We start from the raw sequence: 66,776 nt of genomic DNA on the forward strand, positions 1-66,776 counted from the left end.
GAGCACAGTGCACAGAAGGGAGAGAGGGTGGAGGCCAGAGACCAAAGAAGACATCATATCAATAGCCTTAGCTGGGATGACGGTTCAAACCGGTGGTCGAAACTCGGCAGTTGCATGCTGAACTCAGACCACTGATGTTTTACTTGCTTGCCCGTTGTGGTGGTCTACTTACTGTTTTAAACTTAAAAAAAAAAATAGTTGCCAATATTAACTTGGTAGATTTCACCTTAAAAACAACAAACGGGGCACCTGGATGGCTCAGTCAGTTAAACATCTGACTTCAGCTCAGGTCATGGTCTTGCCGTTTGTGGTTCGAGCCCCACGTCGGGCTCTGTGCTGATGGCTCAGAGCCTGGAGCCTGCTTCGGATTCTGTGTGTCCCTCTCTCTCTGCCCTTCCCCTACTCGTGCTCTCTCCCTCTTTCTCAAAACAACAACAGCAACAGATTTCTGGCTTTTAACAACTTGCACCACTTGGATGTGCCTTCCCATGTGACCGCACGGGACTGGAGCTCAGGAACAGTTGCTCAGGTTTCACTGATATTCTTTCTGGTTCACCATAGTCTCTGCCTCTCACACACTGGCCTTTTTCACCCAGTTACATTACCCATTTGACTCTTCTGGCTTTTCATATTGGCTACCTTGGGAATATACAAAATCAATGAAGGTGTGCATAAAAGGGGGGAATATTGCATCTGTAACATTATGTAGAATAAAGTTGAAAGTTTTAGGTGACAGATGTGAGAGATAGGGAGGGAGGAGGAGGAAGCGAAGATGGTACATTTTTTGTAGACGGTGTTGAATTCCAAGAGGAGAAGCAGGTGCATTTTCTGAAAACCACGGGACCGACGGAACTCCGCCGAGGCAGCAGCAGGGCTGCCTTAGAGAGAGTAGGACCAGGACGTCTGTGTGTGACCCTTTCTTCTCCCTGCTCTCCATTTGTACTCATGAGTATCATCAAAATGTGTAAGTGACAAAATGAGTATCAGTCTAGACTTGAAGGACAAGTACAGAGAAGCGTAACGAGTGAAAGAAGGCCCTAGATCTCTCTCTGTTCTTCACACTCCTTGCCTCCCAGAAACGGCAAGACAAGAGAATGAGGCACAGGCCCATTGGCCAGCCTGGCCTCAGTGGTTCCTGACAGTCCTGACAAGGCAGGGAGGATTCGCCAGAGAAGGCAAGCAGGCTGGAGGGTGTCCCTGGGGATGGGAAGGTGGGGAAGGGGGCTCCAATTTCCTCTACTCCTGAGCGATTTCACTGACAAGGTCCCAGGGAAAGGGTCGGTGGTTCTGGGAAGGGATGAAACCAGGGAGGTGTCCTGTGTGTGAGGCAGCACTGCCCCCTAGAGGAATAATGGGATTCTACAGCCTTATTCTTCCAACCAAGGTAAGGTGTATGCAGAAGCAGAGACCCGGAGGAAGCGGGGGAACTTTATATCAGCCTGGGGACCAGCAGGATCCCTGAAGGCAGAATAGGCACCAGTCTCGGTTTGTGAGCCCTCTTAACTCTTTCCTCGAATTTAGTAATATCTCCCAATTCCAAAAATGAATATCACGTAAAGTTGCTTCACTCAAAATCCTCCAAACAGCGCGGAGGATTTTTAGGCGGGTGAAAATACTGAGTGTGATACTCGAATGGTGGACACATGTCATTAGACGTGTGCCCCAAACCACGGAACGAGCCACATCAAGAGTGAACTTTAGTGTGAACTAGGGGCTCTGGGTGAGGATGTGTCACTGGAACGGACGTATTGTTCCGGTGGGGGGTGTGGATAGTGGGGGGGAAGTGGTACATGAGACATCTCTGAACCTTCTGCTGAAATACACTGTGGACTCAAAACTGCTCTAAAAACTAAAATATTAAAACAGAGGAATAAAAAAAACCAGAGGAATAAAACTCTCCAACAGCTCTTCATCTCATGCAGATTAGAATCCGAAGATTTCGCAAGGGCCCAGAAGGCCTACTTTGATGTATTCCTACTGTCCATTGTGCTACCTCTGTGCTCTCATTATTGTGTTTCTCATACTTGTCAAGCATACTCCTGCCTCAGGGCCTTTTCACTGGTCATTTCCTCCGTCTGGAATGTTCTTTCCTAAAATAGCCAGTTGGCTAACTCCTTCTTTGCCTTCAAATCTCTGTTCAAATGTTCTCAGGGGAACATTTTAAATTTCAACAACTACACGCATTCTGAATATCCCTTAGTCTATTTTTATTTTCCTAAGGCACGTATACCTCTCAACTATTATGTAATTTAGTTAATGATTATATTTCTTATTTATTGATGGTATCCTCCCACCAACATGTAAGTTCCACAAGGGCAGAGCTTTTCGGCCATTTGTTCACTGCTATAACCCAAGCAATTACAACAGGACCCAGCACATAGTACGTGCTTAACAAACATTTGTAGAATGAATGAATTAATGAATGAACTAACAAATCAAACTAGCATATTTTGTCCAACCAGTTCCTGGTTCAGAGGGAAAAAAAGAGGCCCAAGAAGAAAGGTTGACTTCTCCAAGTTGGGACAGGGAGTCTAACGCCAGAACTGGGACTAGAATTCAGACTTGACACCCGCAGGCTGGCATACTTTCCATACACCAATGACCCATGCTCTACTTGCTCTTGGCCAAAATGCTCCTATCACTCAAATAACTCACAAGACTTAATGTATTACTTCTAGGATAATTTGTATTTTCTTTTTTTTAATTTAAAAACATTTTTTAAATATTTTTAAATTTATTTTTGAGAGACAGAGAGAGACAGCATGAGCAGGGAAGGGTCAGAGAGAGAGGGAGACACAAAATCGGAAGTAGGCTCCAGGCTCTGAGCTGTCAGCACAAAGCCCAACGTGGGGCTCGAACCCACGAACCATGAGATCATGACCTGAGCCGAAGACATACGCTCAACCGACTGAACCACCCAGGCGTCCCAACTTGTATTTTCTTAGTTAAGATATCATAAACTATGACTCTCCAAGCTGGACTTGGAGACCCCAGAAGCAGGTGGTTGGGGGAGGCTATTTGGAGGTTAAAGGGGTCTATGGTGCCATAGGGGTGGTCTCACTGTAGGGAAAATGCCTCACTGACAGCCAGACCAGGCAGGCCTCAAGGAGGCCCCTTCCCGTAGAGAACATAGGATACCTTCCCCAAGTCTTAAATGGAAGAGGCTCCTGACTACGAAGGCGCTGATTGGTCACTGCCTGACCCACTCCCATTCCCGGCCACAGGAGTCCCCCCGGAAGCCTCCTCTTCCCGGAACACTACCACAAATGCATGGAACTCAGCCTGGATGGCAAAAGGCTTTGTATGCATTCTCACTGATCTTCAGGTAAACTTGTGGCGGAGACTCTTCCCCATTACAGGGAAGAAAACAGCTTAGCACAGCGCAGAGGCCTGCACCGCTGAACTGAAATACTGACTTTCTGAGCCTCCTGACTCCACACCCAGGGCTCCTGTTTTATGATTTTTCCTTTGTGCATGCAGACATTTTCTTTTCTCTTTTTAAATATTTTATAAAGTTTATTTATTTCGGGAGAGAGAAAGGGAGAGGGTGTAGTGGGGGAAGGGAAGAGAGAGGGAGAGACCGAAACCCACGCAAGCTGTCAGCACGGAGCCCAGTCAATGCAGGGATCTGTCGCTTCTCCATCTCATGAATCATGAGATCTTGACCCGAGCCAAGACCGAGAGTTGGATGCTTAACTGACTGAGCCACCCAGGCACCCTGTACAGACACTTCCTATTTTCATGTAGTTAAATTCAGTCCTTCCTTTAATGGCTTCTTTATGACTTTGAAAGGTTTTCCCCACTCAGAGAATATTTAAAATTGTATCTTTCTTTCTAGCATTAGGGCTTCAATTTTTACATTTAAATCTTTAGTCTATGTGAAATTTACTTTGGTATAAGTTGTATAATAGGAATCCAACATTTTTTTTTCAGATGGCTAAACCGTGTCCTTGCACACGTGGAAGTGTATTTATAGGCTATACCATAAAGGAGGAAAAAAATCCATCTTTCCTGAATTGTTTGAAATGTCACTCTTATTTAAAATTTTTTATTTATTTGTGTCTATTTCTGAACTTTCTGCTCTGGTCCATTGATCTGTCTGTCCATGTAGGGTTTTAATTAAAAAGGAGAAAAATATACAACTATAACAAAACAGTGGTATCTGCCTGGCTCAGTTGGTAGGGCATAGGAGTCCTGATCTTGGGGTTGTGAGTTCAACCCCCACACTGGGTGTAGAGATTATTTTTTAAATTTTTTAAATGTTTTATTTATTTCTGATGCAGAGAGAGACAGAGCATGAGAAGGGGAGGGGCAGAGAGAGAAGGAGACACAGAACCAGAAGCAGGCTCCAGGCTCTGCGCTAGCTGTTAGCACAGAGCCTGACACGGGGCTCGAACCCATGAGCGTGAGATCTGACCTGAGCCGAAGTCGGAGGCCCAACCGACTGAGCCACCCAGGCACCCCGAGATTATTTTTTAAAAACTAAGCAAAACATTATATGATAGGAAAAGAGTAGACAGATTCTAGAAATAAAAATCATCATATTAAAAACCTAATGGTCAAGTTAACTAGTAGAGAATATCTGAATTCATGGATCAATCTGAATATCATAAAGAGAAATAACCAGGCATAGGACTCCAGTTGAGCAATATTTTTGCAAGAAGAAAAATGTGAACCTGAATTTGATCAAATTTCCAGTTCATGGGAAATACAAGGACTTAGGAGCATATTTAATGACACCTTGGGGACAGAATCAGCATTTCTAGACTATGGGAAAATCTACAGATGAAAGTGGGGAGAGGAGAGGGAATCCAAAGATTAGGAGAGATTGAAAAGATATGGCCAATAGGACCATGTTTACATACTGATTAGAACAAAATAAACATGACATAGAACATAGACATCTATGAAACAGGGAAATTGAACACGAACTGACTACTTGAAGATGTAAAGGTATAACAATATTTTAAGTATGGTAATAACATACTGGAATTATGTACTTTTTAAAAAAGAAGATAGAAGTTTATTGAATAGTACAAGGGAGCAGTGGTCAGGAGAGCAGAGGAGAGGCTCTCTGCTGGAGTTATGTATTTTTTTAATGTTTACTTTTGAGAGAGAGAACACAAGGAGAGGAGGAAGAGGGGGGCTGGGGGGGGGGGAGAGAGAGAGAGGGACAGAGGATCCAAAGCAGCGTCTGTGCTGACAGCAGAGAGCCCAATGCAGGTCTTGAACTCAAGAACCCCGAGGTCATGACCTGATGAGCCGAAGTCAGATGCTTAATGGACTGAGCCACCCAGGTGCCCCTGGAGTTATGTATTTTTAAAATTTTAGAGATAAACAATGAAATATTTGTGGACACAATAGTATGATGTCTGGGATTTGATTTAAATGAATCCAGTGGTAGGGGCGCATGGGTGGCTCAGTTCATTAAGCATGTGACTCTTGATTTTGGCTCACATCATGATCTCATGGTCCATGAGTTCAAGTTCTGCATTAGGCTCTGTGCTGATGGTGTGGAGACTGCTTGGGATTCTCTCCCTCTCTCCCTCTGTCTCTGACTCCCCACCTGTTTCTCTCAAAATAATGAACTTAAATAATAAACAAATAATAAACCCAGTGGCACAGGCAGGGTGTATAGCAGCTGAAGAAATTGTCGTAACAAGATTGGCCATGGTTTGTAAACTGGATGAGATGCACAAGGCAGTTCTTTATCCCAGGCTATCTATTTTTGCACATATTTGACATTTTTTAAGTAAAAAGTTTCAAAAGATGAGCTAATCCATTGCCTCTCTCCTATTTCTAAAAGAGCGATAATCCTCTTGACTTACACCAGAGGATAGTCTTCAGCCTAGAAGCTTGCCCCAATACACATCCCTCCCTTGGGATTGTCTTTCTATAAGGAGGTGGGAGGAAGGGGCAGAATCCAAATGAAGTCTTGTATTTCAGCTGACAAATTTCCAGAGAACTGGAACAGGAGTATCAGAGCCATCCATGGAAGATGTTCTGGAATAAGGAACTGCTCTTGGTGCACATCAGACTGGTACAGGGGCATTGTTTGCCAGCAGGAGACTTATGAGTTAAGTCTTTGAAAAGTCAATGGTTCACAGACCCAAAATGCATCACCTTATTGCACTAATCCCAAGAAATGCAAATGAGAAGAATGAGATTCTTTCTTTGTATCACATCGGCAACGAAAAAAATTATAAAGCCCCGGGTTGCTTTGGGTGTGGAAAAATAAGAATTCTGATATATTACAACCTGAATGGAAATAGATACAACCTGGCACTGTGTGTCACAATTGGACTCAGCGACTCCATTACGAGGAATTTATAAGACATGAATCAGAGATGTGCCCAACGCTTTAGTGTCAAGCATAATCATCGAGAGGTATTTACAATAGGGAAAGGCTGTGAGCACTTTAGATGTCCAGTGTGGTGGTTTTAAAGTATATCCAGGAATTCTGATACTGCTCCTTTCAAGGCATGGGACTAATTCCCCTTCCCTGTGTGTGAGTAGTGACCAACTTCTAATGAGAAGAATATGGTGAAAATGGTCTGTGTGACTTCCAGGTAGATCATGAAAGATTCTGTGGCTCTGTCTTGCTCTCTCTGTTGGAATCACGTGTCCTGGCAGATGGAGGTTTGCCACGTCATGACACTCAGCACTATGGTGAGCCCATGTGACAATGAACTACCTAAGACATGCCAACAGCCATGAGAGTGAGAAATTTTGGAAGTAGATCCTTCGGCTCTAGCCGTCTTAAGATGACCACAACCCTTGTGCCATGTTTTTTTTAAAAAAATTTTATGTTTATTTATTTTTGAGAGAGACAGAGCACGAGTGAGGGAGAGAGAGAGAGAGAGAGAGACAGAGAGAGAGAGGCAGAATCTAAAGCAGGTTCCAGGCTATGAGCTGTCAGCACAGAGCCTGATGTGGGGCTCAAACTCACAAACTGTGAGATCATGCCCTGTGCCGGAGTCAGATGCTTAACCCATTGAGTCACCCAGATGGCCCGAGTCATTTTGATGTAATCTCATGAGACACCATAAGTCAACCAGCCAGCTAAGCCGTTCCTGAATTCCAGTTCCATAGGAATTGTTAATATTTTTGTTTAAGCCATTAAATTGGGGTAATTTACTATGAAGCAACAGATAACTAACACTTCCGACAATAGAAGATGCATTAGATTATGGTCCATCCACGTGGTGGCATACTATGTAGTCATTAAAAATGACACTTTCCATCTATAACAGTGTAGGGAGATAGCCATGATAGGAATAAAGCTGGATATCAAAATGTATATGAAATATGAATGAAGTGTGAAATACATATATACAGAAAAAAGACAAGAAATGTGCCAGTATTTTAAGTGTACTTATCTCTTGGTTATAAGGTTACCAAGCAAAAATATTTAAAGTGTAAAGATAGTTATGAAATAAAGACAAATAGTTTTTCCTTCCTTATTTTCTACCCCTACCTCTTTCCAAAGGTGATCATTGTCAATGTTTTTATCATGTATATACTTTGAGAAAAATAGTTTCACATGTATTTTTACATGATTTGTATTTAAAAAAAATTTTTTAATGTTTTATTTATTTTTGATAGAGAGACAGAGCATGAGAGGGGGAGGGGCAGAGAGAGAGAGAAGGAGACACAGAACCAGAAACAGGCTCCAGGCTCTGAGCTAGCAATCAGCACAGAGCCTGACGCGGGGCTCGAACCCACAAACGTGAGATCTGACCTGAGCCAAAGTCGGAGGCTTAACCAACTGAGCCACTCAGGCTCCCCAATTATGTCTTTTTTTATTTACACAAAGTAACCATTAGTTATTTACCATAGGCTTTCCCTATATTCATATTTCTTGGTGATTTCTACATGAACAGTTCGGTATTTTAATCATTTCAATTATTTGATCTTCTGCATACTGTTCACTAACTCAATGTATGGTGTATCTAACCACACCCCCATTATGTTCGTCTAGCATGTTGTTTTGTTTTTATCATAAGTGTGCTCCAATCCTGATCTACTTCCCCCCGCCCTCTGGTAACCATCAGTTTGTTCTCTACAGTAAGAGCCTGGGTTGTCTTTTTTTCCCCCTCTTTGCTCATTTGTTTCTTAAATTCCACAGGAGTGAAATCCTAGGATATTTGTCTTTCTCTGACTTATTTCACTTAGCAGTATCCTCTCCAGCTCTATCCATGTTGTTATAAATGGCAAGATTTCATTCCTGTTTATGGCTGAACAACATTCCATTGTGTATATATATATATATATATATATATATATATATATATATATATATACACCACATCTTCTTTATGCATTCATCTAAACACTTGGGCTGCTCTAATAGTTTGGCTATTATAAATAATGCTGCAATAAATATCAGGAAGCACGTGTCCCTTTGTTTTTGTATTCCTTGGGTAAAAACCCAGGAGTGCAATTCCTGGATTACAGGGTAGTTCTACTTTTAATTCTTTGAGGAATCTCCAAACTGTTTTCCACAATGGTTGCACCAATTTGCCTTCCCATGGACAGTGCAAGAGGATTCCTTTCTTCAGGTTTATTCATCTGTTTTTGAGAGACATCACACGTGTGAGGGGAGAGGCAGAGAGGGAGCGAGAAAATCTCCACATTGTTAGGGCCTGATGCGAGGCTTGACCTCGAACTGTGAGACCATGACCTGAGTCATATGCCTAACCAACTGAGCCACCCAAGAGGGTTCGTTTGACTCTGTATCCTTGCCAACTCTCGTTTCTTGTTCTGTTTTGTTTTTGTTGTTGTTGTTACAGTGTGAGCAGGGGAAAGAGGCAGAGGGAGAGAGAATCTCATGCAGCTCCATTCTCAGTACAGAGCCCCAAGCAGAGCCCGATTCCACAACCCCAGGATCATGACCTGAGCTGAAATTAAGAGTCAGTCATTCAACTGACGGAGCCACCCAGGCACATCCTGACAGGTGTGATGTGGTATCTCCTTGTAGTTTTGATTTGCATTTCCCTGATGATGAGTTAATGTTGAACATCTTTTCAGGGGTCTATTAGCCATCTGTAGGTATTCTTTGAAGAAGTATCGGTCATCTATCCATTTTTTAATTGGATTGCTTTTTAGTACTGAGTTGTGTAAGTTCTTTATATACTTTGGATATATATACTGATGAGTTTGAATTTGCCTTGAATTTTCAAACTACAGAAATAAATGTCTGGAAGTGGGTGTGGCTTGCTAACACACTTAGAATCATAAATATGTCAGGGGCACCCGGGTGGCTCAGTCAGTTGAGTGTCCAACCCTTGATTTCAGCTCAGGTCATGATCCCAGGGTTGTGGGATTGAGCATCATGTTGATCTTAAACTCCTGCTTAGGATATTCCCACCCCCACTACCTGCCCCTCACTTGCACCCTCTCTCAAAAAAAAAAAAAATCTCTAAAAAAAAAGATTATCTATTAAGGAGTAAACTCTATGTTAAATTTGTAAAATGCACAAACCAACAATGTTTATTAACAGGGAAGTTGTTGGTTTTTTTTTGAGACAGAGACAGCAGGGGAGCAGGGGAGAGTCTGAAGCCGGCTCCAGGCTCTGAGCTGTCAGCACAGAGCCCGACGTGGGGCTTGAACCCATGAACCGTGAGATCATGACCTGAGTCAAAGCCAGACACTTAACCAACTGAGCCACCCAGGTGCCCCTAAACTGGGAAGTTTTAATTCTTGACTTACATGATCATATGATAATGGCTTTAGCAAAGCTTTAAATAAAATGCTGCTAAGTACCAAGAACAGGCAACTCAAACTTTCAGGGAAGGCTTCCTTGTCCTTTGAGGTCAACAGATGAATAAAAGTTTAGGCAGAAGATGGCATTCCATACAAAAGAGAGAATGGCATGTTCAAAGTCATGGAATGTAATAGGAAAAATTTTATTAAAAAAATTTTTTAATGTTATTAATTTTTAAAATTTTTGTAGTTTTTTTATTTTTGAGAGAGGGGGGAGAGAGAGAGAGAGAGAGAGAGAGAGAGAGAGAGAGAGAGAGAGAGAGAGAATGAATGGGGGAGGGGCAGAGAGAAGGAGATACAGAATCTGAAACAGGCTCCAGGCTCTGAGCTTTGAGCAGAGTCCGATGCCAGGCTCAAACCCACTAACTGCGAGATCATGACCTGAGCTGAAGTCAGGTGCTTAACCGACTGAGCCACTTGGGCGCCCCAAAGAAAAAATTTAAAAAATCAGTATCACTGAAGGTGGCAGGCAAGATAAAAACAGTGCTATTGCAAGTAAAGGTGGAATTGTCTAAATGTTAATCTTCTTAATAGGAATTTAAAATTTGGCGTCATTTCCTGTACTAGATGTTCTCAGTGCTTAGGATCCATGTTGTTTCATAGCAGATTTTTTAAAAGACCTATTTCCCCCTCCGCCCATTCATCCGAAGAAATGAAACACAAAGAGCTCATAATGACACATCTCAGATTCTTCCTGCTCAGAGGCAGGGCTGGACTGAAACCCAAATCCAGGGTTTTCTCCACTATTGCCAGCAGAATTCCACCAGTGCTCCTCACCCGCCTACAGCTTCAGCGAGAGAGGACCAGGGGAAATGGTGTAGTTGCTTTCGTGAAGACTGAAAGCCTCCTGCATTAATGTACTGCTTTGTCTTCTCCAGATGCTGCTACCAAGGGTCTTCTCTGCCACATGCCTTATTTTTCTTGAACAAGAAAGAGCACTTTTGTTCTGGTTCCAACAGCTTCTCTCACACTATTCTCTAATAAAAACAGGCTGCCGTAAGAATCCCAAGTCCCGACCAAAAGTGATCACAACTAAATTGGAAACAGATACGCTCTGAATGCAGGAACACTGTATTTATTAGATCAGTAATTCATTTTTAGCAATACAGTACAGAATAGATCACAATGCTGGTTACAAACATACTTAGTATGGTTCATTGGTTACAAATGGTGGCACTACAAGTCTGTGTTAAGGATGATATGAAAGGTCATTCTGACACAATGAAGAATTGTCTTAAAAAATCTATTAATGACCCTAGATATTTCTATAGAAATTACTGTGGCACTATTCGTGGGGATTTTCATGTAAAGAATTGTTAGTAATTTGTTTCATTAAGAGCTTTTGAGTCTACTAAACTAAAATCCCCTGTTGCTTAATAAAGTATAAAAATAGTACTGACTTGGTAATATTTAATAAAATGTAGCATTCATTCACATCATAAAAGTAGAACTAAATTGAAAAGTTTTAGTTACCGTGGCAACATAGCTTTCCATAAAAGGAATATACAGAAATGAGTAATGTTACACAAATGGTACCTGCAAGTTATTTAGTGATCCAACACTTAACTTGTGCACCACAAACCAGGTTTGCTAGATATCTATATATAGCATATATTTTTAATCTTAAATTTTACTTTTGAAAAAAATGTGCACTTCAACAAACTCACTAAGGCCACTCATGCTATAGATACCTAGGATTGCAATTAAAGAATAGTATTATTTAATAACTCCTAAAGCACATTCCTTCAGATCACCAACAGGGTAAAACCAGTTTTCTGCCTAACACATTCCTGAGATTTGTGGACAATACAACTACTAGTGTTCAAGCTGGATAGTAATCCAAATGTCAGGTTAAAAAATTTTTCTTTTTCCTAGCAAGAACTGAGGTCCTCCAAAGCCAAGAGGTGAAGTATATACATTAATTTTTAAAACAAAAATAAACTTCTTAAAAAAGTCTATACTTATATAAATAAGTATTTTTCCAGTAGTAACTCTGCCATCCAGAAAAGGAACAGTTTGCAAGCAACAAGGCTACAAATTCTGGGGAAAAAATAAAACCAAGTGGCAGTTAAGAATACCTGCTACTAAGCAAACTGCTGTTTCAGTTCATAAAGTACAGCCAGAAGCTTCAGCTGTGTTTTCGGGGTGTTTACTGTTCAGCGTTCTGTTTGCATGTAAGGAGCTGCCAAGCGGCACTCCATTATTGATAAGATTGCAGCCTCGGGACTTAATTTTCACAACATTGTGAACTCTTCCCAAACAGGCTGGGAACATAGGCCTTTGTCAAATCCTTTATTTTCACCAACAAGCACACACTGCACAAACGTTACTAGAAAGCTGTGGAGAGTTTGTTTTTAACCATGCAGCAACAGAGCTCTGAGGACAACAGAGGCCCTAAAGCTTTGGGCAAAGTCAGCTTTGGGAACCCTTACACACGCTGTTCTAAAAAACCCAATCCGTTCTGTTACACTGGATGCTGGAGTGACCGACCGCCTGCAGCACACGAGTGTCTGCAGAGCCCCCGATGCGCCCAACTTGAATAGCACCAAACTTTAGGAGAAGACTGGGTAAGACAGAAGAAATGAAAGTCAGGGAAGAATGAGACCAAAGGCCCTTTATTATTTTGCTGAACTTTCAGAAAAACCTATAAGTTTGTTTAGGCTTCCTTACACCCAAGCCCACTCTATGTGAAAAGCTTGTGCAAGTTATTGGTTTTATTGAGGTAAATTTTATTTTCTTTCTTTGAGATTCTTTTTAACCCCATAAATCATGGTGACATTCACCTCTCTAACTTACCCTAAACATCCCTAGGAAAAGGATAAATCCCACACTTAAAATCAGTACGGTATTATTCTTCATTAGAACCAGAATTAACAACATATTGTTAGATCATTAACAAACTGGCAATCTCTTTCCTCAACCTACAGTGTTTGCATTAAGTCAAACAGATTTACAGAAAACTACATTAAAGGTGTGGTAATAAAGGGACACTATCAACTTTTTTTTAGAAAAACTGGCTGCCACTTCACATTATTACCCTGTGATCTTAGTTAGGCTTCTAAATGTCATGTTGCTTTGCCACTGAATGTGAGCTAAGCTAAGCTCAAACTGAATTATGAGAGGATGAGGCCTTAAATCATCTGCTTGATTTTATCACAGGAAATGCTGTATGTGCACAAAACCAAAAAATACAGATTAAACAAAAGAACTTCATATGGAAACGGAAGTTTCAAAGTATTTATTGAAAAACAATTTACCATGACATTCCTATACCACAAACATACCACAGGACTCTAATAACCAACAAAAGTATACAAAGCCTATCCTGAAAATATCTTTGGAGGCATTAAATATACAGGCCCATGAGGATGGAGCTGAGTAACTTAAAACTAGCAGTCCTTGGCCACAGACTATTTGGTGATTAACAAAGAGGCGCCTCTTGGCACCAGACGGCAACGAGCTGGGGGCGCCAGTGCGCCCATGTGCTCCTTTCAAAATTAGAAAGAAAATAATTCAACTTGAGGAATGAATCCGGGCTTTGAAATCATAGTTAAAATCCTAGGGTCCGGGTTTGTTTCACCTCTTAGGTACCTCCCCCCAGTCAATCCCTTCCTGGGGACTTAAAAACACTGGCTCATAACTAACAAGACCATAAATAATAATTTTAAACAAGGTTCGATTTGGGAAATTAAAAAAAGTGTTTAAAATCAAATTCATCTGAAATCTCCAATTAATTTTTCTGTACTCAATGTGGCAGACAGTTTAGATTTCTTCCCCCCTCCAACCCCAATGTGCATTATTAGAAGACCAAAACTCAACATACATTCACTCATCCAGGAACTACTCCAAGCATTAGCCAAGAGCAACATCTCTAACAGCCAAGTCATGAACCCCTGAAAATAGGGGGGGAAACCCGTGATTCTTAACTACAGAGGCACCCAACAGGCCACTATAATAAGAACTAAGATAACAGCAAAAGACCTTTTGTTTCTTGAGTCACTACATGTCACAACTTCCCAAATTTGAATATTAATTACCTCAACATTAAATAACCCAACTGGGTTAAAATTTTACAAATTAAAACCCAACAGGAAGACAAGTTAGTGAAATAGATACATAATTAGGAGATCTTTACATTTGAGTCTTGAATTTCAAATAAAATGACCCAGCTGTATTATTATTACCAAAAAAAAAAAAAAAAAAAACAACAACCAAAAAAACAACCTTCAGAAGAATCGCTTCTTTTGGGCATTCATTTTTCCATGAATCCCCACAAACCATACAGTGACCTAAAATTTTCACTGAGACATGAGCTATTATTTCACGACTCTTAGCCAATATCCTTATTAATTGCTCTGATTATTAGGGTAACATTTAAAATGAGGGTTTGGCTGCGGCAGGTATTTCTACACTTGCTTATGGCACTGCCATCTGTGCGTACTGACAAAAGATATGCCACTGAAATTGCCAAATTTCCAAGTCTGGTATCTAATTACATGAATATAAGTTTTGCATTATTACTTTTCATTATTTATCTAAATGAAACATTCTACTGATAAAAGTATATGCAGGGGCTAAAATAATAACCTAAAGCCTCTGGTCCAAATAACCCCTTTCCACATCAGGCTGGTCCTTTTTAGGTCTTCCTGGTCCTGTCAGCAAATGCTTTCAGAGCATCTTGCATTGTTGTACCAAAAAACCCCCAAACAACCAAAGGATTAATAAAAGTGCTGGTCTGTCAGCTTTTCTAGGACTTACAGATCAACACTGGTCCAGTTCAAATGAATCTGACAGTCCTTCCCTCGTAAGAGAGCTCTGGAGTGGTTGCATCCACTTCTCCGGGTAAGGTGGCCACACCTAAGTCAGGATGTCCCTCTTCTGTCAGCACTGTATTAACTTTTCCATACTGCATAGAAAGATTTTCCCCATAAAATTTCTTTACAATACAGTATTGAATACCTCCACAAGGAAGAATTATGTTAAAAAGTTGTTAAAATCATCCTTACGTAATAAGAATGCAACTCTTTTAAACTCTTAAATAGTTTTATTTAGGGGTTCTTTTCAGGCTTTCTGCAAAATGAATTATTTTTTTAAATGAAAAAAAAAAAAAAGATTTCTGTTGTTTGTTCTACTAGGTTGAAAATATGGGCCAGACTACTTACACATGCGGTACATGCTGAATATAACTGAATATATGCTTATTCCTACGGACACTCTGCAAGATAGGGGTCACCCAAAAAGGGTCAATGGACTGGACCAGTGTTTCAATGCAAATTCCAGCCCCAAAAAACAACATGGTTTTGATTTCACAGTATGAATTCCCCGGAATCTGGGAAAAGGTAAATTAGTTAACTGAGGTGCTCCCTCAGCAGCTCGGTCCCTCCACATTCTGAGAAATCAGGAAGGACTGTACCACTTCCTCAGTGGACTGGGGGCTGGTATTGACGTCTTCAAGAGCATCGGTCACTGAATACTGACGATCTCGCAATCGGTTCCAGTTAGACAGAACGTTGTGATATTCAAAGACTTTCTCATAATTTCCAATGGAGTTGTAAAGTTTAATGAGACCTCGGTAGTCATATTCTAGTCCACTGTAGCCTTCACCAAACAGTTTCTTCCCTGAAAGTAACACACACACACACACACACACACACACACACACACACACAAGAAGAAGAAAAAAAAGAAAGCTCAAATAATGAAGCAATAAGAGGTTCTTAAAAGACAACACAAGTTCAATTCTTTAAATAAGGTGGCTTGGTTTTTTCCTTAGGATAAATGAGAAACTAATGAGACTGGGTACCCAGAGACAAGATAAATATATTCGGTTACATTAGAATTAGGAACTTCTATTCTTTAAAAGGCACCATTTAGAAACAGGCAACAGAGTGAGAGTTATCTACCTACAACACATGTAACAAAGGGCTTGCTGCATTCACAGTATATAAAGACTTTCTATAAACAAATAAGGAATGACAATTCAATATAAAAATAGGGAAAAAAAATTTTTAAGTAACCTCTACCCCCATGTAGGGCTCAAACTAGTGACCCTGAGATCCAGAGTTACATGCTCTACTGACTGAACCATCCAAGCACCCCAAAAACAGGGAAGAATTTTAACAGGCACTTTAGATGATGGCCACAGGACCTTGAACAGCCCTGAAATGGAAACAATCCAAATGTTCTGAATACCCATTAACGGCAGAATGGATAAATAATGATACACTAATCCAATAAAACATTATATAGCACTGAAAATTAATAAGCCACAGTTTAATGGAATAATGCAGATGTATTTCACATCTCATGTTCACCAAAAGAAACCAGACACATAAAAATATACATTGTATGATTCTACTTTATCAAATTCAGGTAAACCTGATCTTTGATGTTAAAGTCAGGAGAAGGGAGGTGCAGGGAGCAGTGATTACACAAATAAGTTTAGAATAACTGCTTTTGCCTATCCTTGACACTCTGCCTAAACTGTTATATTTCTTACTACGGCTTCGACATAATAAAATCACCTTTAGCAAAATGTTTCAGATGATCTTTGAGTGGCTTCTGGACACCCTTAGCAGTTCTAAAATCACTGAAGTCTTCGTAATTATACTTCCCCACCCAATATCTAAGACATGTTGATTTCTAATCAGTTGACTAAGAAAATTTTAAAATAACCTACCAATTGCTATAGATCGCAAATAAAGTTTCTCAGCATTTTCATACTGATTCATGTCATAATTGTATAAAGAGGCCAGATGTCCCACTGAAAGGGCTACTTCATAATCTTCTTGACCAAGAAGTTGCTCTTTAATCTGAATCGCTTTGATGTGCATTTCTTCAGCTTCCTGAAAAATAATGAAGCTGTATTAGCCATTAGATTATATTCGTTCTTATGTTAGTAATTCTTGCCCAATGAGCAAGATTATTCTAAACGCCAAAGACATGGATGGCATAAAGATAATCAGATCAGAGAACATACTATGTTAAACCAAAGGTTGCCTATGTGAAGCATTAGTGGTTTGGGAAGTTATGCACACACGTGATGACAGTAATAGTGTCCTATGCCAAAAAGGATGAGAAAGCTTGTCCGGATAATAAAAAATTGTTAGAAGAAATTACCATTAAAATCTTTTAAAATGAAAATTATTTGTTAGCATGTTCCCAAATTTAATTGAACCTTATTAAGAAACCCTATACTATAGTATATTCATTTACTTAGGAGTACACGTAGTTAAGAATTTATAATCCAAAATTCTAAGAGAGAACCAATTAAGTAAATGTTTACCATTCTAATTATATAATACCTGTAGAATCAGATATTTCTTGTAAACCAGCCAGATGCACCGCTAACGGCTATGTTTTAAGTCTAACTATAATAACCATAATAGCTTTTATGGTTTTTGATATATTTATTTTTCCCTGGTCTGGATTTTGAATTTTACTTACATTTTGACTCTGTTGTTTTATACTAGCTATTTTCTCAATTCTTTCATGCAATAAAGTAGAAGTAAAATAAACGTACACTCTGTTATTTAAAAGCAATTTTTAATGTTTATTGATATTTGAGAGACAGAGAGAGACAGAGTATGAGTAGGGGAGGGTCAGAGAGAGAGGGAGACAGAATCTGAAGCAGGCTCCAGACTCCAAGCTGTCAGGACACAGCCTGACGCAGGGCTTGAACTTATGAGCCTTGAGATCATGATCTGAGCCAAAGTTGGATGCTTAACTGACTGAGCCACCCAGGAGCCCCAATAAATGTACACTTCAATAGTTAAGATTACTTAAGATGTATTATTTAAGGTTTGTTATTTAAGACTGGACTTTATTACCTAAAATTTTATTTAGTAAGAGAAAAATACAGTAACACAGGCTTCTACCTTAAATTTTCTCATTGACTGGTAAAGTCTTCCAAGGTTTCCATAGTGTTTTGCAGTCTGTACATTAAATTCCCCAAAAGCTTTTTTAGCTAGTTGGAGTGAAGACAGGTGTAAATCATGAGCTTCCTGAAGCAGCCTCTGTTCAGTTTCTTTATTATGACAGTCAATTGCAATCTCTTCTAAAATAAGAGCTGATTAAGAAAGCAATAAAATTAGCATAAATAAAACCATCTATTAAAGCTAATCAGAGCATATGATTTCAATAAATGTTTGTGGTATGGTTTAGAACTAGGAAAGATAAAAATATTCCACCTTAATGAAAAAACATACTTTGGGGGGGTCATTCTATTTTGCATAGTATAATGAATTTCAAATTTAAGAAAAACAATGGTACACATCAAGTATTTTGCAGCATTAATTTCTGCTTTACTAGAGTATTATATTTTGCTGATATAAATTTCTTATGTTAAGCAATCTAAGACAAGAAGGAAAAGGCAAAATTTTTAAAGTTATGAAACTGTGTCAAAGAGTACCTAAGTACTGTTGAACATTCTGAAACCAAACTTTATAAAATATAACCTTTAACCAAATACGACTCAAAGAACTGGTTTCCTTCTACTAAATCAGGCAAGAAGACAGTGCCACTCAAAGTCACATATGAGACTTTCAAATTCCATTTAAAGTCTTAAAAATACATATTCTTTTATGAGGTAATTTTATTTCTAGGAAAATTGTCCACATGCACAAATGGAAAAGGTGGTTAGTTTCATTGTAGCATTAAAAATTTTTTTAATGTTTATTTTTGAAAGAGACAGACAGACAGACACTATGTAAGCCGGGGAAGGGCAGAGAGAGACAGGGACACAGAATCTGAAGCAGGTTCCAGGCTCTGAGTTGTCAGCATAGAATCCCAGAGTGGGGCATGAACTCACGAACCGTGAGATCATGAGCAAGCGAAAGTCGGATGCTTAGTTGACTGAACCACTGAGGTACTCCCACTGTATCATTTTTAAAGAACAAAAGATTAAAAACAATATAAAGGTCAAATAATAGAGGTGAAGTTAAAAACATTAGAAAAGAATATATATCCACATGTACTGCAATGAAAACATGTTCACAATGTATAAAGGGAAAAAGTATAATATAACTTAAAAAGTTCATTCATTTCATTATTTGGAGAAAAATAGTGTAAAAAATATTCACCAAAATGGTGAATCTGGATTGGTGGGATTTCAAGTGACTTAATTTATTATTTTTTCTTTTCTCTAACTTTTAATTTTTACATCAAATATGTATTACTTAAAAATGCAAACCTAGAGAGAAAAAAGAACCAGTTCCAGAATTAAGGTAAAACTTCTCCAATATACATGGCATTACACGAGTGACCTAATCATGCTGGCAAAATAAATGCTTTAAATGAAAGGGATTTGGTAGTGATTAGAAGAAAAGTGAGAATAAGAAGAGAAAAGAGTCAGGGCACCTGGTGGCTCAGTAGGTTAAGTGTTGAACTGCCGCTCAGGTCATCATCTCATGGCTAGTGAGTTTGAGCCCTGTGTCGGGCTCTGTGCTGACAGCTCAGAGCCTGGAGCCTGCTTTGGCTTCTGTCTCCTTCTCTCTCTCTCTCTGCCCCCACCCCCCCACCGCAAAAATAAATCAACATTAAAAAAAAAATAAAAGAGAAGAAAGTGGTATTTAATAAGAGTCCTGCAACATTAAGGGTAACCTGATATAAAGCTGAGTTTCAAAATCCTGCACTATAAAGCTTAGGTATGTAAAAACTCATCGTCAGTCTGCTATCCATGTTACTGTGTAATCATGTGCTATTCTTTCATCCTCCTCTCAAATGAAATGAATGAAGGCATGACAGAGCGGAAAAGGAGGGGGGAGGGGGAGGGAGGGAAGGAGGAAGGAAAAAGAGACGAAGATATTCTGGTTTATTAACAATATCATATAAGTTACGAACCACTGGAAATGCTTAAGTAGAGCTGTAGGGAGACACATTAAATCAGTGACCTGGCTATATGCGGATATAGTCCACTCTTATGCTACTACCCAAGTAGATAAACAGCCTTGTTTTATACCATATATCATTAAAAAAATATGAGACTAGACATCTATTACCATTGAGAGCAAAAGAAATCTAAAACACACACACACACACACACACACACACACACACACACATTTATTGGAGACAAATTGCAAAGAGTACCTTTCACTCTCTTTGAAGAAGCCAAAAGAAGATGATCTTCAGGTAGAATGTGGGTAATGATACCAATAGCTCTTTCTGCATGAAATCTGCAATACAGACAGATATATTCTGGCATTTTTTAGTTATAAATAATTACAACACAATTTTCAAATCACAATTTATAATATAATACTGATGGAATTTCTAAAACTGTCTGTGGTAATACTGGTTTTTGTACACACAGGCATCACAGTTTTCTGAACATGCAAAAGCATGCTCTCGTGTAGGATCTTGCACTTGCTTCACTGTCTCTCTGGAATACTCTGCCCCTGAATACCCACCCATGGCTCACTCTTCAATAAAAAGCCTTTCCAGACAAGCCTGTACAAAAGTCCTAAAAATTTTTTACTATAGCTCTTTACTTAGTTTATTTTATTCTTCTTCATATAGCATGTATTCTCATCTGATGTGTCTGGTTTATGGCCCCTCTACCAAATGGAAGGTAAGTTATCTGCCTATTTTATCTACCAGATAATTCCAAGTCTTCTATCCCCATCTGCCAGGTATTAATTGTCATATCTGTCTTTCAATTCACCAATCGTCTCTTTTTGTTGTGTCCGACGTGCTGTTTAACTTGTCTGAGTTTTAATGTCAATGACTATTTTCTAATTCTAGCTGTTACATTTCATTTTTTTTGAATAGCTCTTATTGAACTATGATTCATACCATCCGATTCACCCATTAAAATGTACAAATCCAGTGGTTTTTAGTATATTCACAGTTGTGCACTCATCCCTACAAGCAACTTCAGAACATTTTCATGACCCTAATAAGAAACTCTGACATGGGGTGCCTGGTGGGGTGGGGGGCAGGGCACCTGGGTGGCTCAGTTGGTTAAGCATCTGACTCCTGACTTCAGCTCAGGTCACGATCTCACGGTTCACGAGACTGAAGCCTGTAGAGGACTGTGCACTGACCGCACAGAGGCTGCTTGGGATTCTCTCTCTTCCTCTCTCTGTGCCCCTCCTCGACTCATGTGCCGCACATGTGCATTCTCTCAAAATAAATAAACATTAAAAAAGCAAAACCAAAAAAAGTTTCTTTTTTAAGGTTTTATTTTTTTAATTTCTTTAATTTCTTTTATTTTTTATTTTTTTTAATAGTTTATAATCAAATTGGTTTCCATACAACACCCAGTGCTCTTCCCCACAAGTGCCCTCCTCCATCACTACCACCTCCCCACCCCCTTCAACCCTCGGTTCATTTTCTCTCTTGACTTTCTTCCAACCCTATCAGTCCTAGGCAACCACCAATTTACTTTCTGTCTCTTACAGATATGCCTATTCTGAACATCTCATATAAATGGAATCATACAATATGTGGTCCTTTGTGACTGGCTTTTCAATTAACAAAATGTTTTCAAGGTTCATTCAGGTTGTAGCATCTATCAATTGTTTTATTTTAAAATCTGCCCTTTTTTCACCTTTTTGGGCCCTCCAAAATATTACTGATTCCTTCTTTTACATCAGGGTCACCAAATTTATTCTGTAAAGGGCCAGATAATAAATATTTTAGGTCTTGTGGGGCCATATGCTCTGTGCCCACTACTCAGAATTCTCCTGATGTGACATGAAAGCCACAGACAATATACGCGTGAAAGAGTACTGCTATCTTCCAATAAAACTATTTGCCCCATAGACCATAGTTTGCTAACCCATTTTATATATTTAATCACTTAAGAATATTTACTTTATAATATCAACGAAAAAATTTTGTTAGCTGATACTGTTTGGGTTAGAGTCCTGTTCATTGTATCTGCTGATTCCCACTAATAGAAGAAATGTTTCCCTAGTTTATTTTGAAATATATATTTTTTAAGCTTATTTATTTTGAGAGAGAGTGACAAAGAGAGAGTTACGGAGAATCCCAAGCAGCTCCATGCTGTCAGGATGGAGCCTGATGCAAACTCACAAACTGTGAGATCATGACCCGAGCCGAAATCAAGATAGATCTTAAGTGACTGAGCCATCCAGGCACCCCTACTTTGAAATATTTTTATGGTGAGTTGTTCTTAGTGTAAAGCTAGATCTATGGAAAATCTGTATGATTCTGGCTGAGAATTAATCATTTCCAAGAGCTTTACATTCTCTCCCAAAAGGCATTTTAGGAGAACTAGCAGTCCTAACGTGCTTTTTAAATGTTTTCCTCAGTTTGTGTTTCTTGAATGCATGACAGTTCAAAATTCTGCTGTGAGCTCCTTTTTTGTTCAACTGAGAGCCCAACCTAAGATGAACAAGTTTCCTTGTCCTCTTTCTTGCCAATGGGACATTTTTTCCCTCCCAATCTACCCTTTTTTTCCCGGTGGGTGCAACCTTGATCTTGGCCTGATAGGAGTGTGTCAGTTCTAACTCACAGCTTCCTGTGGGTTAAATGCCTCTTGAATCCAGGACTGTTGTCAAACCAAGGGCACAGAAACTTCTAAGCTTTCTCATCACCCCAGGGCAGTTATACCAAGTTCATGTCCACCCTATTGGATTTTAGTCCATGACTGGCCCTTGGGGATTTCCTCTCTCTCCTTTTTAAGCTCAGTTACGCATTTAAAAAGATGATTGTTATTTTTTATTCAGTATTTCTGCATGTTTTGAGCAAAATGTTTCTAAGTCTGTCATTTAGACAGAGCTACTAGATTATTAAAAGCATTCAAAAGATAAGCCATTTTCTACATGAAGATATAGAAGTCCCAAATTAAACTGCATAAAATCTAAGTGAATGGCTTAAAAATTGGTACAATTTTGGATGACTTCAAGAACATTTTAGGCATCTTGTTAAGACACATAAAGGATTAGGAAAAATAAAACAACAACAGCATTTAATCTCTCAGTGAAAAGGAACGTGAAACTTACAGTGCATTGTCAAATTTCCCAGAGCTGTACTGGTGAACGTAAGAAGAATAAGCCAAGTCTTCATGAGCTGTTGCTACATGGATATTTTTGCCACCAAACACTGACTGCCGAATGTCAAGGGCTGCCTGAAACAGTGATGAAAGTAACACTATAAATGCTCAGAAAACACTACGCAGTAATATTAAGCATTTTAGTAATTTAAATTTATATTCTATACACAATCTCATCAGTTTTGAAGCAAAAGTCCTGCTGTATTTAAATCACAAGAGAAGGGAAAAAAAAATCACTTATAAGGCCGGATTTTCGGAAGACTGAATCTAACTTAAATGGCAATGGCGTCATAATAAAAATCATTCATATGTCCAGACATCACATCAGTGTTTTTCTCTATGTTCTTCAAAAGCAAACTATAAAATCAAGAATGCCTTGTCTAGAGTGATGGCATAACACATTTACCTCAGAATGACTAATATAAGACCTAAAAGAATTGTTATTACCTCTCGATGCCATTACGAATGCAAGGAGAACTACACTGACAGTACAGAATCGACAACGAAGACATGTCAACCACATGGGCAAAATGGAAACGCACTCTTAAAAACGAGCCCACAAGCCAACAATTCTTCTCCTGGACAGTTCTCTTTAACTCCCAAAACACTTCTTTTAATCCTTCCAGATACCACTCAGTACAATGATTTACCATATTCGAGGAGACGCTCAGAAAGAGCTGTTTTTAGAAAGCAGGTTATATATCACAAACAAATACAGGTCAGCAAGTCAATTCAGTTTAAAGAAAAAAGTGTAACTGTTAACATACCTGATAAATTGCAACAGACTGACAGATGTTATCTACATTGAGTAAGTAGAATCCATAATCTAACAGTGTATCAGAGTATTTTGGGTGTTTGGATCCAAAATGATCCCTATAAAAAGATATAAAACTATTAGGATAGAAAGCAAAGAGAGACCATTTGAAATGATATTTTTATTAACAATCACCTACCGTGCCAGATACACTGCATGTTTAATTAGCTGTTCTGCCTTCTTAAATTCACGTTTTACAACACAAGCCTAAGGATAAAGTGAAAGATTGTTAAATAATTCTCAAATGGTTAATTAGAGTGCTAAAATAAGTACATATTATATAGTCAGACTATATTGGTCAAAAGAAAAAAAGCATCTTCAAACATACATAAAAGTGTTCTATTTGTAATTTCTTCTCTTCCAAGTACTTGAAAATTCTATTACAAACAGATCTGTACATCTTCTGGGAAATTATAAAGTTAAAAATTTTGACAGTCATGCCCAATATAAACCTGTTATAACAAAGTTACCTTACAAAGCTGGTATACTCCCATTCTTCCAGATTACATAATAAGTAAGTGGGGGGAGGGTTCAATATAGTATTTTCTAAGCGGCTTTTATTTATTTCAGTTCTAGAGTGTCTTAAGTACCTTGTAATTTTCATCTGTTAATTTAAAAATGCACAGAATTTCAAGTTTTCTTATTCTTAAAATATTTTGATTCATAAAATAGCCAATAGTTCTCAAACTATAAATATTATCTGCATACAGAAATATAAATCTTGCACATATATGAAGTTTACTTATTTATTTTGAGAGAGGGAGAGAGAGGGAGAGGGACAGGGACAGGGACAGGGAGGGAAGATGAGCAGGGGAGGAGCAGAAAGAGGATCCCAGGCAGGTTCTGCGACGCCAGCTCAGAGCCCAGTGCGGGGAACTCACGAGCCACGAGATCATGACCTGAGCCAAAACCAAGAGTAGATACTTAATCGAATGAGCCACCTAGACACTTCTAAATCTTGTGCATATTAAATTGTCTTAACATTAATTGTATATCCAATGTTTTAAATTAATTAAAAATATCCCTCTTACTTGTCTAAAATGACTTATTTAACAAGTTTCACAAAAGTCTTAGACTCTTCTAAATTATAACTTTAGAATCTTTCTTCTAACTGAAATTTCCATAATTAAAACCAACCAAAATGGAATATTCAAAGTTGAAAAACCTCTGTGTAGAAAGAATACAATTAAAAGTACATCAATGCTTTAAAATTTAAGTGCACCAAAACAGTAATTTTAAAATATTAATAAATGGCTTCAAAGAGTTAATGCATTTATTTGTAGATTAAGAAGAAACGAAAGGAAACACATCAAGCAAGTACTACTAAGCAGGTCAAGTACAGAAAGCTGTGACACTGTGATACTACCACTCAAAGATTTAAAATACTAGGCTAGTCTTGAGAAGAAAACTGACCGAAGTCCGTACAATTGCGGCCTAAGGAATTCAGGTTGCTGGAAAGACTAAGAGAAACAAAAGCAAACTTGAGGCACCTGCAGTTAAGCATCTGACTCCGGCTGAGGTCACATCTCACGGCTTCTGAGTTTGAGCCCCATGTCTGGCTCGGCGCTCACAGCACAAAGCCAGTTTCGGATTCTCTCCCTCTCTTTCTCTGCCCCTCCCCCTCTCATGTTCTCATTCTCTCTCTCTCTCTCTCTCAAAAATAAACATAAAAGAAAAAGAAGAAAAGCAAACTCAAGTTAGAATAGCACCAAAATAATGTTTCAATCTGTACTTCAGTGAGTTGTATTATCAAAATGAATTTTTTCCATGGGTTTCCTGGATATAGGAAAATTAGCTCAATTCTATACATAGCATAATTTTAGACACCAGATTTCTAAAAGTGAGCACAGAAACTTAGAAACTAGACCTTGTTGGTCCATGGAGTACATAAAACCTAACTTGTTAGTAACAAGTTACTTAAAACAAATTTAAAGCTTGCTAAATCCTATAATTCATTAGTAATTTTAACATTATACTCACCTTAGAAGCTTGTCTTAAAACATCCACCACAACTTTGACTGGTAAGCCCACTGTGATTTCTTTCATTGCCTCAATGCACCATTTATAAGCCTAAAAAATATTTACAGAACAAAAACTGATGAATCAAATTGACAGTATTTAATGAAATGATTATGTATCTCTCTCCTAAGCTTTCAAGTACCTGAATAAGAACACACACACAAGTATTGTTCACTTAAAGTATTTTAAGTGAGAAGTGTGTTTAGGAACACAAAGTAATTTACACTTAAAATTTTCTGAGACTAAGTTTTCTTGAAAGTGTAAGTTAGTTAATTTCTCTCTGAATAAGTGACATGGAAGAAACCAGAGGCAGCTTCTCTCTTGTCCACAAGCCTTTGCAGATCCTGTTCCCTCTGCCTTGTATACACTCCCCTTTCCTTAAGTTAACCAGGTTAGTTAAGTTAAACCCACCTAACTTGTCTTTCAGGCTACAGAATAGGCTTCCTATACTTTCTTTTCCTAAGGTAATGGTTATTATTTTCTATCTTAATTACCTGTTTAGTTGAGCGCTTACTTCGTAAGAGCTACTGTCCTAAACACTTTATGTGTATTAACACATTTAACTGACACAACAGCCCTATGAGATGCAAACTATTATGGGAAAATGAGGTGCAGAGAAGTTTAATGCCAGGCAACGTGCTAACGCCTAGGTATCTACTGGGAAATAAAACATATGTCCCAGTGCTCAGTGGAAGAAAAGATTCCCTTTGCAAGCTTCCTTCTCTTCCACTCCACCTAAAAGATTCAGAAGAAATTTTTATATAAAAATGAAATGTATGCGATTAAGGCCAAAAAAACCTGTTTGTTAAGACACTGAATAAGTACATGTTGTTCCAGAGCAGTAAGTTAAAATCCTTCAAACTGTAGTGGACTGTAATGCTCCTTTAAAATACTTATTGCTCCTGGGGTGCCTGGGTGGCTCAGTCAGTTAAGTGTCTCACTCTTGGTTTCGGCTCAGGTCATCTCATGGTTTGTGAGTTCGAGCTCTACATCAGGCTCCGCGCTGACAGCATGAAGCCTGCCTGGGAATCTCTCTCCCCTTCTCTCTGCCACTCATCAGCTCTGTCTCTTAAAATAAATAAACTTAAAAAAATTAAAACATTTACTGCTCCTCTTTGGGGAAGGATATAGTTCCCTTCTACTTTTTAAAGATGATCACGGTCATCTGATTTCCTTTGGCTAGCTGGAAAACTAATTAAAATATGAGAAGTGTCATTTCTGGGAAAAAACTCTAAGAGTAAATAATACTTCCTCATGATATTTTTGCCTCTGCTCTAAGGTTTGTAATGTTCTAGTTAGAGGATGCTCACCACATGGTATTGATCAAAATATAAACAGAATGTTAAACAGAGCCATAAGCATCCCAACAAGATGCAGCATGAGCAAGAAACACTTATTTTTCCATGTCACTGCTATTTTGGGGCTTATATTACCTCAGCATAGTTGAGGCCATGCTAATATCAAAATATGATGATAATTTGGGGCGCCTGGGTGGCTCAGTTGGTTAAGCATCCAACTTCGGCTCAGGTCATGATCTCGTGGTTTGTGGGTTCGAGCCCAGCGTTGGGCTCTGTGCTGACAGCTAGCTCAAGAGCCTGAAGTCTGTCTTCGGATTTTGTATTTCCCTCTCTCTCTGACCCTCCCCTGCTTGCTCTGTCTCTCAAAAATAAAAATTAAAAAATTAGGGGTGCCTGGGTGACTCAGTCGGTTAAGCATCTGGCTTCAGCTCAGGTCATGATCTCATGGTTCATAGGTTTGAGCTCTGCATCAGGCTCTGTGCTGACAGCTAGCTCAGAGCCTGGAGCCTGCTTCTGATTCTGTGTTTCCCTCTCTCTCTGACACTCCCCTGCCTCGCACTGTCTCTCTCTGTCTCTCAAAAATAAATAAAAAACATTAAAAAAAATTTTTTAATTAAAAAATTAAAAAAATATGTTAATTCATTAAACTATACCCTCAGTATTTGCATACTTTTCTGTAGTTATCAACGACAAACTTACCTATATTTAAAAGAATAAGCTATCTGGGGTGCCTGGCTGGCTCAGTTGGTAGAGCATGTGACTCTTGATTTTGGGGTGATGAGTTCAAGCCCCACACTGGCCACAGAGCTTACTTAAAAAAAAAAAAACTACCAAAATTCTTCAAGAAACATGTATAGCTTTAAACATTCCTCATGAATGTGCTGAGCGTTGCAAAGATTATGAATAGATAACAGTATAACTTCCTAATCTAAATGTAGACAGAAAATAACTGCCAATTAAACAGTAACTGCCTAGTAAAGAAAGTGGAAACTGATAAATAAAATGCATTTTTGTTCCACTGAATATACTGAATATACTGGTGGGTCTGGACATAGTAAGATATTGGTGGAACTGGGTATGAAGCAAAGAATGGCAAGCACCTGAAGAACTTAGAAGTGGGTATCTCTTTTTGTTTCTTAATTTCTAAAAAATGTCTACTCATTTTTTTAAGAGAGGGAGAGACGGAAAGTGAGAGAAGCAGAAAGAGAGGGAGGCACAGAATCTGAAGCCAGCCAGCCTCAGGCTCTGAGCTATCAGCATAGAGCCTGGCATTGTGTTTGAACTCATGAACCGTGAAATCATGACCTGAGTCCATGCTGGATGCTTAACCAACTGAGTCACCCAGGCGCCCCGTCTTCTTTTTTTTTTTTTTTTTAAGTAGGCTTCATGCCCAGCTTGCAACACATTCATGACCCTGAGATCAAGACCTGAGCTGAGGGGGTGCCTGGGTGGCTTAGTTGGTTAAGCATCAGACTCCTGATTTTGGCTGACTGAGGTCATGATCTCAGGGTGGGTGAGATGGAGCCCTATGTTGGCCTCTGGGCTAGGCATGCAGCCTGCTTGGGATTCTCTTTCTCCCCCTCTCTGGCCCTCCCCCACTTGTAGGAGCACATGTGCACATACACTCTCTCTCTCTCAAAATAAATAAACTTAAAAAAATAAAAAATAAAGACCTGAGCTGAGATCATGAGTTGGATGCTTAACCAAATGAGCCACCTGGGTGCCCCTGAACGTAGGCATTTCTAATACTCTAACTGTTGTTAGAGATCTCTCTCTCATTTCCAGTAAAGTCTGCTATCTACACAAAGGCCTTCTGTGAATGGGGTTCTTTGTTCTTGGTGGGTGAAAAGAAAAGAAAACTGCCAAGTTCTATATCTGGGTTGAGAAGCTATGGAACAATCATTATACACAAGGGGCAGCAAAACAATCTATCAACGGAAGAGGATTCATCATCAAATGTAACCAGGAAAACATATAACCCCCTGAAGAAATTGCAGTCATGTTGATAAAGGCTTTAGATTTTTACAGGTGGGTTTGAGGTCTTCTTGCATGGATACAAAGAGCATCATCCTGTATACTGCTGTATAATCCTATATAATACATCACTGTATAATCATTCTAGAATTTTCTAGCTTTATCTCTAATTGTAATTTTCCTTCATGGAAAATATGGAAGATTTAATGGGGCAAAAATCAACATAGGAGAATTATAAAACATGAAAGCTAAATGACAGCTATGTGGCAGCATAAAATAATAATGATATCCTTCCATAAATAAAGCAACCAAGTAAAGGACACGGATCACTTCTCAACTACACAGTCCTCAGCACTGAAGCATTAATGTAATAATAAAGAGGCAGAAGAAAAGGTATCTTTCTTATAAGGCTGAGGAAGGAGAAAAACAATGCAATAAGGTATAATAAATGAAATCTAGCTTCCCCTATAAATGAGTGCCTTCAAGTTATGAGAATTCACCCAGAGCTGCACATCCAATAAAAAAGCATCTATTACAGGTTCATTTGACAGAGCATGCCCATCAAAATAATTTAGATAGCGATAATATTTGGTCAAATTTTTTTAAAAAGGCCATAAATCATACTAAATCATACATGTGTATGTTTAAAATACACCTCCCAGAGTACTCTTTTTGTCTCATTTTAAATACTCCATTACAAATGTGTACTGCTTTAAGTAAATCTGTAATGTAAAAATATGATTAAGACAAATACAAGACTATGATTTATCCTTTAAAAATTTTTATTCTTTTTATTTTTTAAAGAAATTTTATTTTTTTAGGTAATCTCTACACCCAACGTGGCACTCAACCTCACAATCCTGAGATCAAGAGTTGTATGCTCTACCAACTGAGCCAGCCAGCCACCCCCATCCTTATTTTTACTCTGAAGTATAGCTGATATGCAATATTAGAGTGGCTTCAGGTTATAATGTGATTTGGCAATTTTATGCATTATTATATGTTTACAATAAGTGTAGTTCCATCTGTCACCATTAATTATTACAGTATTACTGACTACAGTCCCATGACTTATTTATTTTGTAACTGGATGGTTTGTACCTCTTAATATCCTTCACCTATTTTGCCACACACGCCCCCCCATAACTACTAGTTTGTTCTTTTTTGTTTATCTCTTTTGATTTTATCCTGTTTATAGCCACTTGCTGATCACAATGAAATGCACTTCAAAACACTCACCTCATCATAGTGACTTTTTGCAAACAGTAGTGCACACAGTTCTCCATACAGTGCAGCTTTGTTTGCTTGCTGGCCATGTTTTGAGAGTTTATCCATATATGTCTGAGCTAACTTAAACGTTTCTTCACCCAAGTGATACTTGCAGTTTCCATTTCGCACATGAAGCAACCTGCAAAAGCAGAAATAACATTCCTCTATTTTTGGCATTTCTGGCAGGGTCCTCTCACAGATCACTACTTCGCACTACTCAAATGAGTTAAGGAAACTAGATGCAAGAAGTACAGAGCATTGGAAATAACTGTCTGGCCCAAATCACGACGGACTAAAGCACACAGAGAGTTGCCTCTTCCCAGAGAACTATCCATGATTAATCTCACCCAACTCTGATTCTTTTTCTTCTTTATTTTGCATACTTTGTGCACTCAGTATGTGCTACATCTAACCCTTAACTCTTTTTGTTCCAAATCCAAAAGTAATGCAGTCTCATTATAAAAAAAAATTGGAAAACAATGAAAAACTAAGATCAACATGAAATACTATTACCTATCATTACTTTCCATTCTTTTTCGTCTAGTTTATTTGTGCAATACTTTATCTCACGTAACTTCATAAATGCTCATTTTTCCAGTAAGGTAAGTTGACTGAAAATAGTGGTATTGTCACCTATTTCTTTTATAACCTTTATCTTCTATGGTGGAAAAATACAGAGTTCTTACACAAAGTAACTGAAAATCCATGTACTCTATCTAACGATATGTAAAAGCAGCAAAATGAATTAGGTCAGACTGTGATACCAACAGACTATACATCTGTACAGACTGTGCAGGACAGATCGGTGGGGACCTGACATATTATTTATGTATCTGGTACAATGCTAGCTAGAATTTTATGTCCATGTATCATGCCACTACAATATTCTGAAACTGCTCAGTTCTGAGAGGGAACGAGGGTATAAAAATCATTTAAAAGGAACCAAGTACGGAGAATCTGGGAAGGATTCTTCAGGAATATTAAAAAAGATATTTATTTTTTCTATCTACACCAAAAATGAAAGAAAGATCAATGACCCACAATGGGAAACATCTAACAATCTTCTAATCTCTATCATTTCTTTGTACAGTTAGCGAAAACAGACGGAATAATTTCAAATGAACCAAAAATAACTCAATAAGGTGGTAAATACTATACAAAGCCAGTGTGCATCCTTCTGACATTCTCTATACAGTTACCTACTTTTAGGAAGGACTAAAAACTCTTAAGCAAAATAATATTACTAAGGTTAACCAAAATTCTGAATTTTTTGTAACACCAAATTTCAACTTAAAGCAGAAATAAGTATAGTAATTTTCAGGCTTTTGTATAATGGTGAATTGAATGGATTTATATTTTTAAGCAGAAATGTAAAAGAAAAAAAATGCATGTTTTGGTATACATTTCAAATAAAATTTTTTTTAATGTTTTATTTTTTGAGAGAAAGAGAGAAGATGAGTGGGGAAGGGACAGAGAGGGAGAACAGAGGATCTGAAGCAGGCTTCAGGCTCTGTGCTGACAGCAGAGAGCCCAACACAGGGCTCAAACCCACGGAATGCAAGATTATGACCCAAGTGAAGTCAGACACTTAATTAACTGAGTCACCCATGCACTCTGGTATACAGAAAATTTTTAATGCTAAAGTAAGTGTACTGCTTTAGAACAAAGAGAGAATGTCACTTAACTGCCAAATTGCTGATCTAATGGCCAAAGAGTTTGCAATCATCTCTGTCACAATGGAAACCACACACAGGAAAATAGAACTGAAATCTAGTAAAAGATTACTAGAAAAAGAAATATGGTAGTTCAGATGATAAAGTTTTTTTTTTAATTTTTTTTTTTTTATTTATTTTTGATACTGAGAGAGACAGAGCATGAGAGGGGGAGGGGCAGAGAGAGAAGGAGACACAGAACTGGAAGCAGGCTCCAGGCTCTGAGCTAGCTGTCAGCACAGAGCCCGATGCGGGGCTCGAACCCACGACCGTGAGATCTGACCTGAGCTGAAGCCGGAGGCTTAACCGACTGAGCCACCCAGGCACCCCCAGATGATAAAGTTTTGAGAGACTCTTATAGTCAATTATCGACTGAACACCTATTATGTGTCAGTCATTTTTCTAAGTGAAAGGGATAGAGTGGTAAGAAAGACCCTAAGAAGTTTAACTCTAGGGGGAAGAGTATAGGATAGGTAGACAAACACACCAAAAAGTAGGACTTTCATTAAAAAAATAAATGCACGGTGCCTGGGTGGCTCAGTCAGTCAGACATCCAATTCTTGATTTCAGCTCAGGTCATGATCTCAAGGTTCTAAGAGTTCATTCAAGCCTTGCATCAGACTCTCTGGTTAGGATTCCCTCTCTCCCTCTCTCTGCTTTTCTCCCTCAAAATAAAAAAATAAACTTAAAAAAATATAAATGGTATGAATCTTTTTTTTATGTTCTTTATTTATTTTTGAGAGACAGAGAGAGACAATGGGAACAGGAGAGGGTCAGAGAGAGAGGGAGACACAGAATCCGAAGCAAGCTCCAGGCTCTGAGCTAGCTGTCAGCAGAGAGCCTGACGCAGGGCTCGAACCCACGAATGTGAGATCATGACCTGAGCCGAAGCCGGACGCTTAACTGACTGAGCCACCCAGGCGCCCCTAAATGGTATGAATCTTATAAAAATAGGGTAATACTTTCAGGAGCTTCTTTTTTAAGATTTTATTTTTGGGGCATCTGGGTGGTTCAATCAGTTAAGTAACCAACTCCTGATTTCATTTCAGATCATGATTCCACGGTCATGGGATTGAGCCTACTTTCAGCATGGAGCCTGCCTGAGATTCTCTCTCAGTTTCTACCCTGCCACCTCTCTCCTCTCCCCGCTCTCTCTCTCTCAAATTAAAAAAAAATACATATATTAAGAAATCTCTACACACCTAGGTGTCTGGGAAGCTCAGTTGGTTGGGGATCTGATTTCAGCACAGGTCATGATCTCGTAGTTCGTGAGTTCGAGCCTCATGTCGGGCTCTACTTGGAATTCTCTCTCCTTCTATCTCTGCCCCTTCCCTGCTCTCTCACACACACACACACACACACACACACACACACACACACACACTCTCTCTCTCTCTCTCTCTCTCTCTCTCTCTCTCTCTCTCAAGATCAAACAAAACAAGAAATCTCCACATCCAATGTGGGGCTCCAACTCACAACCCTAAGATCAAGAGTCATGCTCTACTGACTGAGCCCAGCCAGGTGCCCCATGATTAGAACTTAAAGGAGGGTAGATAGGGAAGAATTCTCTTGAGAAGGTAACATCTGAGTTGACACCTAAATGATGAAGAAACAATCAAGTGAAGGTCTGTGAGGCAGCATGTTTCAAACAGAAGGAATAACAAGTGCAGGCCCTGAGAAAGAGAAAAATATATCTGGCATAATCAAAGAACAGACAGGAGCTCAACATGTCTGAGGTATTATGAATAAAGGATTATGTAAAAAGAGATGAGAAAGCAAGGGTGTCTGGGTGGCTCAGCTGGCTAAGTGTCCAACTCGATCTCAGCTCAGGTCATATCTCAGTTTGAAAGATCAAGCCCTGAGTGGGACTCTGTGCTGAAAGCGTGGAGGCTGCTTAGCATTCTCTTTCCCCTTTCTCTCTGCCCCTCCTGCTCTCTCTCTCTCTCTCTCCCCCACCCCTCAGAATAAACAAAAAAAGAGAGGGGGGCGTCTGGGTGGCTCAGTCAATTGAGCGTCCAACTTTGGCTCAGATCATGACTTCACGGTCCATGGGTTTGAGCCCCATTTTAGGATCTGTGCTGACAGATCAGAGCCTAGAGCCTTCTTTGGATTCTGTGTCTCTCTGCCCCTCCCCTGGCTCATGCTTTGTCTCTGTCAAAAATAAATAAAACATTATAAATTTTAAAAAAGAGAGAGAATAAAAAAGCAGAGATTAAAAAGATTTAATAGGTCCTTGCTGGGTCAGGGTAAGGAGTTTGGGCTGTAATAGTGAGATCTGATTTATACTCTAGAATAACGTTAATAGAATTTCTTGAAATGTCCTATCTCTGCTCTGCTGAATCTGGTAGCCACCAGCCACAAGTGTCTACTGAGTATCTGAAATGTGCCCAATGTGACTGAGGACTGATTTTTAACTTTAATTAATTTAAACAAGTCATATATGATTAATGACTACATACTGGACAGTGCAACTCTAGAAAGACTGTTCTGGCTACAGTGTGGAAGATGGATTATAATAAAGCCAAGAGTGAAAGCAAGAAAACCAGGATGGAAGGTATTATATAATAGTCAGGGGGGAAAAAAAGGACCTGGAGAAAAAAGGGTAAATATTAGAGATACAGAGCTGGTAGTTATCCAAATGGTTCAGAGGAAAAGGTTAAACTCAAGCATAGGGTGTAAATTTACAGAATGAAAAGCACACTATTCACCTCTCATTTCTACAGTACTAAAAATTGCATTTCCAACAAGATTCACTGTAGATATTCCCCCTAAAAATAAATTTCTAGAAATGATGGGGTTGCAAACTAAATATTTTAAGCCAGAAATGCACAGCTTGATTATATTCTCCAGTTCCTGCTGGATGCCTATTGAAACAAAAGGGCAAATTAAACATATGGACACACTTCAGGGTCGGTATGTCCATCTGGGCTGACATGGAGCAGGATGCAGGATCCAAGAAACCTTCAGATCCAACTGAGGATCTAATTTTGCCTCAATATACTCAGTCTAATGAAAAGGTAGGTTCTCAAGGTTCTTCAAATATGGTTCTACAATATAAGCACAGTATTTTATTTAATTATCTTTTAAAAATATTTTATTTTTAAGAGCAGTTTTAGTTCACAGTAGAACTGAGAAGGTACAGATTTCTCATATACCCTCTTTCCCACGGTGTATTATTATTCTTTTTTAATGTTTTGTTTTTGAGAGGGGCAGAAGCAGGGGAGGGGCAGAGAAAAAGAGGGACAGAAGATCCAAAGCAGGCTTTGGCTCTGACAGCAGTGAACCTGAAGCAGGGCTCAAATTCATCAACTGTGAGATCGCGACCGGAGCTGAAGTCAGACACTCAACTGACTGAACCACCCAGGCGCCTCTCCCGTAATATGTTATTGTTATGAGAAAATACACTTGCATCTACTTGATCAACAGCTATTGTCAAAAGCAATTACTATTTAACTGGTTAACCTACTGACTATTTGAAAAGGAAAATATACAAGTTTAGAAGTCATTAGCTTATGAATATATTGACTGTAAGACTGAGCAAGATGGGGCACCTGTGTGGCTCAGTTGAGTGTCTGACTCTTGATTTTGGCTCACATGATCTCACAGTTCCTGAGTCTGAGCCCCATATGGGGCTCTCTGCGTCAGCACAGAGCCTGCTTCAGATCTTGTCTCCCTCTGCTCCTCCCCTGCTTGTGCATGCACAGGCTCTCTCTAACTCTCTCAAAAATAAACAAACATAAAAAAAAAAGTCAACACTAAGGGCCATTACAGTAGGATCTGTTCCAACTTACCTCACACAGCATTCTACTGCACGAAACCAATGAAGCATCTCATCATGTAGAGTACACAACTGAAGGCAGGACAGGAAAACTTTCTCAGCATCACTATACCAGCCTGCATCTGAAAGAAAGCCACCTAAGGACAAGAAAACCAGTAACATTAAATAATTTTAAATAATTTAATAAATACTTTAAAAAAATAATTTAATAAAATCACTTGAAAGCTAAAATGTCATGCTTACAATTAGTATTATCTAAAATGATAACACTCATAACATTAAAGTCCTGTGTTTAGCCCAAAACAAAGATACTGTGAAGCAAAAAACAGAACAGAAATTTTCAACCCAGGAGAATTAGATAAAAGTTGAGACCTTGAATAAGGAGTCAAGAGTTTTAACTCTCTAAAAATACTCCATAGTGGGGCGCCTGGGTGGCTCTGTCAGTTAAGGGTCCGACTTCAGCTCAGGTCATGATCTCATGGTTTGTGAGTTTAAGCCCTGCGTTGGGCTCTCCTTTGGATTCTGTGTCTCCCTTTCTCTCTGCCCCTCCCATGCTCATGCTCTGTCTCTCTCTTTCTCTCAATAATAAATAAAAATGTTTTTAAAAAATGTTCTGAAGTTCTTCCAGCAAACTCTCTATGACCACTACAAAGAATTATTTTTTTTTTAATTTTTTGATGCTTATTTATTTTTGAGAGAGAGAGAGAGACAGAGACAGAGCATGAGCCAGCGAGGGGCAGAGAGAGAGGGAGACACAGAATCCGAAGCAGGCTCCAGGCTCTGAGCTGTCAGCACAGAGCCTGACGCGGTGCCTGAACCCATGAACCACGAGATCATGACCTAAGCCAAAGTCAGACGTTCACCCGACTGAGCCACCCAGGCACCACCAAAGAATTATTCTAAGATGGATGGAACAATCAACAATCATGAAAATTTGCTGGCAAAGAAAGCGTATGTGCATGTGTAAGGAGAAAGCTAAAACATTCATGTGCACACATTAATGCGAGAACTTAAAAATGAAAAGTAGTCTGTGTTGACGGAACAGTCCCATAGCTTGATGGTAATGACAGTTCTATGAGTCTTTACATGAAATCAAGTGGATAGAAACACACACACGCACACACACACACACACGAGTACATGTAAAAACTGTTAAAAATCCAATAATGTCTGTAGCCTAGTTAACAGGATTAAACTTGGGGGTGCCTGGCGGGGGGCGGGGCTCAATCAGTTAAACGTCCTATTTCAGCTCAGGTCATGATCTCATAGTTTGTGAGTTCGAGCCTCACATCAGGCTCCATGCTGACAGCTCAGAGACTGGAGCATGCTTCAGATTCTGTGTCTCCCTCTCTCTGTCCCTCCCCCACTCAACTGTGTGTGTGTGTGTGTGTGTGTGTGTGTGTGTGTGTCTCTCTCTCTCTCTCAAAAATAGACATAAAAAAAACAGTACTAAACTCATGTCAATTCCTGACTTTGATACTATGAATCTATAATTATTTCAAAAAAAATTTTTTTAAGTGAAAAGAAGGGTAAGTAACAACTTTAATAAGCAGTTGCCTAAAACATACTTATCTATGTAGATTTGTAAAAAAAAAAAAAAACATGAAATGTTATGCAGGGCCATCTGCGTGGCTCAGTCATTTAAGCGTCTGACTCTTGATTTCAACTGTTATGATCTCACGGTTCATGGGTTTGAGCCCCATGTCAGGCTTGGTGCTGACAGAACAGAGCCTGCTTAGGATTCTCTCTCTTCATCTCTTTCTACCTCTCCCCCATTCACGCTCTCTCTGTGTCTCTCAAAACATTTAAAAAACTTTCTTTTTAATGTCTATTATTTATTTATTTTTTTACATTTATTTATTATTGAGAGACAGAGCACGAATGAGGTAAAGGCAGAGAGAGAAGGAGACACAGGATCCGAAACAGGCTCCAGGCTCTGGGCATGCTGTCAGCAAAGAGCCCGACACGGGGCCCAAACCCGCGAACCGCGAGATCATGACCCGAGCTGAAGTCGGCTGCTCAACTGACTGAGCCACCCAGGCACAACTTATTTTTGAGAGAGAGAAAGAGAGCACAAGTGGAGGTTAGGCAGAGAAAGAGGGAGACACAGAATCCAAAGCGGGCTCCAGACTCTGAGGTGCCAGCACAAGGGGCTCAAACCTACGAACGCAAGATCGTGACTTGAGCCAAAGTTGGCTGCTTAACCGACTGAGCCACCCAGGCACCCCAAATAAACATTTTTTAAAAATGTTACACAAAACTTAAATAATATTTTTCTCTATATATAACACATAGAACCTTCTCAGACTCCTTCCCTATGTGTGTTTTCAGTATTCTCTTAACATACCCATCAGGAAATACAGGATTACCTTCATTTTAGAGACTGAAAAACTGAGGCCCCAAAAACTGAGTAAGTCTCATGTCACAGCACAGTGTAAGCTGGTAAAAGAGGCTGGTGGCAGCAGGACATGTTAGCAAAATATGTGGTAAGGAATCTATAGATGCAGGATCCTAAACTTTTAGTACAACACCAGTTATGGGACTTAAGCGTTACTTAACTTTTCTGAACCTTTCTTCATTTGTAAAGTGCCATTAACAACATCACATCACTGGAATGTTATAAGGATTTGGAAAAGATAACATTTAAATGGATACTTTAGTGTTTGGCACAAAGTTAACATTCAGTAAATCACATCTAATTTTTCTGATGTTTTTCTCATCACCTCCTTATGTAGACTTTGGGAATGTTCTGGTGGAATCCTTTATCATTAGTAGTTTTAATGAGTCATGTCCTAAGACAAAACACTCTTCTATTTTATTATTACTTACCTAAAACAAAGCCAACCTGAATGGCCTTTTCTTTTACTGCAGCATCTGATTCTGCTATGTAAGAGCACCGCCTACTGAATGAGTAGGCCAAGACTGAAGCAACTTTCACACCATGATCCATCAAAGCCTGGAAACAATGATGAAGCAAATGTCTGGAAGAGAAGAAAAGATTATTTTATAAAGATAACATATTTTACAGTTTTAGAAAGTGCTAGCTTGCTTTTTATTTTTTTTTAAGTGTATTTATTTGAGGGAGAAAGCATGTGCATGGGTGTGCACATGTGTGTGCAAGCAAGCGAGGAAGGGCCAGAGAAAGAGGGAGAGAGAGAATCCCAAAGCAGGCTCCGTGCTGGGAATGAAGGGCTTGAACTCATGAACTGTGCAATAATGACCTAAGCAGAAATCAAGAGTTGGACACTTAACTGACTGAGCCACCCAGGCATCCACTAGCTTTTTAAAAAATAACAGTACCAATATTTTCCAAGATGGAGTAAGATTAAAAAAAAAAAAACTTTCTGCCCTATGAATTATGAGGCCATAATAATCCACAATTTAGCCTAATATTGTTATTCAGTAGATAACAGAGTGATCCTGTATGTATAAACAAATGGTGATAAAGAATAAAACTTTTCTTTTTTTAAAAAATTATTTTAGAGAGAGAGAGAGACCAAGAACGAAAGCAGGGGAGAGAAACAGAATCCTAAGCAGGCTCCACACTCAGCACTGGAGCCTCACACTGGAGCATGACGTGGAGCTTGATCCCACAACCCTGAGCTCATGACCAGTGCCAAAACCAAGAGTCAGATGCTCAACCAACTGAGCAACCCAGGTGCCCTTAAAACTAACTTTAAAAAACTAAATCATCTTATAATTCACTAATAACCTAATTTAAAAATGGGAAATGGATTTGAATAGAGATTTCACCAAATAAAGTCTACAATTGACTAATAAGTACAAGAAAAGATACTCAAAATCATTAGACATTAGAGACATGCAAACCAAAATCACAGTGAGATACCACTTCACAACCACTGAGCGGTGATCATTATTCTAAAAAAGTGATGGCAAAAATGTGTAAAAATTGGGACTCTCGTACATTGATGGTAGGAACGTAAAATAATATAGCCGCTATGGAAAATAGTTTAGAGATTACCAAAAACGTTAAACATAAGATTTATCACATATATACATCCCTAGTTATATATACAAGAGAATTGAAAACATATGCCCACACAAAATCTTGTCCATAACATTCATAGCAGCATTATCAAAATAGCCAAACAGCCAAAATGTACACCAACAGATGACTAGATAAATACAACATAGTGTATTCATACAATGGAATATTACTCAGCCAGAAAAGGAAAGAAGTACTGATAACAAGCAACGACATGAATAAACCTTCAAAACATTATAAGTAAAAGAAGCCAGTCACAAAAGACCATGTATCATATGATTCTCTTTTCTAAAGTAGGTAAATTCAGAGACAGAAAGTTGATTAATGGTAGGCTGGGGGTGGGAGGAAATAGGAAGTGATTGTTAATGGGCACAGGGTTTCTTTCTGGGATGATGAAAATGTTCTAGAATTAGATGGTGGTGATGGTTGCAAAACCTTGTGAATATACTAAAGACTGAATTAATTATACAATTTTAAATGGTGAATGTGGTGGTATGTGAATTATATCTTAATAAAAAAACTTTTAAATAACAAAATTGTAAATAACAGAATCACTTCTTTGGAAAAAGGGAGGGAAGTCAAACTACATGCTTTTAGTTTCACAAATATATTAAACACTTACCAAGGGATTTTGACTTGGTGAATGATAACCTGAGAGATGAAAGAGAGGGATTCCACTAAATCTTTACAATGGCTATATTTAGACTTGTATAGAGAAATTCAAATCCCAGAGAGCTAACCTTTTCGTAAAGAAGGCTTTTTAAAGTTTTGCTATAGCCTTCTTTTACCAAAATGAATTTCTCATTTATTTATTTATTTAACAGATTAATTCTAATTATTCAACTAACTAAAATGTTTCTCTAAAGTACACAGGCCACATTTCAAAGTTACCCCTAACAGTGAATTATGTTATTTACTAGTTTATTATTTTATCATTCCTCTCTAAAATACAAAATCCATGAGGAAGAGAAGCTGTAGAACTTATCCACAGCATCTTGAATAGTCCCTGATGCATACTAGCATTGAACAAAATATGCTTAATTTGTTGAACAAATAAAACAACTTGGCAATTCAGATTAGAAATTAGCAGTATTTTTTAAAACTATATTCTTATTTTCCTGGAAGTGTCGGTTAGGAAAAAGAAATAATATTCAAAGCAAATTTCAGGAAGACCACTGAACAGAATAGCAAGTATAATCAAAGGCTGTGTCGTCTACACTTGTTTGTGGCTCCACTACATGTAACAGCCACAATGGGGAAGATGAATTCAATCTCCTTTTCTTGAACACAAAAAGCAAGGTGTTGTTGATGGTTTTATATTGGGTAGGTACTTAATGTCAATGAATTGTACACCTAAGAAGTTACAATGATAAATTTAGGTTATGTACAGTTTACTACAATTTTTAAAAAGGGAACTTACCTTTTATCCAAAGCTCTCAATACTTTAGCAAAAACTTCCAATTCACAAAATTCACTGCCCAGTTGACATAAGCGTCCCTGTTGGTAAAGCTGAAATGAAAAATGAAAAAGAATTAAAATTTTTAATAATTTAATTTTACTTTAATTATACTTACAGATATAATTTGATGGACTTAGTATTTAATCAATTTAATGGGTACTACTCAAAGTCAGTACAATTTCACAGTAATACTAAATTAACAAATTTCTTCAATTCATATAAGCCATTTTAATAGTTGTATATAAAGTTAAAAATTAACAATTACAAATTAATAGCTGATACATGTTAAATACCACAAAGTACTATATACTTATTCATTAAATAAACATCATGTCTCAAGTAATCCAGGATGTGGGGGAGGGGTGCCTGGCTGGCTTAGTCAGTAGAGCATGTAACTTTTGATTTCAGGGTTCTGAGTTTTGGCCTCATATTGGGTAGAGAGACTGCTTAAAAATAAAATCTTTAAAAACAAACAAACAAACAAATAAAGTAATCCAGGATGAAATAAATAAATAAGTAAATAAAAACAATCCAAGATGGCAGGATTTCTAATCATGTCACAATCACTTATTCATTCTGCCTGACTTTTTAGAACTTCTTTAAAAAAATTTTTTTTAATATTTTATTTATTTTTGAGAGAGAGAGAGAGAGAGAGAGAGAGAGAGCGAGCGAGCTGGGAAGGGCCAGAGAGAGAGGGAGATACAGAATCTGTAGAGAGGCTCCAGGCTCTGAGCTAGCTGTCAGCACAGAGCCTGATGTGGGGCTCGAACCCATGAACCCATGAAGTGTGAGATCATGACCTGAGTCGAAGCTGGCCGCTTAACCGACTGAGCCACCCAGGTGCCCCTAGAACTTCTTTCAAAAATAACATTTGAGGGGATGCCTGGGTGACTCAGTTGGTTAAGCATCTGACTTCGGCACAGGTCATGATCTCATGGCTCCTGAGATCGAGCCCCACGTCGGGCTCTGTGCTGACAGCTTAGAGCCTGAAGTCTGCTTCACATTCTGTGTCTCCCTTTCTCTCTGCCCCTCCCCTGCTTGCACTCTATCTCTCTCTCAAGAATAAACATTTATGGGGCGCCCGCCTGGGTGTCTCAGTCGGTTAAGCAGCCAACTTCGGCTCAGGTCATGATCTCGCAGTTCGTGAGTTCGAGCCCTGCATCGGACTCTGTGCTGACAGCTTAGAGTCTGGACCTTACTTCAGATTCCATGCCTCCTTCTCTCTCTGCCCCTCCCCTGCTCACACTCTGTCTCTGTCTCTCAAAAATGAATAAACATTTAAAAAATTTAAATAAAAACATAAACATTAAAAAAATTTTAATAAAAAAATGTTAACAAATGTGTTCAATGTTTATCACCAATAATACATGCACATGGTTAAAAGAGACAAATACTAATGTCCTTCTTTCTCCCACTCCAGCTTCATCAAATGCTCTGAATTTATATATGCTATATAAATACAGTGCCTTAGAAGGCTGGAATTTTATCTTATTAATTTACTTTATATTAGACTTAATTCTTAGAACTCAGTTTATAGAACATGGGTTTCAAAAAGAAGACAAGATCTAGAGCTCATGTGCCAAATGGGCCAGTTAACTTTGTCCTAAGGAAAATATACTACAAACTCAAGTCAACGAGTTCTTGGCATAAATCACTAGTCACAATGGAAGCCAGATCAAATTATTTAAGTATATTGAAGCAAATCAGTAAGAACTGATGTGAAAAATTCGTAACAACTACCTAAGAGGAGAAGAGATAAGGAATCACCACGTACCCAGGAAGGGGAAGCAGAAATGTTATTTCACATAAAAGGGCTGGATACTTATGTTAACAGTAAACTTTCATAAGGAAAGATTTGGTAATATTAGAGATGATTATGTTTTCTGCTATAGTAAGGGCTTCTGGGAATGTATACAGTAAAATTCACTATTATTAATCACTGTCATATTTACTTTGACTATTAACCAATAGAGAATAACTCGGAAAATAAAGTTGGGAATTTATGACCTAATCCCTATTTGGGAGCTTAACAATGTGGTAAGTTTTTATCTAGGGCAGAAAAATAAATGTACTTATCAAAATAAAGATATATACATATTCCAAAAATGGTTTGGTACAAAAAAATCCTCACTTCCCAAAATAACTCATCATTAGCAAACTTAAGGCTTAGAATATCTTTTAAGATAGGAGAAATGAAAACAAGTTATACAATCTTTTTGCCTGTACTCACCAAATAAAGACAATTAAGCTTTTTATGTTCTACAACTCATCGTATGCCTTTCTTACTAAGTAGGATTTGAAATTAAAATTCAAAGAAGTTGCTTCCTTAGTTACAATGTAAATATGCCCTTATTAACACAAGCCCCTCCCCCTTTTACTCAGCTGTTCCATTTTTCTAGCTAAAAATGGGTTCACATTTAAATTCTGGGAAGAGAGTAATAACCTAATTGTTTCAAATTATCCTTACCAGGTTTATAGAAAGAATGCAAACTTAGACATACTGTGAACAGGATTTGTGGGTACTGATCCAGAATAAAAATAGCACTCAAAGCTTAAAAAGATCTAGTAAGTGCCAGGCACTGTTCTAAGTGCTTTTCATAAGTAACGCATTATATTCTTTCACAGATAAGGAAACTGAGGCATAAAAAGTTAAATAACCTGGTCAAAATCACACAATTAAAAAATGGTAAAGCACAAATCTGTCCCCAGGCAGACTGTCCTTACATCCACGTTCTTAACAGCGGACACTACACTGCCTCTGGAAGATGATCTATCAGGAAGGAAGAGTAAGAAAGGGAAATTTTTAATGGAAGGGGGGATGGGCAAAATGGGTAAGGGGCATTAAAAAAACCATTGTTGCACTATATATAAACTTGGATGTAAATTTAAAAAAAATAATAAATCTGACTTATTTCCGGGGTGTCTGGGTGTCTCAGTCAGTTAAGGTTCATGATCACACAATTAATGAGTTCAAGCCCCAAAATGGGCTCTGTGCTGACAGCTCAGAGCCAGGAGCCTATTTCAGATTCTGGGTCTCCCTCTCTCTCAAAAATAAACAAACATTTAAAAAAAATTTTTTAATCTGACTTAGTTCATTAAGTGTTTCATATTCTGTACCCAATAATGAGACTACTAAAGGATTCTATCAACTACTTTTAGCTTTTGGTTAAGGAAAATAAGGAAAAATAGTTTATTCTTAGAAGTAGGTAAATTACCTCCCAAGAGATATAAAAAGACAATATAATACAACTAAAATAATACTGGAAAGGTATGAAGACAAACCAATCTATGGAACAAAATGCAAAGTTCAAAAGTAGACCTCAGTATGTACAAAAAATTAACATATCGTGAAGAAAAAAATTTTTGATCACTGAAGAAGGAGCTAACAAAGAGTTCATAAGTAAAAGGACGGGCTCCTGGGTAGCTCAGTAGGTTGGGCATCTGACTCTAGATCAGGGAATGATCTCAGGTTCCAGGGATAGGCCCGATGTGGAGCCTGCTCAAGATTCTCTCTCTCCACCCTTCCTTTGGGTGCACTTGGGTGTTCTCTCTCTCAAAACTTAAAAAAAAGGGGTGGGGAAAGGCACCTGGGTGTCTCAGCATGTTAAGGATCAGACTTTGGCTCAGGTCATGATCTCGTGAATTAGTGAGATCCCTCTGTCCCTCCTTATTGCCCCTCACCTGGTCTGTATGCATGCTGTCTCTCAAAAATAAACATTTAAGGAAAAAAGGGAAAACAAAGTTAGAGGTCTCCTGATAAAATATAGCAAAAAGAAATTCCAGACTTAAATCACAGCAGTTTTGGAGTGCCTGGGTGGCTCAGTCCATTAAACGGCCGACTTCAGCTCAGGTCATAATCTCACAGTTTGTGGGTTCGAGCCCCGCATCAGGCTCTGTGCTGACAGCTCAGAGCCTGGAGCCTGCTTCTGATTCTGTGTCTTCCCTCTCTCTCTGATCCTCCCCCCGCTCATGTTCTTTGTGTGTGTGTCTCTCTCTCTCAAAAATAAATGTTAAAAGAAAACAACTTAAAAAAAAATCACAGCAGTTTTAAAAGCTACTTGGAAAACAGTGCCTTTCAAAACATTGTATCACAGGCAAAAATCATAAAGAGATAAGTGATTACCCAAAACCCTAAAATGCCCATGAGTATAAAATATTATAAACAAAAATTTTAAATGCAACTAAACTGAGTAAAATATTAGTAACAAACATATATAAGAATTAACATCTTTAAGACACAAAGGGATGAAATTCCTGGTGATGTTTTAGAACAGACTAAAGTAAAAATCTTATAACATACTAGAGGAAAAACTATTTCAAGGGCAATGCAAGCCACCTTCAAACACAGAAAACTCTTTGGGAGATAAAGATGGGGATGTAAATCTTCCTTAACCAGAGGGATTTTTAACTGGCTGCTTTCCTAGCCAATTCAAAATCACCACAGGATAAGACTGAACAGCTTAGTTTTGACATCAGATTAACATACAAAATAACCTAGGCTAATTCCCAACAACAGAAACTTGGAAAGGTTTAGAAAAAAATATAAAAGAAAGTGAGTTCAAACTATGGTCAATCTATGAAAGACACAATCTATGAAACTCATGTACCTCACTCAAGTTTGAGACTGTAATCCCCTCTTTAAGAGTCATTAAAGAGCAACAATCTTTAGAAATGAAAAGCAGTTATCAAGGAAAAATTACCTTGACACAATACCTGGCACACTGCCTACCATTAGACAGATACAAATTCAATGCTTTCTGAATCCAAAATCCAAATTGGTAGTGATCTACTTTGGATGGAACTCAACCTCAGAAGAAACAAACAAACAAAAAATTCAAGATACGGTCTTTATTCTCAAGTTTATAGTTAGAGAATCAAGTATTTAGTATTGTTATTCCATCATTATTTATTGAAACTGCCCAAATTTATCTGAAGAATTTGACACTCCAGCTTCATACATAGTTACTAATTGTCTCCCAACCACACTGTGAGCACCTTAAAGAGAAACACTGCTCAGGCATAATCCAATATCCTTCCTCTTTAGTACCCTGTATAGGATAGCGCTCATGCAAGAAACCCTGAGAACAAGTTTCACTGCAAACTTCACATGCAAGTGTACGCTAGTGATGAAGAACATAAACTGCCAGTACCTAAATGGAGAAGTTAACAAATTCTAAATAATAGTTGCCTAAATTTATAGACACAAATAGCTGTTTCCTATTAACACCTGATCTTTTACCAAGTACCCTGGCATATTCAGCACGTGAAACTTACGGCTTACCAAACCTGTTCTACCTTCGTCATTTTTCACATCAAAGGCAAGAAAACTACAGTTAGGAATATTCTACTTATTTTTTTATTAATAAATATCAGAACATTTGTGGAAGACACTGTGACTATGGTCATCATAGGAATACAAAGTAAGAGTTGTTCTCTGATCTCAAAAAAAAATTTATAATCTGTCAGAGCAGAAAAAGAATGCTCATAGATTATACAATGGAGGTAAGCAGAGTGTTTTAGTACCACAAATGAAATAACTACTCTAAGAAGAATTTCAGCTGAGTTTTGAAGATGAACAGGAGTAAAGCTTCTGGCAATAGGGCAGATGACAGCGACACATATGAAAACCTTCCAGCTCCTTTCCAAACAAAAGGAACTGCTGAATAAAGTATCAGAAAATAACCTTTGGATAAATAGCTGAGTTTGAAACCAAGAGCAAAAACTTCACAGCTGTCAAAACTCAAAAACAGCTGGGAAGGAAGAAACACAGAATAGCTTATATCTCTGAATAGTTGTGGGTAGAGTACAAACACCAGATAGGAAGGAGTCCAGACAGCAGATCCTTGTAAGCAAAAGGACTTGGAGCTGAACAACCTGCCTAAACTACAAACAAAAACGTCAAGAACATCGACAGCCTCAAAAGTCTGCTGTGGGGGCACCTGGGTGGCTCAGTCGATTAAGCCTCCGACTTTCGCTCAGGTCAGATCTCACGTTCATGGGTTCGAGCCCCTGGAGCTTGCTTCCGGTTCTGTGTCTCCTTCTCTCTCTGCCCCTCCCCCCCGCTCTCTGTCTCTCTCTGTATAAAAAATAAATAAAACATTAAAAGTCTGCTGTGAAAAACTGACACCTCAAACCTCAGACACACAAGACTATGCTATCCCAATTCATATTACCTAAATGATTTACACACCCCAAACCCAGAACCTAGTATTAAAAACTGGTCTGAAATTAGTGAAACCCATGAAGTCCCCAGAGAAACAAAGACTAAATAAAACATATAGGAGGGATGATGAAAATGTTTTATATAAAGATCACTGAAATTTAGGTTGCAGAAAAACTCTGTAATGTCTAAAAGACAAAGAATTCTGTTTCTTCAACAAATAAACTGCAAAGATAAGAAAACAGACAAAAAGGGAACCTATAGATCAAAAGAGGCTTAACAGATCAACCAACAGCCAACTTGTAGTATTTATCCAGATCCTGACCCAAACAGGCAAACTATAAAAATAGATACAAATTTCACATATGAAACTGAAATCAAATAACTGTATATTCAGTAACAATAAGAAATTACTATTAAATTTTTTATGGGTTGTAAGTGTAAGGTGGCTACTAAAATATTAACAGATGAAATTATATGATGCCTAGTTTGCTTCCAAATAGTATAGGAAAGGGGGATGTGAGTAGGACAGATTTACAAAGACTGGCCAAAAATTAGTAACTGCTAAAGTTGGACAGTGGACACACAGAGGTCTATTATCCTATCTACTTTTGTGTTTAAAATTTTTAATAAAAGGTTTTTAAAAAAGAATATGTCCTTTATCTCTAAACAAATGTATCCTTTACCTTTGAAATAAATGAAAAGCAGCAATACTGTTTTATTTAATACACACATACTATTTTCCCTTACAGGACATATTTACTCTAAAAATTCTCCAACCTCAAAATTCATCTGAAATGTAGCTCTGAAAAAATTCACATTGTAATATAACTTAATATTCATTTCCTTTGGTCTTATGTAAGTCCTGTAACTGATTACACTGGGGTCTCAGATTATAAATTCTTAAAATGTCACAGAAGTATTTTAACATAATACATAATTAAAAGGTAAATGATTTCTTTTGAAGGTAAGTCAACACTTAAATGTCTTGCTTCTTACTAACATTTTAATTTCTTAGCCACTCTATGCTCACTGGTACTATCTTATACATGTCATACTTTTTATTTAATACAACTGACCAACATATTATTCTTCCCTTGCAGGGCAAATGCTTTGCTTATTATAAAGTAAGCCAAGAGATTAATACGTTCATATTATTAAAAAGCACAAGAAACGGTTAACACTCAAATAAGAGGGCAACCCTTTACTACAATGTAAATATGCCGTCCACATATGGAGATGCTATTAGGTCCACATCCATTAAACAAGAAATGAGTTTTTCCCCCAGTCATCACGAGGATGAAATTAAGTCTACCATCCAGATGCTCAAACTCTATCCCTCACTTTATGTGTCAACTGTGTAATTTACATGATTATGTTAATGGTGGAAGAGGCTACAATGATATAAATGATGAAAAAATATTGGTTAGTAGTAATATCTAACAATAATAACAATGATAACCAGGCATATGTAACTCAATATGTGTCTGTGATCGCTATATTTTGGTAAGAAGTTTCTCAGCTTCTCAAAACTTCATTACCAATCTGTGGAGAAATTTAGGTCTATCCATGAGGCAACAGAAAGAAAGTAGATTAGTTCTAAGAAATACATTCTAATTCTATAAAGAAACTCATTCTGTATTGTAGATAACCAACTTTAAACAATTTGTTTCCTCTGATTTCAGAAGAATTACATGTTTTCAGAAAAATTAGAAAATATGGAAAATAATCTATAAAAAAGAAAAACATTCACTCAATTTTATCATCTAGAGAAAATCACTGTCAACACAAAAGCACATTTCTTTTCAGCCCTCTTTTTCTTATTGATTTGCAGGAGCCTTGAGTATGTTTCACAAACTTTAATACTCCACTACATAAATTAAAACCTTTTTCCAGTTCACATTTTTTAAAATTTATATTTAAGAGAGAGAGAGAGAGAGAGAGAGAGAGAGAGAGAGAGAGAGGATGCTGGGGAGGGGCAGAGAGAGGGAGAGAGAGAATCCCAAGCAGGCTCCATGCTGTTAGCGTGCAGCCCAATGAGGGGCTCAATCCCACCACCCTAGGATCATGACCTGAGCTGAAATCAAGAGTCAAACACTCAACCAATTGAGCCACCCAGGCGCCCCTTAAATTTCTTTGTTCTAATTGCACTAATCAGCACCCCAGCAATGCTGAATATGCAGTATACACTTCTAGAAAGAAGTCTGAAAAGTCGTAATACTTAAAAAAAACAAAAAATAAAAATACCCTAGGGGTGCCTGGGTGGCTCAGTTGGTTAAGTATCCAACTCTTGGTTTCATGATCCTGCAGTCAGTGGGTCCAAGCCCCACATCAGGCCCTGCACTGACAGTGTGGAGCTTGCCTGGGATTCTCTTTCTCCTCCTCCATCTGCCCCTTCCCTGCTTGAGCGCATGCACTCTCTCTCAAAATAAATAAAAATAACCAAAAAATAAAAAATAAAAACAAAAAAGAAACAACAGCAATACTGATAGTAGAACATATCTTACTATAGTCCTGATTTTAATCAGAATGCTTTAAGTGTTTCACCACTAAATATTCTTGTATATATGCATATTACCTTTTGATTAAGTATGTTTATGATGTCAATCTGTATTTCTTATTAAAAGTTTAAAGGGAGAGATGTTAGGTTTTTATATTATGATGATAGTTTCCTTGTCCTATTCATATGGTATGTTAATTATATTAAATTAATATTGGTTTGTATGTTATTATTTTTCCTAGAAATTCTGTCTCATGATTCACAAATGAGGTTTTCTAGAGATTTCCTTTTTGTTGTTACTTTAGGTTTAGGTATCAGTGTTATGTTGACCTGTTTTGTTTTGCTTTGTTTTTGAGGAGGGGAAGGAGGAGAGTTCGAGCCCCATTCTTCTCTCTCTGCCTCTCTCCTGCTTGTGTACATACACACTCTCTCCCTCTCAAAATAAATAAAACTTAAAAAAATTAAATTTTACTTATTTTATGTATCAAAATAATACAAGGTCATAAAAATCAAGTACTAAAACAGAAAGGCTGTATGTGCAAAGTAAAAAGCAACTGCAATCCTATCCCTTGAATAAATACCATTAAAATTTTGTGTTCCTCTAGAATTTTTTCAATGCACATAGAAACATACACATATATCCTCCTACTTTAAAACACACACACACACACACACACACACACACACACACACACACACACGAGTCTGTTAAGTATGACTCTTGGTTTCAGCTCAGGCCATGAACTCAGTCTGTGGGATTGAGCTCCACATCATGTTCTTCGCTGACAGCACAGAGCCTGCTTGGGATTCTCTCTCTCCTTCTCTCTGCCCTTCCCCCACACTCACTCTCTCAAAATAATAAGCATTTTTTTTTAAAAAAAGACACAAACAGGACTATGTTATTCATACTACTTTGTAAGTAGCTTTTTATTCTCCCCACTGGATGTGCTCTGGCGTCTCTACCTCAGAATATACAGCATCCTCATGCTTTATAACTGCAGTATGATAGTCTCCTGTTTGATTAGTATATAGTTTCCAATTTTTGCCATCATAAAAAAACATCATAGTAAACACCCCTAAACGGAACTTTCTCCACACTCAAAAGCAGTCCTGTATGATTAAGATCTGTAAATGGTATTGAGGTTCCTGAGTATGAATGATTTCAATCTTTAAATTTTGTCTGATAAGTAAAGATGGATGTTTTTTTAAAACCTTTTTATTGAAGTATAACATAGAGTGTACAACTCATATTTAAATGTTAACACTCAATACATTTTCACAAAGTGAACAGAACGCACAGGTAAACCAACATCTCGATCACAGAGTGTTATCAGGATGCCGGGCACATCCCTTTGTGCCCCTGTGTAGTCAATATCCTCCAAGGATTAAAAAAAAAAAAAAATTCCTCTCTTGACTTCCAACACTTCTGAACATGTTTTTGAACATTAAGTAAATGGAAAAATACACAATATACCCAGTTTCCAAACTGCACCAACAGTGCCTGGGGACTGCAAGGTATTTTAAATTTGAGAAAAATGATATTCAACATCTGTTCTACCATGCCAACAACTAGACTGCTATATTCTCTTCAGTAATGTCTTACCTTATTAGCTGCCATTTTCAGTGGTTAGAAAATGATGTTGGTGGGTGTCCAATCTAATTCTAAGATTTGAGAAGTTGTACAGTGCTCAAAGTATATATCCCATTAACTGTGGTTATTTACCAATGAAGTAAAAATATCTTTTTTTTCAATTTTTGTGCATTATCTTAAATTTTTTTTTTTACATTTTATTTATTTTTGAGAGAGAGAGACAGAGCATGAACAGGAGAAGGGCAGAGAGAGAAAGAGACACAGAATCCAAAGCAGGCTCCAAGCTCTGAGCTGTCAGCACAGAGCCCAACACTAGGCTCAAACCCATGAACCATGAGATCATGACCTGAGCCGAAGTTGGATGCTTAACCGACTGAGCCCCCCAGGTGCCCCAACATCCTGAAACTCTTGACACGTGTTCCTGGCTTATAACTGGAGTGCCCAGGTAGTGAAACAATGGGCCCTTCCTGAACACCTAAAATGTGCCACAGGCCGGTGATTAGGGACAGTCAGTCCAAAAATGATCAGTGCCTATGGTGTAAGGTAAAGTCATGATACATTCCTTCCTATATGAATATCTAGTTGACCAGCACCATTTATTTGACTTTCCTATCCCCACTGTACTACTGTGTTACTTTTATCATAAATCAGGTGAAATTATATGTATCAGTCTGTTTCTGGACTATTTTATTCCATCAATCTATTTGTCTATGCATGTGCCAATGCCATACTAATCTTAATTGCTACAGTTTGATACTTGGTAGTGTGAGTCCTCCAGATTTTCTTTCTTCTTCCTCGTGATTGCTTTGGCTTGATTCTGCATTTCAGTTGAGCAGCTTTTGATGTTTACTGGCCATTCATATCTTCCTCTTTTATGAGCTGCCTGTCCGGTCTTTTGGAAATGAGCTGGTTATTCTTCACATACTGACTAGTATTACATCTTTCTAAATTAGAAAATACACCTCCTCCCCCATCACTTCTCAGCCTTTTGGCTAAGATCAAGTGTAGAAAATACACCCCTTATAAACAATTTAAGAAAACAAACAAACAACAAAAAAAAGGCACAGCACCTGGGTGACTCAGTCAGTTAGGCATCCAAACTCTTGATTTCGGCTCACGTCATGATCTCTCGGTTTGTGGGTTTGAGCGCTGCGTCAGGCTCTGCACTGACAGCACCTGGGATTCTCCGCCTCCTCTCTCTCTCTGCCCCTACCCTGATTAAGCTATCTCTTGCTCTCTCAAAAATAAATAAACATTGAAAAAAAAAAAAAGAAGAAAATACAACCCATCTGTTAAACGTTGCCATTTCAATAGTCTTTAAAAAAAAAAAATTCTTAAAAAAAATGCTTACCTTTTCCCCCTACTTTTTTTATGTACTTAAAAGTATTGATTTCTTTTTTTCCCTTCTAGGTTCTGGTTTCATGCTTAGAAAAGTCTTCTCCATGCCAAGATGGCATTACAGTGTTGGGAAAATGAGTAACGGAGGACTCTGCCTTTTACATTACTTATATTTATGTTTGGCATTTTTAATTTTTTTAATGTTTACTTTCAGAGAAAAAGAGAGAGAAAGCATGCGTGCATATACACACGAGTGAAGTGAGGGGCAGTAAGAGGGGGAGAGAGAGAATCACTTTGGGCTCAATCCCACAAACCTTGAGGTTATGGCCTGAGCTGAAATCAAGAATTGAATGTTTGACTAAGCCACCCAAGTGCCCCTATAATGTTTGACATTCTTTAAATTTGTAAACTACCTTAGTAATTTCTTTAAAGAAGAACTTTCAGTCATTTCCCACTACAAGATATTGACCCAATAATTTATTCTGATACTTGTATGACTTCATTTGCCATATTTAAATCTTTAATACATCTGGAAGTTACCTAAAAATTTTTTTTAATGTTTTATTTATTTTTGAGAGAGAGAGAGAGACAGCGTGAGCCAGGGAGGGGCAGAGAGAAAGGGAGACACATAATATGAAGACAGGCTCCAGGCTCTGAGCTAGCTGTCAGCACAGAGCCTGACACAAGGCTCAAACCTATGAACTGCAAGATCATGACCTGAGGCGAAGCTGGACGCTCAACCGATTGAGCCACCCAGGTGCCCCTGGAAGTCATTTTAATATATAGTGTGAATATATTTCCCCAAATAGCCAGTTGCCCAAAGTATTTTATTTTCCCCAATTAAAATACAGCATCGTCAGGGCACCTGGGTGGCTCAAGTTGGTTAAATGCAGCTCAGAGCCTGGAGCCTGCTTCAGATTCTGTGTCTCCCTCTCTCTCTACCCCTCCCACGCTTGCTCACAGGTGCTCTCTCTCGCACGCATGCGCGTGCTCTCTCTCTCTCTCTCTCTCTCTCTTTCTCTCTCTCTCTCTCTCTCAAAAAATAAAACATTAAAATATAGTATTGGCTCTGGGGTGCCTGGGTGGTTCAGTCAGTTAAGTGTCCAAATCTTGGTTTTGGCTCAAGTCTTGATTTCATGGTAAGTTCAAGCCCTGAGTTTGGCTCTGTTTTGGCAGTACGTACCCTGCTTGGGATTCTCTCTCTCTCCTCTCTCTGTCCCTCCTCTGGTCTCTCTCTCTCTCTCAAAATGAAGAAATAAACTTAAAAAAATTAAAATATACCACTCTCTCTTCACCTTATCATTTAATGATTAAAAAAAATTTTTAATGTTTATTTTAATTTTGAGAGAGAGGGAAAGAGAGACAGCCAGAGTAAGGGAGGAGCAGAGAGAGAGGGACATAATAGCATCCGAAGCAGGCTCCAGGCTCTGAGCTGTCAGCACAGAGTCCAATGTGGGGCTTGAACCCAACAACTGCAAGATAATGACCTAGCCAAAGTTGGCTGCTTAACCAACTGACCCACCCAGGCACCCCATATCATTTAACAAATTCTTAAAATGGGATATCACCTCTATTTGGATATCTACTATGTTCTATAAATCAACTTATCTTTCTGCTGTTCTTATGCCAATGCAATGCAGTTTTAAAATATGTAGCTTTCTAGGGTGCCGGGGTGATTCAGCTGGTTAAGCGTCTTTTTATTTTTGCTCAGGTCATGATTTCTGGATAGAGATGAAGTCCCACATGGGGCTCTGTGCTGGGCGTGGGGTCTGCTTAAGATTCTCTCCCTCTCCCTCCCCCTGCTTTCATGCGCTCTCTCCCTCTCTCAAAAATAAATATGTAGTTTCTAACATACTTGACTATATCATAATGCACATCTCTCCTAAGTTTTGTACATCTTCAAAATTTCTTTGACTCCTTTATTCTCATGTAAGCAATTTCTCCAGATGAACTTCATATTTAACCACTTTCCTATACTAGTAAAGCTTTGCGCATCTGATTCATATATCAGATAAATTCACAGCTTAAACTGAGATGAGATTACATTATAACATATTACCTTACCATCCAGAGATACATGGTATGGTGTGCTATTTATGTTCTTTATGCCCCTCCCCCATAGTTTTAGCTCCCAATTTATTAATCCCAAGAGCTCATTATATCAAAAGAATATTAACTCTTTGGCTGTCAAATATGTTGCAAGAATTTTTTTTCAATTTGTTACCAGCCAGTTTTAAAAGATTATCAAGAATGTTAGTTGAGCTTTATATAGCTATACGACAGAAATATACATAGAAAAAGAAAAAATTGGGGCGCCTGGGTGGCTCAGTTGGTTAAGTGTCCGACTTCGGCTCAGGTCATGATCTCCTGGTTCATGGGTTTGAGCCCCACATCAGAGTCTATGCTGACAATTAGCTCAGAGCCTGGAGCCTGTTTTTGGATTCTGTGTCTCCCTCTCTCTCTGACCCTCCCCTGCTCATACTGTCTCTGTCTCTGTCTCTCTCTCTCTCTCTCTCTCAAAAAAAAAAAATTAAAAAATTTTTAAGAAAAATTTAACTCTAATACCAAGTCATGAGAGAAAACCAAAATCATTGAGGTTAAGACTAAAAATAATAAGCTGAGGCACTTGGGTGGTTCAGTTGGTTAGGCATCTGACTGGCTCAGGTCGTGATCTTGGTCATTGGGAGTTTGAGCCTTACATCAGGCTCTCTACTGTCAGCACAGAGCCTGCTTCGGATTCTCTGTTCCCACCTCCTCAGCTTCTCTCCTGCTCATTCTCTGTCTCTTTCTCTTTTTCTTTCTCACCCCACCCCCAGTCTCTCCTCCCTCCCCCATCATTCTTCAACCCTACTCTCTCTCAAACTGAAAAAAACAGTAGAAACTAAAAATAAACAAATAGAGGCACCTGGGTGGCCCATAAACAAATAGAGGCACCTGGGTGACCCAGTCAGTTAAGTGTCCAATTTCAGCTCAGGTCGTGATGTCATGGTTTGTGAGTTCTAGCCCTGCATCGGGCTCTGTGCTAATTGCTCAGAGCCTGGAGCCTGCTTCAGATTCTGTGTCCCTCTCTCTCTGCCTCTCCCTTGCTTGCGCTCTGTTTCTCTCTCTCAAAGATAAATAAAACATTTTAAAATATAAATAAATAAACAGAACATTACTGAAACACCTCACCTAGCCAAAACTTAACTCCATGGCCAATTTTGTAATTGGAATAGGACACAAAACAGACCAGTCAGCAGTTAAAAAGACCATAAATCTCATTCTTTAAAAACCCAGCCCTGTATTCTATATTTGCTTTCACTTGGTACACAACTATATAACTTCTTCTATTTATCTTTCCATTTCCATACCTAAATGGTTGAGCACTCCTGGTTAAAAGCTATTCAGATTCAAAAACATTACTTTGTAATGTATGGATTTTTACTGAACCATCTGTACCACCTGTGATTTCTTAAAGTTCCTAAAAATTTTATTTTTTCCATCTGTCACTTTAAAATTTTTTTAAAGTTTTACTTATTTTTGAGAGAGAGAGAGACAGAATATGAGTGGGGGAGAGGCAGAGAGACAGGTAGACACAGAATCCAAAGCAGGCTCCAGGCTCCGAGCTGTCAGCACAGAGGCCGATGTGGGGCTAGAACTCACAAACCATGAGATCATGACCTGAGCTGAAGTCAAGACACTCAATGGATTGAACCACCCAGGCGCCCCACCAACTGTCACTTTTTAAAACTTTTTTTTAGTATTTATTTTTGAGAGAGAAACAGAGTGTGGGTGGGGTAGGGTCAGAGAGAGAGAGAGGAAGACACAGAATCTGAAGCAGGCTCCAGGTTCTGAGCTGTCAGCACAAACCTGATGCGGGGCTCAAACCCAGGAACCATGAGATCATGACCTGAGCTGAAGTTGGACATTTAACCGACAAGCCAGCCAGGCACCCCTCTGCTTGTCACTTTTTAAAACAAATTTTTAATGAACTTCCCTTCCCATATACATCAACAGCAATTTCCAACTTCAGTTTAACTTCCCTATAAAGAAACCACCACTCCGATCCCTTCCTCTCAGCAGACGATTTACCTCCTTATTCAGGAAAACCATTCTTTGCAAACTTAGCTATGCTGATACTTTAAGTCCCTAATTTGTTCCATTTGATCTTAGAGAAACAAGTACTCTTTCCCCAACTACAATTGAAGACCAACACCTTAATTTACACATAGTGAAGGAAGAGGCAAGACTCATTAATTAATTCTCCTGTTCCAGGACTCCGCTCCATAATTCATTTCCCACCTATTAAACTCATTCCATTTTGGTTTCTGCCATTCAGCCAATATACTCTAATGTCATCCTCGCCTTAAAAAAAAATCCTAGGGCGCTTGAGTGGCTCAGTCAGTTGGGCTTCTGACTTCGACTCAGGTCATGATCAAAGGGTTCATGAGTTCGAGCCCCACATTGGGGCTGTGCTGACAGTTCAGAATCAGGAGCCTGCTTCAGATTCTGTGTCTCCTCCTGCCTCTCTGCCTCTCCCTGCTCATATTATGTCTCTCTCTCAAAAATAAGTGAACATAAAAAAAAAATCCCTTCACATTTTACCCTTTCTACATATCAATACCTTTCTCCTTTCCCTTCCTTACTTAGGCAGCAGTCAGCATGCCTACTTCCCCTTCCATTCATTCCATAACCCCATCTCCTAAAGCTTTATGCCTGTGACTTCACCTGAAGCTACTCTCAAAAATTAACACAGTGACACTGGACTACAACAATCAAGAGGAATTGGGTATTTTTTTGGTTCCACAAATACTATAATTTTGTTTATGACTATGCCTACTGATGGAAGTTGGGACTGCTGAAGGCGTCTGATTATGAATTTCTCCCTAGCTCTATACTGGATAAAACTGGAAACTATAAGCATTCTTTTAAAACGCTCACAAATTGGGCAGGGGGTGATTACCTTATACTCACATGCATTAAAATGCTTAAAAAGTATTTTATATTTATACCAAAATGGTGTTTTTAATCAAGAAAAGTTCCTTATATTTCTATCAAAGATTCAAGTCCGGGGAGTTAGTTCTATAAGCATTTTTCACCAAAATAATCTATTACCTCAAAGCACAAAATCTTCTCAAGAAGGCAAGGAAAGTAGGAACTAAATACTAAATATTAGGCCTTGATTAAATTACTTAACTTTCTCACCTTTAACACAGGGTTATACCTTACTCTACAGTTTAACTATGAGGATTAAACATGACAATGTGTAAAAACACTTAGCACAGTTCCATGCACATGTTAAATACTTTCCTTCGCTTTAGCACAATGCCATACTCCAAGATACATACAACTATTTACAAGTAAAACTATACCAAAAAGAAATCATATTAAAACTTTGAGAACGATCTGAAATAGAAAATGTGGCCAAAGCACCATCTGTTTATACTACTACCAATAATCTTCAAATGAAAAGCTTCAATTAGATGTACAAGTTACTAAAAGACGTCCAAGTATTTTGAGGGAATTCAACTACTAAATGTACTTTGCTTGAATTTCCAATGCTTTCCCCCAAGAAGTATAAAAGATTATATAAAATTTAATAAAATGGACAGAGTAAGCATACACACAAAGCTTAGTTTCTCAGGTTGAGAAAGACAAATCTAAACTCAACCTTCTTGGGAGGAATGGATCTCAAATATAACAAAGTTTCCTTAGATACTCACAAAAGCAAATCAATCTATCAAAGGGATTTGAATGAATGGAGATTCTTCTCTATCTTGGGGGCCAAATAATAAAACGCGTAACCAAAATAAATCATCTTCAAATATTTATGGGGGGAAAACCATTTTAATTGTTAGAATTGGTGTAAAGCAGCTGGATTTAGTAGAATGCTGCAAGTCAGTTGCTTTCTGAAAAAGACTGGTGGAGAAAGTGGGCAATCTTCCCAACTGCCATAAAACCCCATACATATATAAGAACATAAATATCAATTTACACTGCGTTCTTGCCAATTTACTAATCAACAGGAAGTATTTAAGATCTAAAAAACAAGTCATACTCCACTTCTGGTCACATTTTGCACGGTGGCTACTGGAGAGTAGGAGTTACCCACGCAGATTCAAGGCAATGAGGACTGAATAATAAATCCACTGTTCACATTCAAATGTAGGGGGAGTGGAAAAGGGTGGCTCCGAGTCCATCAAGATCTTCTCCCTGTCTAAACACTGCAAAAACTGTCCACGTCTAAGACACTTGCCCCTGAAACTCCTTGGAGAGTGACTTGGGAGACTTTTTGTTCAGATTTCTGAGGGGGAGCTATTTAGTAATGCAACTTTCAAATACATGAATGTAATTTAAATTCTAAAATATTTTTTTCTTTGAAGAAAGATTTTCCCCTTTCCTTTCAAATAGTTTGTCAACACTCACATATATACAAAGTCCCCAATTCAACCCCAAATATAAAAACCAAAGTTTATATGCCAATAAAGCACGCAACTACTTCTACTGATTCCTCAACTCCCTCTCAATTAGGAACGAAAAACGAAGCAGAAAAAAAAAAAATGCTTGGCAAGAGGGGTGGCAAGAGGAGAAAGTAGGAAGGGATGTAAGAGCAGAGCAAAAAGTTCAGCTGATGCTGACACTTAATCTGGGTTAGAAAGGGAGAAAATATCCTGAAGACACAGCCTCGAAGTGAAGGGCTGAGCGGGACAGGGGAGCAATAGGGGAAGTCCAAGCAAAAGGCCTACCCAAGGTGGGGAGTGGGGGGACACCGTGTTAAGAGGGAACCAAAAAAATGGGGAGAGATTCATTAGCAAGAGATGCAAGAGAGATCAATCAAGGCCCAAGAGCTTGAGAGACAGAGGAAATGGAGACAGAGCATTCCTCCCCTGGCAACCCCGAGACCGCGCCAGACGTCAGGGAAGCGACCCCGCCGGGAAGGGAGAGGGGTTAACTACACGGGTTCGAAGACGTGGAAGGGGGTGCGGCCTCAGGGGCTGCGGCAGGGCAGCGGCCAGCAAGCCCGCGGTCTGTACCTTGTAGTAAACATCGAACTGGATGTTCTCGGGCAAGGAGCGGATATCTCGGCGGGAGCGGATGTAGTTGTCCACGACAGCGGAGATGGCGGTGTTATACAGAGTCTCTGGGATCCACTCTAGTTCCACGGCCGCCATCTTCCTTCCCTCCTCCGCCTCCTCCTCCTCCTCCTCCTCCCGAAGGCCCCCACCTCCCTCCGTAGCGAACTCCTCTGCGGCCCCGGAGGATTCGGACGGGCGGCGGCAGCCACGCGGGCACACGGCAGAAGCGCACAGCCACCCTGGCTCCTCCGGGGCGGGCTGCAGGGCAGCAGCGGCGCACGCAGGCCCAGGTAAACACCGGGGCGCGGGGCCAGGGAGAGCCGAGCCCAGGCCTCACATTCCGGGTTTGAGAGAAACCCGGGTTCCGTCCCAACACCGAGCTCTGCAGGGGCGGGGCTGCGTGTGCGGCGTCATGACGTCAGCGCACGCCGACGCGCCGGAGGGAAGGAATGCGGCAGGCGGAAAACTTGGGAAGAAAAGAGCGGGGATTATTTTTGCAGACAACGTCCTTTCCGAAGGGGTCAGAATTGGGTAGGTGGGGGTGGACATTTCACACCAGGGCGAGTAACGCTTTAGGGTTCCCAATTACGCGGGCGCGTCGGTCCTGCCGTGGGAGTTCTTCGGCCTGGACCGAATCGCGGCTCAGGTGAAAGTTTGGATCTTTCACAAAAATGCACAGTATCAGTACGTTGAAAATTATGCATTTGGGGAATTCACGTGGGTCTCAACACCCTTCCTTCGACTCGGGTCCTTAAGCCAAGTTAGGAACCTTTGGTCCAGGAACTGAGTCGGCACAGTCATTGTATAACTAACCACTTGCATTTTTAAACGACCATATTCTCTCATTCCAAAGAACATTTACGAACAAAAACAAAAATAAGAACTCCTGCTGTAGAATTTGATAGTAAAGTTAGCCTGATTATGGGATTACAAATAGTGGTGAGAGGAAAAGGGCTAATTGCTGGTTGTGTCGGGGCTCAATGGTAAGATAGAAATCAAGATTTCAGTTTTCTCCCATAATTCTAGTCCCAGCCTCAGGGGATTATTGAATAATTGAGAATACTTGTTTCAGCTCCCTTCCTTGCTCAGCCTGAACATCTGCTATTTATGTAACTCAATTTTCCAAGTCACCCAAATCAAGAACTTTGTGCATATCTTTCTGCTCTATGAATTTGACAAAGAATGCAAAACTTGAAGACAATAATGATAATATGTTCTGACATTTAGAGCTAAAGGAATTGGAAGTGGTTCTTGCAGTTCACCTTGGTATTTCTATGTTAAATGTCTAAATAATTTGGCAAAAAAGAAACACACTTAGTTCTTTTCTCAGTCTATACCAGTTCTATAATCCATGAACCTAGGAAAGCTCTAATTGGCCTTAAGGCAGGGTTGCAGACTTAACAAATAAAAACTATATATATAAATGCTCAGTGACATTTTAATTTCAGATAAACAATGAACGGTTTTAAATATAAGCATGTTGTGTACAATAGTTCTTTGCACCTATTTCAAGTCACTCTAGCACATAAGTTTCTTCAACAAATTCTGCATCAGGAGTTCTTAGATCTTTTGAGGCTGTTCGGACCTTTTTACACAAAAATGTATAATTATCCATATATTACCCATGTGCTATGGGTACATAGCACATACTTATACTAAAATATTAGTCATTGTTTATCTGAAATTTACATTTAACTAGGCATCTGTATTTTATTCAGCAACCCTACCTCAAGGGATCCATGAATCCCCTGAAATTAAATGCACATATTCCAGGACATTTTGGCTGAATCAGGACCTGGGCTCAGGTCGTATAAAAAGGTTAAGCTGTGTCAAACACACTTATTGATTGCTATATGGACCTTAGATGCTGCTGGGCAGAGTTAGACATCAAAAATATATATAAACAGAGGAGTCTCTATGGACAAACAGACCTCTTGATACCTTCTTCATTGTTTTGAGATTGAAAGTTATTAAAATGTGTTTGATGGACTAGGAAGCCCCAACCAAGGTTGACAGATTGCCTGAAAGGACAGGGCCCCCAAGAAGCAATTCAACATGAGGGTTGGAGGAGTCAGGACCAATAGCTGGCATCTGTACTAAGCATCAAAGGGGAGCATTGACTCCAGAACTAAACCCATCTGCAGGTTTGGGCCCTCAAGAACTGGCTTAACAAAGAAACCAGTGGAAACTAGGCTATTTTTGTTGTACGCTACCATCAGCTGAGGAAAGAAAGGTTCTCCCTTGAGTCTAGGAAATTAATGAGCCCCAGCAGAACTGGGATTTGAACTCAATAATTATATAAATACTGCCATGCCATATATTGTACAATAGCATAGCATCTTGAGTTTTCAGTGGTCAGGGCCATCATAAAGGGGCTTATATGTGATCCTCATGGCTTGGGACTTTATCTTAGAGATGATAGCGAATCCTTAAAGGATTGTAAACAGGGAAGTAAAAGGATCAGATTTATGTGTCAGAAAGAAGACGGCAATCATCTAGGATGGAAGAGCCAGAAGGTCCAGAATCATGCACTCTTAGCTATAGGAGGGTAGAATACAGAATAGGCCTACCAAACTATCATGACCACCCATATATTTGATGGACAAATATCCTTGGTATCACAAAGTTACCCTACAGTACACCAAATCCCCTTTAAGCCTTGGTAGCCTGAAATTTGGCAGGAGGCTTTCTAGCATACAGAGCTATATGAGGCATGAACTTGGTCCAAAAAGAATCCTAAGAGGCAATCTACATCATGACCATTTTTAAATTGGAATTACTCCCTTAATCAAATTTTGAGGTCTAAGTACCTTCCTTTTGAATCTGGTTAGATTGTGTCTGCTTCAACAAGTAGAGTCCAGCAGAAGTGATGCTAGGTCAGAAAACGCATACAGAGTCCACTTTGTTTTCTGGAATACTCATTTTTGGATTCCTGAGCCACCACATTAAAAAGAGGAACTACTGTGAGGCAACCATGCTCTCCAAAAACCCAAACCTCATGGAGAGGCAATGTGTAAGTGCTCCAGTCAACAGTTCCAGCTGAATGCAACTTCTGAGTCATACCAGCTTAGGTACCAGTTATTTCAGTGAAGAAACTTCCAGATGGTTCCAATTCCCGAGACACCCTCAGCCACTCCAGTGTTCCCAGATGAGGGCTTAAGTCCCATGGAGCCAAGACAGGCATCTCTGTTCTGCTCTTGAGTTCTAGACCCACAAGAGCATAATAAAGTGTTTGTTAATATACCACTAAGGTTGGGTGGTTTATTATTCTACAGTATATCACTGGAACACCCCATTGCAGTCTCCTAAAGTTTCTAGGAACCCATCACCTTAGAATGCATATTGAACCTATTCCCTTGCAGGGCTACATATTACTAAGGATATAAATGCATTCATGAAATGATACAATTCACAACCTATGCTAGACAATCTTAACTTTCTGATGAGTTGCCCAACCATAGAGTATCAGCCTAAAGACAATGATTTCTCTCTTTCTGAAGAATCTTTTTCAGAGCCCTCCAAGCCTAAATCCACATATTCAACACCCATTAGCCACTGACCAAAAATCACATGGACCTCATAAATAGGATTGTCAAGGCACACCTATGGCACTACATATCATAGAGGCAAAATGACTGGGTCACGTAACTTGCAACTATCAAAGAACAGAGCAAGGGTTTGTCAACAAGTTATTGTCACTTGGGGAAATAATGCAGATAGGAGATTTGACCCAATTCTCATTCCTCTGTATTATTAGCAGTATCTGTAGAAAACTTATGGTGCTAAACTGGTCCATTGTATGGATTAAAGGTTTAGAGATCATTCGTGGAAATACAGACACATCATCATCATCATAACAATTCAGTGTGAGAAATACTGTGATAGTTTGCAGAGGACACTGTGGGAGTATTAAAGAGATAATGAGTTGGTTGGGATGTAGTAATGCTCTAACGGTTCTAATGTAGGTCAGTTCTCAAAGTATTTTTAGTTGCAATGAAATTCATAGGAAAAGAACACTTGAATAGATATACTGAGCAATTATAAGTAAGTTCACTTTGCCATGACACTACACTGCTCAGTTTTGGGGAAATTTTCTAATTATGAGAGTGTAAAAAATACATGAAAAAGAGTGAAACTTGTAGTTCTTCAATAGTAACAGTGAAAAGGTTTCACTTTTTCAATGAGATAGAAATAAGAATAAGGTAAGTGATATAGTAAGAATTCTTGAGCCATCTGAGAGAAATGCCGTTATCCTACCTGAGTGGATCCCATTCGCCTCCAACTCTCCACCAAACATTTTAGTTAAAATATACAAACGACACAGGGTTTTTTTTTTAATTTTTTTTGTTTTATTTATTTTTGATACTGAGAGAGACAGAGCATGAGAGGGGGAGGGGCAGAGAGAGAAGGAGACACAGAATCTGAAGCAGACTCCAGGCTCTGAGCTAGCTGTCAGCACAGAGCCCGATGCGGGGCTCAAACCCACGAACGTGAGATCTGACCTGAGCCAAAGCCGGAGGCCTAACCGACTGAGCCACCCAGGCGCCCCAGGTTTTTAACTTAGATGACAAAATGTAAGATGAACACATTTACTGAGATTAACAACATACTGAAGAGTTTAGGTCCAGTTTTGGACTTTTTAAGTATGATATAGGTATAAGATACAAAGGCAGACTTGGGAAGGATTTCAAGTGTAGAGGAAAAAAATCTTGATGACTGTTTATGATAGTTGAAGACAAGAGAGTATATAAAAAGAAAGGAAGAATATGTATTCCAGAGAAAAGAAAAACAAAGAGATCACATTACAATCTACCCTGTAACATCACTTATAATGACATCTTACGTCAAATATTTCATGTATGGATGCCTTATATCCCCAAAACGCTAATTAACATCTTGAGGACTGGACAATAAATATTGTGTATTTCAGCCTTATGTCTTGGTGAACTAGCAGACATAAGGTGAACATTTGATATTCAGATTGATAAATGGCCTTCCTCCCTCTCTTTAGGGGGGAAAAGCCCATAGTTTGATGCTTTGCAAAATATTTACTTTACACTCAAATTTTCAAAAACTACTCTTTAAAGTGTTTAGTCCCTTTTTAAAACATTGTGGCAAAGTATATATAACATTAAATGTACTATTTTAGCTCTTTTTAAATGTACAATACATTAAGTACATTAACAGTGTTGTGTAATCATCACCACTATCCATTTCCATAACTTTTTCATCTACTCCAACAAAAATATGTACCCATGAAACAATAATTATCCATTTTGCCCCTCTTCCCATACCTGGTAATCTCTAGTCTGCTTTATGTCTCTATGAGTTTGCCTCTTCTAAGTACCTCATATAAGTGGAATCATGCATTTGTCCTTTTGTGCCTGGTTTATTTCATTTAGCATCTTTTCAAGGTTCAACCATGTTGTAACATGTATCAGAATTTCATTCATTTTTTAAGGATTTTGGGTTTTCGGGGGGGTTTCTTCCTCTTCATTTATTTTTTTATTCTAGTTTATTTTTTTTAATTTTAAAGATTTTGTTTTTTTTAATACTTTATTGTCAAATTGGTTTCCGTATAACAACCAGTGCTCTTCCCCACAAGTGCCCTCCTCCATTACCACCACCCCCTCCCCCCTCCTCCCCCTCCCCCTTCAGCCCTCAGTTCATTTTCAGTATTCAATAGTCTCTCATGTTTTGCGTCCCTCTCTCTCCCCAACTCTCTTTCCCCCTTCCCCTCCCCCTGGTCCTTTGTTAGGTTTCTCCTGTTAGACCTATGAGTGCAAACATATGGTATCTGTCCTTCTCCGCCTAACTTATTTTGCTTAGCATAACACCCTTGAGGTCCATCCACATTGCTACAAATGGCCATATTTTATTCCTTCTCATTGCCATGTAGTACTCCATTGTATGTATATACCACTTCTTCTTGATCCATTTGTCAGTTGGTGGACATTTAGGCTCTTTCCATGATTTGGCTATTGTAGAAAGTGCTGCTATGAATATTGGGGTACATGTGCTCCTATGCATCAGCACTTCTGTTTCCCTTGGGTAAATACCTAGCAGTCCTATTGCTGGGTCATAGGGGAGTTCTATGGATAGTTTTTTGAGGAACCTCCATACTGTTTTCCAGAGTGGCTGCACCAGTTTATATTCCTACCAACAGTGTAGGAGGGTGCCTGTTTCTCCACACCCTCGCCAGCATCTATAGTCTCTTGATTTGTTCATTTTAGCCACTCTGACTGGCATGAGGTGGTATCTCAGTGTGGTTTTGATTTGTATTTCCCTGATGATGAGTGATGCTGGACATCATTTCATGTGCCTGTTGGCCATCTGGATGTCCTCTTTGGGGAAGTGTCTGTTCAGGTGTTCTGCCCATTTCTTCACTGGACTATTCCTTTTTCGGGTGTGGAGTTTGGTGAGTTCCTTGTAGATTTTGGATACTAGCCCTTTATCTGAGATGTCATTTGCAACTATCTCTTCCCATTCCATCGGTTGCCTATTAGTTTTCCTGATTGTTTCCTTTGCAGTGCAGTAGCTTTTTATCTTGATGAGGTTCCAGTAGTTCATTTTTGCTTCCATTTCCCTTGCGATTGGGGATGTGTCAAGTAGGAATTTGCTGTGGTGAAGGTCAAGGAGGCTGTTTCCTACTTTCTTCTCAAGGGTTTTGATGGTTTCCTGTCTCACATTCATGTCCTTGAGCCATTTTGAGTTTATTTTTGTGTATGGTGTAAGAAAGTGGTCTAGTTTCATTCTTCTGCATGTTGCTGTCCAGTTCTCCCAGCACCACCTGCTAAAGAGGCTGTCTTTTTTCCATCGGATACTCCTTCCTGCTTTGTCAAAAATTAATTGGCCGTATATGTGTGGGTCCAGTTCTGGGTTCTCTATTCTATTCCATTGGTCTATGTGTCTGTTTTTGTGCCAATACCATACTGTCTTGATGATGACAGCTTTGTAGTAGAGGCTAAAGTCTGGGATTGTGATGCCTCCCTTTTTGGTTTTCTTCTTCAATACAAC

The 66,776-nt window shown here is 38.8% G+C and overlaps 1 protein-coding gene across 1 annotated transcript; it reads right to left on the reverse strand.

Moving 5' to 3' along the window:
* Nucleotides 1–10,820: 10,820 nt before the first annotated feature.
* Nucleotides 10,821–60,142, reverse strand: APPBP2 (amyloid beta precursor protein binding protein 2). The gene is made up of 13 exons (XM_029927697.1): nt 59,718–60,142; nt 41,077–41,165; nt 38,480–38,631; nt 35,664–35,787; nt 30,131–30,299; nt 25,581–25,670; nt 23,740–23,807; nt 23,554–23,659; nt 22,737–22,861; nt 19,855–19,940; nt 17,643–17,833; nt 16,445–16,610; nt 10,821–15,384 (listed from the first exon to the last, which is right to left on the reverse strand). Exons 1-13 carry the CDS (start codon nt 59,853–59,855, stop codon nt 15,131–15,133), a joined length of 1,758 nt encoding a protein of 585 aa, XP_029783557.1. The 5' UTR covers nt 59,856–60,142; the 3' UTR covers nt 10,821–15,130.
* Between the last annotated feature and the right edge of the window lie 6,634 nt (nt 60,143–66,776).

The sequence above is a fragment of the Suricata suricatta genome, chromosome 17, assembly GCF_006229205.1.
Source record: "Suricata suricatta isolate VVHF042 chromosome 17, meerkat_22Aug2017_6uvM2_HiC, whole genome shotgun sequence".
NCBI lineage: Eukaryota > Metazoa > Chordata > Mammalia > Carnivora > Herpestidae > Suricata > Suricata suricatta.

Excerpts from the sequence above, each read along its gene's own strand:
- APPBP2 (XM_029927697.1), bottom strand. The coding sequence starts at position 59,855 with ATGGCGGCCGTGGAACTAGAGTGGATCCCAGAGACTCTGTATAACACC. Across the intron at positions 38,632-41,076 it reads TTGAGAGCTTTGGATAAAAG|ACATTTGCTTCATCATTGTT; the intron begins GTAAGTTCCCTT and ends CTTCTCTTCCAG. Across the intron at positions 22,862-23,553 it reads AGTCTGTTGCAATTTATCAG|GCAGCCCTTGACATTCGGCA; the intron begins GTATGTTAACAG and ends TCACTGTTTCAG.